The 60,948-nt window shown below is 39.2% G+C and overlaps 1 protein-coding gene across 1 annotated transcript; it reads right to left on the bottom strand.

Annotated features, from left to right (window-relative positions):
* Positions 1-9,216: 9,216 nt before the first annotated feature.
* Positions 9,217-40,955, bottom strand: LOC148036237 (E3 ubiquitin-protein ligase ATL41-like). Its single transcript, XM_087679107.1, has 3 exons — positions 40,500-40,955; positions 10,246-10,343; positions 9,217-10,146 (listed from the first exon to the last, which is right to left on the bottom strand). Exons 1-3 carry the CDS (start codon positions 40,680-40,682, stop codon positions 9,807-9,809), a joined length of 621 nt encoding a protein of 206 aa, XP_087535233.1. The 5' UTR covers positions 40,683-40,955; the 3' UTR covers positions 9,217-9,806.
* Between the last annotated feature and the right edge of the window lie 19,993 nt (positions 40,956-60,948).

The following is a 60,948-nucleotide window of genomic DNA, read 5'->3' as shown; positions in this document are numbered from 1 at the left end:
AAATCCAGGACTAGGATACGTGGTCTGATTCTGACACTGAGTCCGATTATAGCAGTTGGAAGAAGTGATCCGATTTTTGGAGTGGTCTGATTCTGGGAGTCGAATCGAAAAAGTGGTCCGATTTTTGGAGTTGGACGGTCTGACTCCAAGAATTGAGCAGTCCTATTCTGGGACTCGAACAGCCTAGTCCGATGGCGCGGACGACGGCCCACAGGTTGCGCACGATGCCTCGAGGTCAACGCCTACTCCACGGAATCGTGCAGTGCCATCCAAATAGGTGCAAAGTAATAGGGGGAACTGCTAGGCATACCTTGAAGCAACGCGGCGCTTGAATCGATCGGCACTTCAATGATCTCCCCGTAGCTCTCTCTTTCTCTCGCTCTCTCCCTGGCTCTCAAGCTCACTCTCTTCTTAGAAGGCAGAATGTCAAATGTGGTGTTTCCTAGTTCCCTGGGCCTCTTATTGCCCCATCCCAACCTGTTGTAACCTTAGAAATTAATCCCTCATACTCTTCCATCCAGAAATCTGAATCTATGCCCCTATTTCCCTGGTTCCAGCAACAGCAGAACCCTTTCTATTTTCCTTCTTTTTCCTATCCTAATCCTAACCTAATGCAACAAAAATCAAAACCAGAGATGGAGTTGGATTGTCCTACTCTAATATTTAACAACAAATCAAAATACTTACTTGCTTCCAAGGATTAAAACCTCCTAAATCTCCTAACTATCTCAAGCACCGCTTCGGGCTGCAAACCCTACTTCTATGCTCGATTTGATGCGCACGGCGCTCAAGGCTCGATTCCGTCGGTCACGACAGTAAAACCAAAATGGAGGGGAGCTATGGAGCTCTACGCCAAGACCTACAGACCGCTTATTGATCAAGCATTTCAAGCCAAGCGGCCATGGCTACCTCTCACATAGCCGACGCGCAATGCCTACCTTACGGGTGTAGTGAGCTAACCTTGATACTCGATCGAGTTCCCTCCTCTCTCTTACACTCCGATAGCTCCACGATCCTTATGGCAAGCTCAAGCCCCCTCCATCAAGCTCCATCCTCCATAGCCGCGTAAGAGAAGAGAAGAGAAGAGAAGAAAAGAAGATAAAGAGAGAAGATGGGGAGCTTCTTCTCCACGATCCCTCACTCTCACACACTCACTCCCTCACTCCCTCACTCAAGCACAAGCAAGAAGGCAAGAAACAAGAGAGGAAGAAGAAGAAGCTTTGGCCACACACAAGAATGAGCTTCTCATTCACTTTTGAACTTTATATACATGCCCTACTTTTTGGGCGATCATCCCCACTTTTTACATGGTCGGCCATTAGCCTAGGCCCTCTTTTCCTATTTCCCATCGTTCTAACTTATCCCATTCCCACTAATGCATACAATTTGCACAGGAGTGAGCCCGGCACTCTTTTTACAAGGATTCGGGAGTGCCTTCATATTTAATGGCGCACTTTTACTCTTTTCTTTTCTCGAGGCGACACTGATCTCCATTCAAATTTTCAGGGTCTGATCTCCATCCAGGGAGCCTTTTCCTTCCTTTGTCCTGTGCCTTTTTAGTTATCTCCTTCTTCCATTTTTCCCACACTTCTGCTCCATTTTTCGATCCTCTATGCTGTGGTAAACAGTAGTTTTGACATCAATATGGTGAAGAATTAATTTGAAATGAGTAACTATGGAGAGTAATACCCATAAGGAGGTTAAAGATAGTACGGGAGAGAATGTACTTCCATAATGGAGGCCTTCAATTTCTTCGAAACCATGAGCTACAATTTGAGCTTTGTACTTGTCAATGGAGCCATCTGGTTTAAGTTTTTTGCGAAGTACCCATAGCTGATTACAGATTCTCTAGGAGGAAGGGAAACCAATTTCCAAGTGTTATTGTGAAGAAGAGCTTTGCATTCATCGAACATTGCAACTTGCCATTGAGAGGCTTCAGGACTTTGGAGTGCTTGAGTGACAGAAGGGCAAGGGGTTCGGGAATAGTGATTGGAGGTGAATCTCAAGCTTGTCCCAGGGCAATGTTGGCTTGAAGATGAAAGTCATGTAAGATTTTGAAGTAAGGAGTTGATTATGACTGTACCTCTTCAGTGTCAGAGTCGGAAGTGCTAAATAGAGTAATGGGCATTGATGAAGAAGTTGGAGATGGAGGTCGTAGAGTGGTAACAATGAGAGTAGTAGGGGAAGAATTACTTGAAGTTGAAGACATTGCTGCTATGCGAGCAGACCTTCGAAGTTTGGTTCCTTCAGTGGTAGAGGATGGAGGTAATTGTTGAGAGGAGGCATGGAGAGGATCAGAATTTTCTTGATGATATTGAGCTTGTGAAAGTGAAGGAACAGGAGCTATTCCATCTATGGACAGTGATCTTGAATGCTTTGGAAAGGTGAGAGTATCGAGCTGAGTTGAAGTGTGAACATGGCGGCTATTAATGGTGGCAGGTTGTTGGCGTGGAGAATGATTAGGCAACCTGGGAGACGTCGCTGTTTGTTGCTGTGTGTCATGGATTTCAACCATGTAGACTAGATGCGTGGCGTGATTGTAGAGATTGATGGCGCCATGTGGACTGTTCTAGTCGCCTTAAATGGCGTGGTTGGCGTTGCGTGTTCAGTCGTCACTTTATCCTCATTTGGATTTTTTTTTAATGAGTTGTAATCTAAGGTATTAAGATTGGATTTTGGTAGACTTGGGGCTTGTCCATATGGATAATTTGAACCTTTCTAGATGAGATAAGGGAAATGATAATGGAGAAGAGCATGAAGAGAGAGAAATAGGAAGAGAGGATTTTGTAGAAGATATGGTGGGCCCCTTCTTGAGCCATATCTAATGTCGAAAATGTGTTATTATAGGGAATAACGGGATAAAGTGTGAGAGATTGAGGTTGTGTGGTGTTTACTGGAAAAAGATTAATTTCATGAAAGATGGCACTTTGGCCATAAATAAAAACTTTGTTGTTGGGATCATAAAATTGATAGACTTTGTGAGCATGTGGCTCACCGTATCCTATAAAAATTAATTCTATGGCTTTGGGAGAAAATTTGGATTTGTGATCTTGGTGATGAGAAAAGTAGTGCATCCAAAGGATGTGATAAGTCAAGAGGGTGACCAAACCACAATCTGTAAGGAGTGTTATTGTATAGAGAGTTTGAGTACATGTTTTGAAGATATGTTGCTGTAGTAATTGCTTCTTCCCAATATTCTTTTCCTGGACGAGCTACTAATAGCATGGCTCTTGCGGCATTGAGTAGTGTACGATTCTTGCGTTTGGCAACTCCATTTTGTTGTGGGTGATGTGGTATGGTAAGCTCATGTTGAATGCCAAAAGCCTTGCAATAATCTTCGAACTCATTCGAAGTATATTCTCCTCCATTGTCTGTACGAAGAGCTTTGAGTCGTAACTCGTGCTTATTTTTAAGTGCTTCCTTATATTCTTGGAACTTAGAGAAGACTTGTGACTTCCTCGTGAGAAAATATACAACAGTGTATCTTGAATAATCATCAATAAGCACCATAAAATATTTTGCTCCAGTGACAGATACAAGATTTATTGGACCACAAATGTCGGAGTGTACTAATTGAAGTGGTTGAGTCGTAATGGAGTAAGATTTGGGATAAGGAAGATTTATAGCTTTACTTTGACAAAATGGAAGTTGAGAGAGGGAAGGTGGAAAGCTGCGGATAAGTTTCATATGAATAAGTTGTTGGAGAACATTTTGAAAGGCATGACCAAGCCTAGAGTACCATAGGAGTGTGTCATGTGGTGTACTTATGAGTGAAGTGGAGTTAGCTAAAGCATTTGAATAATGTTGTAGAAGTGAATACCCAAGTGTATAAAGCCAACCTAGTTTGGGGCAGGTAAGTTTGAGAGAAGGTGAGAGTAGCTATAAGATGCAATGGTCTTTGTAGAAGTGAGCAGTGAGAGAGGATTGAGAAGTGAGCTCACTGATACTTAATAGATTTTTCTTGAGACTGGGAGCACAATAGACTTTATGTACCTTGATTATGTGATTGGAGGGAAGCTCCACTTGAATGGTGTTGTAGCCTTGAGCTTGTTGAATGTTGTTGTCCCCCATGCCAATACTGAGAGGAGTGGAGATCTCTTTGAAGTTGACTAACCATTTCTTATGAAAAGTCATATGATGAGTAGCTCCAAAGTCTAGAAACCATGTATATTCTTCTTTGGAGTTTGAAGAAGGTGCCCGAACACTTGAATGGTGTTGTAGCCTTGATCTTGTTGAATGTTGTTGTCCCCCATGTCAACACTGAGAGGAGTGGAGATCTCTTTGAAGTTGACTAACCATTCCTTATGAAAAGTCATATGATGAGTAGCTCCAGAGTCTAGAAACCATGTATATTCTTCTTTGGAGTTTGAAGAAGGTGCCCGAACACTTGTGGCTAGGCTGATGATAGTTTATGGTTGCTCTTCTATGTCATAATTGCCGATGCTAACAAAGTGAGCTTGACCTTTTGATTGCTGTTTACTGAATCTATTTTTTTGACGACAATTCTTTTCAATATGACCTTGTCGTTTGCAAGCATTACATATGAGATGATAATAAGGGTTTCTTATTAAGGATAGAGATTGAAAAGACTGGTAAGAGTTGGGCTTATGTTGAGGATTACCAAGAATCACTTTGAAGTTAGACCGAGAAGAAAACTTGGGCTTTTGTTGAAAGTGTTGAACTCTTTTGTGAAGATGTTTTGGGTTGTAAGTAGTTACAGCTAGAGCCTTGGATTCTTGATTTGAAGAAGTAGAAAGAGTATCTCTCATGACTTGCTCTTGCTTGATTCGATTAATCAATGGAGATTTGAGTAGTAATAAAGACTCTCCAAGATAGAGGCGAGGAAGAGAGGAAAAACATGGCTTGTAATTCTTCTGAGATGACTAAACCAGATATTATGGCTTCATCTAGCAAAGATTGCCACTGTTCTAAGAACTTAATGGTAGACTGATCTTCATGCATAGTGGCAGTAGATAGTTTTCTAAACATGGTCATTTGATAAACAATATCTATGTTCATATGTATTGTTGAAGAAATTCCAAATACCTTTTGCAATGGGTATTGTTCTTACTAGTTGTACTTGTCGATCTCCACAATGGACAAGTATTTCCATTCTCGCAACTGCATCTCTTTGCATCCAATCTTCCTTGTCTTCTCCTTGTTCAGGGTAGTCTTCCTTGCCATTGATAATATTCCATAGGTTTGCTTGAGATAGGTAAAGTTCCATCCTTAGCTTCCACACTTGATAGTTGCTTCCATTGAGTTTGTCGATCTTGATGTGTCGGTTGTAGGAGGTAGTAGCATTGACGAGCGCCATTGAAAAAATGAGTGTAAAGGAGGACTAGTGATTTGTGATTTTGAGGAGAATATGATAAGCTAGAAAGATAGGACCTAGTGCTCTGATACCATGTAGTAAAAACCAAGAACTTGTAGATAAGATAATACTGTGCACAATAAGGGAAAGAGAGAGAGACAATATAGAAATGGAGTGAACTGCAATTGAACATTTCATTGCTAGTAGTTGTATATATACATGGTACATTAAATGAGATAGGTGAGCTTCATCTCTAAATATCTAAGATATTTACAAAGTGGATATCTATGAGATCCTTTTGTCCACATATTGACTTATCTTATCTTATCCAAACTTTTATCCTTATCCACAAGTTTTTCTTTACAAGCTCCTCGCTAGTCTTTTATATCCTAGCGCTAGCCATCTAGTCACATAGATTCTTAATCCGAGTGATGAATGCTTCAACTGTCTCTCCTTCAACAAACTCCTCCGTTGCTAGTTGATTCTCCAAGTTTTGAATCCTTGTTTGGTTTCGTGTTTCATATTGACTCTTCCGTACATTCCAAACCTCTAATACTTTGGTTGTATGCTGCATCAAAGTCAAAAAACTGTCAGAACAGCTTGTAACTAAGGCATACAATGCATCTCCATTCCTTCGTTTCTAAGCTCGTAGAAGATCTGTATTCAATGGAATCATCACACTAAAATTTAATGGGTTGGGGGTAGGCTGTGATTCTGCGTCAGTCCTGAGCACAATCTCCAAAAGCTCATAAGAATCAAGGATAGTTATAATTTTGAACTTCCATAAGGTGTAGTTTGTACCATCTAACTTGCCTTCGCTAAAGGTTGGTGGGTGAATCCTTAGTGTTTGAATAGCCGATATAGTAGCACCACCTCCTACACCGCTTCTTGATGTGCCAAAACCGCTTCCGAAAGACATCATTCCTCTTTGCTATTAAAGCCTTTGTCTCTTGCACACTCTTCGATCCTTAGAGTCCCCTGGGCTCTAATACCATGTAAAAATTACACGACGCAACAAACAAAATCTAAGATAGAGATAGAGAGTACACAATAGATAATAGGAGAATAAAATAATTCTTTAGCTCCAAACAACTGATACAAAGATGGCTATATTCAACCGTATGTTTCCATTGTGAAGCTTAGATAGTGATCTAGACAAAAAGTAGGTGAAGAGCTTAAGGCTAGTTATAACAACTCTGATTGGGTGAAAGATAGATGATTGATGGCTGTGAAGGGGTTTGGCTTTTATAACCAGTGAAGGGAGTCATGATGGATGACCTTCCATATGTACCTATGTCTGTTGACCTTCCATATACACACGTGTTTGTTGACCTTCCATATGCATGTCTGTTGACATTTCATGTGCCCGTCTGTTGACCTTCTTTCATATACATGTGTCAGTTAACCTTCCATGTACCCATGTGTCTATTGACCTTTCATATGTGCATGTATCTATTGACCTTCCATGTGCACCTCCACTAGTTGGCTAGGAAATATTCCATGAAATATTTCCTTTACTGTTGGCTAGGACCCTTGATAACTTCCTTACCCCACAACTCAATGCAATATACCTCGAGTTGCTACTAACTTAACTATTCCATCTAACCCAAAGATTAGACGCACAACGGTCACATTTTTACCATCTGATCACATAGACCTCATCCGACATACAAGTCAAGACTTAACCAATATTTAAGCTTCCATATGGCTTCTCCTCACAATGGGGGCCTTACAACTTTGAGCACCATGGATCATTGGTGGCACCTTATGAAGGTTGGACATTGAGCATATCTAACATTAACAATTATCGCTTGATTAAGATAATAATTATTCCAACTAAGGAACATCTTTGAGATTCCTTAAAACAAGGGTTCTTGATAATTCTCGTCCCCCGTAAAACTCAGTGCAATGAGTTTGGAGTTGCTCCCAACTTAACTACATCATGTAGCCTGTAGGTTAGACTTGCATAGTTTACTTCTTTTATTATTTGATCACACATAGCTAATCCCTAACCTAGAAGTTTGAAACCAACCAATGCTTGGGCTCGCATATGGCTTCCCCTCATAATTAGGGTCTTATAACTTACAACACCATGGATCATTGGTGGCACCATGGATTAGGATATATCTAACATGGACGCTCTACCAAGCCTTTCATTAAGAAACTTGTTCAATAGAGAACCAACCAATACTTGGGTTCACCTATGGCTTCCCCTAATAATTAGGGTCTTACAACTTACAACACCATGGATCAAGATATATCTAACATGGACGCCTCTACCAAGCCCTTCATTGAGAAACTTGTTCGAAAGAGAACCATAAACCTTGCTAATATCTATATTGTATGCCTTGTTCTAGAGTAATTTTGGCAACCTCAATTTCACCCTCTTGTGCCTCTCCTTCACTTTTGCCAAAGACCTCCCTAAGCACTCTAGCTCCCTATATTCCTCTCCTTAGCTTGCATCAAACTTTACTACCTTGTGATTGACATTGTAATGGATGGAAAGGCTCCATTTCCCCTACCTTCTTAATCACCATCACCATCCTAAAGGAAGACCTATGGAGTACTAATTTTGTAAGTGAAATGAAGAAGCTCCCATCTGTTTCACTTGAAGATCATGTATTCAAGTTTGTAACAATTCACCCACAAGCACAAAAATTACACCACACAAGCTTGTTGACTTGTTAGAGTTCAAACGCTACTACTATTTGTTTCCTACTAGAAAAATGTCCTAAAAGGCATGACTTTGTTAAATTACAAGCTCATCGAGCAAAAGACTATAGCCAATCCGAATCAAGTGATCAAGGCTAAAAAAAGCCACAAAGGATTGATACACCTACTATCTCCACAATCAAGAGAAACGTGTGCAAAAGATATGATGAATGACATAAAAAGACAAGAATAAGTGCATATATCAATCCACTCATATCATTGCTCTAGTGCCCTATAGTAACAAAATCCTTGCATTACATCATGTAACACAAGTTAAATATAGAACACACTATAAGAACAACATATAAGCCATTCTTTATAAGGCTAAACAATCCTTGCATTATATCATGTAAAACGAGTTAAATAAGGAACACACTATAAGGACAACATATAAGCAAACAAAAAGGGACTTCTTGATAAGGTAACAATTCATTTGTGATAGTATTGTGATAGTACTGTTTCATCACTTCCTCAAATAACTAAAGACAAAAGAAAAAAGAGACCACCACCTATAGTGAAAAGCAGTCATACAGAACAATAGCATATGCAAATAAACTTTGATCCTTGCTCCCTATAATAAGCAAAAGAGGGACGTCTTGATAAGGTAGGTATTCATTTGTGATAGTAGTGCTTCATCACTTCCTCAATGAATTGAAGATGGAAAAAAAAAACACCTATGATTTAAAAAAAGCCATACAAAACAATACCGCATGCAAATGATCCTTGCTCCCTATAATAAGCACAACTATATTCCCAAAAGTAAGGCTCTGCTGTCTTTCCCAAAACAAACAAAAAAGGACTACAAAAACAGCTTTAATCAAGCATCTCATGCAAGTAATTTCTCAAATGATGATTCACCATGCTATTGTACATAGGTAAAAGCATATGCCCTAACAACCAACAGTAATAAACAACTGACTTGTGGACTTGTTTTTTTTTTTTCAAAAACTCAACTTATCCAAGATATTTATGTCATGATATTTAAATGGCCCAAAGTTGAATCCAAAGTTAACCTCATGAAACATCACTCAATGTAAAAACCATCAAACCATGTGCTCCATGCCATAAAACTATCTACGCTTTGCTTGCTTCCACTACCTGTGGAAGAGCAAATAGTTATACCATTTACTTTTCAAATTATCAAAGAATGCAACCATTATCAACCTAGCTTTCAGGATATAGACATGAATATTGTCTTGCATTTTAGAAATTCCTAGATGAACCTTACATACAAAAATAAACTTTGACCTTCCCAAACTCCCAACACTTTTCATGAGATTGACAATTCAAAAACCACTCTTCCTTGTACACATTTACATCCATCGAGATTGGCAAAGTTATATAGATCGGAGTCTGGTCCTATCTAAGATTTTCCTAAGTCTCAAAATTGGCCCACATTTAGTTCTAAAGGGCAAGTGCAATCCTTGCGTTATTGCATACTAAAACCTACTAATATACTTAGAAAACCTTTGGTTCCCAAGCTACTTGTAATTTACAGTGATTGCTGCATTGCCAGGATGTTGTATCTACTTGAGCTCTACCTCAAAGTAACTATCCCTGCCTCTCAGCAAATTCTCTTGACCTCCTCTCTTTTGTAGCCCTTAAAATTGGATGTGATTCCACCAAATGTACGTCTCAGACTATATGATCTTTGATATTCTGTACCTTCGGCAAGACCAATCGGCAACCATTCTCTGATTTCAACTAGTATATTTGCCAGTTCTTAAGATTGTTTGGTGGGCAAGATAAAGAACACCCCTCCATCTCTGGAGCATCTCTGTTATTTAAAGTCACAGGCTGGGCTGGGACACAGGATGAGAAAACTTCTCCTCTGAATGTTCGATAGGAACTGTGACCAGAATACTTTAGGGCCACTTGGCTGTTCAAACAAAGAATCAGGAAGAGCACCAGGACTAAAACGTGGTTTTGCTGAAAGATTTATAAGAGGACCTCTTGCACTTCGCCATTCAGGGACTGACTTTAAAGAGACCCGACATATGGGACAAGTTGAATGTTGTTGAAGCCAAGCATCAATACAAGTGACATGGAATGTGTGGCCGCATTTTGGTAGCACACACAATGCATCCTCCTCCTCATAGTCACCCAAACATATTGTACACCTTTCAAAAGCACAAGAACAAAGTCAAAACCTCTCCCCATACAAAGGAGCCAGTTGTGAATTGCAAGGCAAATGCTAGCAGCAAAACCAATGATCTTACAGGTTATCCTCCATACAAATGAACACCTGCTGAGTGACAGTGATAATTGGGAAAGATGCCACAATGGATGAGTCCAGCCCTTGGTCAAGAAGCTGAAGCTGCAAAAACAACAGTGTTAAGTTACTAACAGAGCTATTTCGTTTTGAGATGTATGCTGGAAGGCAGTGTTTGAGAAAAGAGAGGTTCATTTTATCTAAGTCCAGTTGAATTTTTAGTGGTAAATCATTCTCAAAATGGAAGCATGATGGTAACAGTCTAAAGTTCCTCTTTAGCAATCTAAAGCTTTAGCTGTAGTCCCAAAAAAACATGAACAAAATGTTAGTTCAACTTGATGGATGGCTTCCTCTCCAAAGCGCACTTGAGAGGGCTTCATATAAAGCTCAATGTATTTCCCAATCATGGCTCCATACTCCTAAAGACAACCTTCAAGAAAGAAGCTGGGCCAGTTAGCATTAGTACTGTGTCCTTTCCTTTGGCAGAAAAAGGTTTTGTCATACACTAGTGTTTATCTTTGGTGCTGGAGTATTATTTTGCATGGCACATTGGGCTATCTGCCCCCGTCCCCAGAGAGGACAGCATGTGTACTTGAAATATTTGAGCCACAGGAGAGTGCAGGGAAGAACGTAGGGTGGATTCGCTGTAGCCGGAGCATGTTTGAGTTCTGTTATGATTTCTAGGTTGTGCAATCAGGCGACTAGTGTAAATCTGTCTATTTGGTTGTGTTTTGCGCAAGTTCTTGGCTAACCCTTCACCCTCACTGCTATAGTTGCTTTGTTTTGCATCAGCCAGACGCTTTGCTTCGTGTTTGATTGCATGATCAGCTTTGTCACTCCAGCACAGTGCCATGACAAGTTCCATTGGTGTGCAACATTCTTTGAGCTCAAGTCCAAGTGTTCAAGCTGTTCAATCCACTCTAGTTCACCAGAACTCCTCACCATTCTATCTAGTTCTTGTCCCAAGTAAAGGATCCAATTAACATTACAAAAATTCCCAACAAAACAACATGGAACTCGTTTCTAATTTTTTCGGAAACTTGTACAAAACCTATGAAACCCATTCCATACCCTCCCATTTCAGAAACTATGAGTCATACTCTATATGCATTAAGTTTTATTATAGTGTTCTGCCATCTCGAATAGAACTCATTTCTAATATTTTAGGAAACTCATATGAAACCTATGAAACCCATTCCATACCTCCCCTTTCGGAAACCTTGGGTAACTATGTGCTATTGATTGCATTTCATTGCCCTTTGAGCCTAGTGGTGATTGGTGGCTTTAAATTATAGCGCTACACAAGTAAAAGGGACTTGATATTAGACTCATAGCCCAACCATAGAGCCAAACAAGCTTAACCTGGAGCCTGGGGGCTAGAAGTCCGCACCATCCCGGTGTATGGACAGTGTCGGACAACAAGCCAAAGAGTCCAAGAATGGTAATCACATAATGAATGTGCACAATAGTGCCTTGAGTCCTAAAAATAAAACTCAGCTGCCCTAACCCTTAAGAGCCCTTAGTGAATTCGCACTAAATCACTTCATGACCATTGCAACCACTACTACTAGTGCCCATCCAAGTGTTTAAGGATATAACACTTCCCCCCTTCTGAATAATTGCTGTCCTTAGCAATATCCTCAAGGATGGAGTGGGAAAAATGACTCCTCAATGAACGTACCAACTCCCAAGTAGCCTCCATCTCTATGTAATTTTTCCACTTGACCAAATATTCGGGATAAATGGTCTGATGGAATTGTTTAGTCCTAAGATTGACAACCAATTTGGAATTGAGTGGGATATATTGAGCAATGTCCTTGAGCTACAGGGCTTCCTCAATCAAAACGTGCCATCATGGCAATACAAGGGTCGAAGGTATGGGCCCTATATGTAGAATATGAAGAAGCAAGGGGAGGTTAAAGAGGACTCCGACATTCTACAAAGGGAGAACGAGGCTCCAAGTATTGATCTTTGCGTTGCTCTTCGCAACGGTCGGGCCTGGTGTGACTGCCTATCAAGAGAAGGGAGAAGCTCCTCTTCGGACTTGTCAAAGCATCAAATCGATAGTAGTCAATTAAAAAACTGCAAACACAATAGAAAAAATTTGTGTTTTGGTGTCAGGATGCCCAACCAGAGGGAAAATCAAGTACACTCTACCAAAGGAAGTTGTAATTGTCCTAGACACTTTGTAGAAGGCACAAACAATGCAAAAAATCTGTGTTCTTCTCACAATAGATCTGCTCCACACAACAAGTTGAGTGTGGTCTTCTCTTAATAGAACCTTTGAGTCCTCACTTTGGCGATGATACCATGTGAAAGACTGCAATAGAAGAGGAAACATGAACATAGAAAGAGAAGAGAAAAGAAAAGACTGTAATGAAAGAAGGCTATGGAACGAGAAAATAAGCATTGAACTAAATGAAAGATGAATACAAAAGAGAACTAATCAGTCTGTACATGCAACCCAAGGCATCAAATCAACCTAATGACGAGAGAAGAGTCTCTCTTTGTCAGAGTGTGTTGAAACCTACAGAGGCAATGTCATGAGGATGTGGAAATTTGTATGCTTTTCTTGGCATTGATAAAGTGTTAATCAAATGTGCAAATGTGTTGTACAAGTTAGTTATTTCACAATGACAGCCCAAGGACTCCGAGATATCATTGGGTGTCAAAGGCAAAAGTTGTAATAAGTTAAATTAGTTAGGTACTAGGTGGTGCCCAGTGACAAATTTTGGCCTATAATATTTTATTAGCCGTTAATGTCAATAATAACATCAAGGACTAGGCATTAATTAGTTAATTAATGCCAATTCAAGGGCTAATAAATGCTCAAGTTTGCTTGGATGATAAATTGGCCTAGCCAATTTAATTGATAGTTGGCATAGTTAATTTTTTGAGCAATAATGAATAATGATATGAATTTTCAGAATTTTAATTCTGGAAATTATTTTAATTGGCTGAAATTTGCCGAAAAATGCAATAAGAAGGCTGCCATTTGGCAAAACTTTCCCATGCAAATGAGGGAAAGGCTATATAAGGCTGGTGGTTCTAGCATGGTGGAAGTTGGAAGAGAAAGAGAAAGAGCTGCTGCTGCAATTTTCCGGCCATTAGAGGCTCTCAAAGAGTTTACTCCAGTTGATCAAGAGGCAATTGGTGGCAGATGACAGCCCTTGTAGGCTGCTTACAGCCAGGTGATAGTAAGTTTGGGGCCTGCAAGGGCAGGTGACTACATGTGGGGCTCTTGTTGATGGTGGGCTGCAGCAAATCAACCATTCACAGCATGGCAAGGAAAACATTAAATTTCAGCCAATTTTGGCAATGAAACTCTGAAATTTCTCTCCAAGTTCCTCTCTATCCTCTCAACGAATTCATAGCTTCCTTGAAGATATCTCAACCAAATTCAGTCCCAAGTGGATGCCATTGAAGAAATTCTGCTGTTAAACCCTAATTGACTGCCTCAATCCTTAAATCACGAAGTGTATCACGTGCTCAATAAGGAGGATGCCATGCTCCCCTTACCTCTCTACCTCTGTTGAAGTCTCAAGAATGTCCAATGGTCCTAGCGAAATGGGTGAAGCAATATCCTCCACTAAGGGTGGAGCCTCAATAGGCAGACGCTTGAAAGGCACTAGAGCAAGTGCCCAACTATCACTTGGATCTCCAAGTATGGGATGCTCAACACCCCCCTCTACAACTCAAAACTCCACGAACGCAACATCTCGACTCGTGCATAGCTCCCATGAAAGGGAATCATAATGTATCCCTAGGACTATGAGCTATAATCCACAAATACCTCTCTTTTGGAAGTGGGCTCAAACTTATCCCTCTCTTTCTTCAAAATGTCAACATAAGTATCACACCCGAACACCCTGAAATAAGACACATCCAACTTTTGACCAAAGCCAACCTCAAAAGGTGTCATATCAACAACGACCAATGTAGGAGATTGATTAAGAATGTAGACAACAGCGCCCACTGCTTCGGCCCAGAGACATTGAAGTGTCTACTAATGCTCCATCGTAGTCCACGCCATCTCAATCACGTTGCGATTTTTCTACTCCAATATGCTGTTCTCCTAAGGTGTGTTTGTGTTGGCGAACTCCTGGTGTATGCCATGATCTGCACAACATCCCTTGTTAGAGCACAAGATCTTGAGTTTCCTACTAGGCATGTTCTCCTTGAAAAACCTCCCTTGTCAAAGCGCAAAATCTTGAGTTTCCTGTTACACATGTTATCCTTGAAAATCAACTAGTCCTTAAAGTGTGAGAATGCTTCAAACTTTAGCTCCAAGAAGTACGCCCGAGTCGTCCTACTAAAATCATCAACAATTAGCATGAAGTATAAACTTCCCTTAAGGGACTCCGTCCCTATCTATCCGTGTGAGTCCGTAGAAACAAGCTTTAAGGGCTTCTTAGCCCTACACAAAGCCTTGCTGGAAATAGCATCTCTATGTTGCTCCCACAAATGCAAGACACACATGTCAAGTGGCTCACCCTAATCTCTGATAATCCAAGCACAAACTGACACTCATAGTTGAGGCGACCAAACTAAGCATGCCATAGCTCCTTCAAAGTCTATAAAGAAAGAAGCGAAGTAAAGATTAATGAAGATCTCATCGTGTAGACTCCATTCTCCTCCTAGCTTACACAAAGAACTTGTTGAGAAGCTCCATTAAGAACTCAAAAAGAGTTCTTATCAAACTCAACTATACGGCCAAAAGCACAAATCTTGCTCACTAAAAGTAAATGATACCTAAATGGGCATATAGAGAGCCGCTAATTCCCTTAAGGAACTCCGTCCCTATCTATCCGCGTGAGTCCGTAGAAACAAGCTTTAAGGGCTTCTTAGCCCTACACAAAGCCTTGCTGGGAATATCATCTCTACGTTGCTTCCACAAATGCAAGACACACATGGCAAGTGGCTCACCCTAATCTCTGATAATCCAAGCACAAACTGACACTCGTAGTTGAGGCGACCAAACTAAGCATGCAATAGCTCCTTCAGAGTCTATAAAGAAAGAAGCGAAGTAAAGATTGATGAAGATCTCATCGTGTAGACTCCATTCTCCTCCTAGCTTACACAAAGAACTTGTTGAGAAGCTCCATTAAGAACTCAAAAAGAGTCCTTATCAAACTCAACTATACGGCCAAAAGCACAAATCTTGCTCACTAAAAGTAAATGATACCTATGGGCACATAGAGAGCCGCTAATGTGTGGGCACCACCTTGTCCATCCAAAATCAACAAGATATCCCCTTTGCCTTTGATCGGGATTGAAGAGTTACATCAAACACATACAGGAAAAACCATCTAAAGGAGTCATGTGGAGGGAAGCACCACTATCCACAATCCACTCAAAACAAACTGGGGGCCGACATCGCACCATTAGTGAGATCGACAGGGGCACCACTATCCACAATCCACTCACCACAGACTGGGGGCCGAAATCACTCCATCAGTGATCGACAGGGGCACCACTATCCACAATCCACTCACGAGATTGAGGGCCAACATCACTCCATCAGTGGTTGTCAGAGGAGCATCCTCAATCACCTCCAAATGGAGGAAGGCAGCCGATGAAGAAGTAACCACCACTCCCAAGTCCTTTATAGCCTTCTCCTTTTGGCGTCCTTGTCGTTTTGGGAGAATCTTTCTTCCAATGACTTGTCCTGCCACAAATGTAGCAAGTAGACTCCTTGACTTTATCTTGCTTGGTCTTCTTGTCCTCCTCCTTCTTGTTATTTTTATTCCCTTTTTATTGGAAAGACCGACTTGTCAACACCTCCAACTTAGAAGCGTTGTGATCTTTGAGCTATTCCTCTTGGTCCAAGACCATCAAAACCAACACCTCCCACTTAAGGATTCTATCCACCCTAAAGCAATCAAGATGGAATAAAATACACTAAATTGAGGGGGTAACTGCAAAAGAAGAGTTATCGACATATCCTCCGAGGTAATCACCTTCCCTGTGTTCTAGACTTGCATTTGCAATGGCCAAAGCTTATTGACATGCTCCCCCATAGAAGAAGACTCATTGGGACTCAAAGTCCACATCTGAACCTCCTAAGACACCCACTTCATAACGATGGCCTGATTGTACATTTGATTCAACTCTAGCCATATATTCCATGCCATGGTCAAGTGTTTGATGTAAGCAATAACAATTGGAATGCAAAGAGAAAGAGAAAACAACGGATGCTGACATTTAGTTTATCCCAATCTGCCTATATCTTGAGCAACCCAACTTTATGATTTGTAGAAATCTTGGGAGGTATCACAAGCTGTAAGATGGTCTATAGCCTCAATCACGAGCTTTGCCAAATCATAGGACTCCAGGATGGCAAGCATCATTACCTACCACATGCCATAATTCTTTCCATCAAGCTTCTAATCTAAGACACCCACTTCATAACGATCATACAATTGTATGTTTGATCCAACTCTATCTGCAAGAGAGAAAGAGAAAACAATGGATGCGGACATTCAATTTATCCCAATGTGTATGTACCTTGAGCAACTCATCTTTATGATAATAGGAAAGCTTGGAGGTATCACACACTATAGGACGGCAGTCTATAGCCTCGATCATGAGCTCCGCCAAATCATAGGACTCCACAATGGCAAGCACCACTACCCGCCAGATGCAGTAATTCTCCTCATTGAGCTTCAAAGCCAAAGGACGAGTCAATAACACAAGGACCTTACAATCCATAATAACCTGAAACTCCACATCAATCTCAAAAGACATGTCTCCTAAATAACCTGCATAAAAACTAGGGCAGCCCTCTCTGACTCTGCATAAAGGGCATGCTAGGGCTTCTTCCTCTACTCGTCCCAAGTGGTTTGAAAATCTGCTCCAAAAGACTAAAAACGAAGCCTTTTCTCCTTCACGAACAACAATAACCTGCAAAAAACAACTTCGCTCCTTTCCCGTGCTTCACCTATTCATCTCAGCCTCCAAGTGCTGAAAACACAAACTTTTTTTGGGCTGAAATCTATTGTTTAGGTCTGCCCATGATTGATCAGCTCTTCAATGTTGCTCTAATACCATGTCAAAGTGTAGTGAACGCAAAAGCGTATGGACAAGACTAAAAGACTAAATACGAGAGAAAAGGGGGAGAGAAAAGAGACAATAGAACGCAGAAAGTTGTAGTAAATGAATGCTGAAATGAATAAGGCAAATGTACAAACAGGCTGTCAAAGTATCTCCTCGAGCCAATCTCTCTCTCTACCTAAAACAAACAAGTGGCTAATGACCAGGGCAGGCCACTCAATAAATAGACCAATAAAATATGAAAAAACTGATTATGTCAGCCAGTAAAAAACTGGCCAACTGCAGCAAAAATGACTTTGCTGAATAAAATAATCAATAATGGTGCACAGAAAAAATCAGACTGCCATGTGGCATCCTACATGGCTTGTTTGGCCTACCCTACTGCCCAAGAACTGCAAAGAACTGTCCAACCTAATAAATAGGAAATGCATAACTATTCCCAAGAATGCTAACTGTACAACAGTAACCTGAGAATGCTTGTCCAAGTGATGAATAAATCTCTAACACAATTAATCCACATGCAAGGTCAACTTGGAAGTGCCAATTGAATCCTTTTTGGGCAGCAAGGCATGCATGCTAATGTGGATCACTCGGGATACTTTGGTGGTGGTTCAGTTTTCCAAGCAATGGTTGATAGAGCAAGTGAAGCCTCTCCATGTTCAAGGAAAATCAAGATGCTATGATTGCTTAAGCAATGTACGCTTTTTGGTAGCAATGTATGCTTTTTGGTAGCAATGTGAAAGTACCAAGAATCTATGTGATCCAAAGAGATAAGGACCTAAAACCTAATGTAGGTTTCAAGGCAAGTGCTTCTTGGTGAAGTTTCAATATTGTTTCACCTAAGCAAGGATGCAAATGGATGGAGTGTGACCTTGCAGATCATCCTCAATATTGCACTTTATCTTTATGTGTTTTAGTTAAGAACCAATTTTGAATTGGGCTCTTTCAGGTTCAGCACAACATAGAAGGTCTAGAGATTACATGATGCTCAAGGGGGAGGTTGCATCTCCACTTCCCTAGTGATGGACGGCTCAATTATGCAATGGATCTTGGATGCACTTGATTTGCATCCAAGGTAATGTATGCAAACAATATTTTCACCATTGGGATCACTATTCAAGGTACTAGTTAATATAAGTTAGCATGCAAATATGTATGGTTTGCACCTAGGCTTTGAAATTGTACATTTGCAAGATTGTTGACATGTATGGAATACATGCAATGTACATTTGGTTGTGATATACATTTGCAAGGCATGTATGGGATACGTGGACATCATGCAATGTACATTTGCAAGCGATGCAAGAGGAGTACAATTGCATAAGTTACATTGGGTTTGTAGCTAATGTATGTTATACATGAGTATCATGTGATACATCATTACGATAAGGCACTAGTTGTGCTTAGTTTATGGATTACAATGCCTTGGAGGTCAAAACAGTGTTGGGTTTTGGCACATAAATGCACCCCTTATGGTCTTGACAATAGTTATGATTCATGTGTGTGAATCATAATTAGTGACTAGAATTTCCCATATGCAAAGGCCATGAGCATGGTTAAGAAATAGGTGCATATATTGTTTAGCTATGATGCTAGCAAGTATTCCATTAGTGGCAATATATGCTTTTGACAAATTGTAGAAGGATTTCAAAGGAAGGGGAAAAAGGGGGGAGAGAGGGGGGAAGGGGGGGATATCATGAGGATGTGAAATTTTTTATACTTTGGCATTTGATTAAGTGTTAATCAAATGTGCAAATATGAGGTACACAACTAATGTGTAAGTTAGTTATTTCACAATGATAGACCAAGAAGCTCAAGATGTTAGTGGAGGTGTCAAAGACAAAAGTTGTAATAAATTATATAAGTCACATACTAAGTAATACCCAATGACAAATTTTGGTCTAGAATATTTTATTAGCCATTAATGTCAATGGTGACATTAGGAACTAGGCAATAATTAGTTAATGAATGTCAATTCAAGGGCTAATAAATACTCAAGTTTGCTTAGATGACAAATTAGCCTAGCTAATGTAATTGATGGTCGGTATAGTTGATTTGTTGAGCAATAATTGATAATTAATTCAAAATTTGAAATTTTAATTCTGAAAATTACTTTAATTAGCTGAAATTTGCTGAAAATGCAACTAGAAGGCTGCCACTTGGCAAAACCTTTCCATGAAAGTGAGGAAAAGGCTTTATAAGGCTGATGGAGCCTCATTCCAACATTGTGGAGGTTGGGAGAGGAAAAGAAAGAGCTACTACTGCAATTTCCCAACCGAAGTTGGCTCGTGCACCATTATCAAAGAAAATCAATGCATGTTGATCCCTAATTTTTTCCCCATGCTTTGCACAACTCAGTAGCATCATCATTGGGCTGATCATTAACAACATCAGGCACCAATTCCACTAATGTTTTGGGCTTCTTTCCTTTAGAATCTCCCTAATTTTCTAATTTTTCAACTTGTTGCCTATTGGGACAATCCCTTGCAATGTGAACCCCTCCTGTTCACAAATAAAACATTTATTTGCAGCCATCAATTCCCTACATTGTGCCACTGTTTCTGAGCCCTTTCTTTGCTGTTTTGGCCAGTTTTCAGGCTGTTTTTCAAATTTGCCCCTTTCTCAACTTTAACAACTTTTTATTCAGCTTCTTCCCACTCTCTAGGAAGCCCGAATCATTCCCACACAACAAAGTGTTGACTGTAGCAACAGTCTCTATGAGTTGAGACATACTAGACACGGTCGATTTAATGCAAAAATCCATGATTCCATGATTCCTTTGGGCAGCCCACAAACATATTTTCCCACTTGCTCATAAAGGGGTATGGGGCGATAAGAAGTAATAGGCAGCAATGCATCCCAAAACTTCTTATTATATTGCTCCAAATTCTCACATTCCTTAGCATCTAACTTATTCCAAGTTGTCATAATATCCACCTCAAAGGTACTTGTCAACCAATTAAATGCAAACATTTGCTTGAATTGTAACCACGTTGACGGTACTCTATCTTACATCAAAAGAGTGGACCACCACTATAATGCATTCCCTTTCAAGAAAGTGGTTGCCTTTCAAATCTTCGAGGACTCCATGAAGTACCCCCCTGAATAGGCTACATCAAACTGCTAAATGAAAGTCAAAGCTTTCAACCTATCTTGTAAACCATTGAAGGGCTCAAATTTCATTGTTTTTCCACCCTCATCATAGTCTTTTGCTGCCCCTTTGGGTGATAAGTTGTCATACATTAACTACTGCAAAAAGAGTGTGTTTGCTGAATTTACATCAAAACCAACGCCAAACAGAGCATCTGCATGAGCAACATTCATTCCTTGAGCTCCATAAGCATTTAGGGGTGCAAATGCAGTACCAAACATGCTACTTTGTGCCCCAAGCATCAAGCCAATGCTGCCATACATATGGTTGTGCATATTTCCAACCACACCCAAATACATTGGGTCTTCCACACCATGCATTGGTTGCTGCATACCATAGGGATTTGTGCCATGCATTCTCTATGCGGTCCTTGTCTAACCATAGCATGAAAAATCGTGCTTCCACCAAAATATCACGGCTACCCCATCATAGCATGCATACCCGGCTGTCCAAAATCCATTGGATTGGCACTTCTGTGATGGCCTTGCATTTGCATTCCGTGCCCCGTAGGTAGCACCTGTTTTATTCATTGGCATCTTTAGGAGCTTCAAACAAAGGGTTTGGCATTATCTTCAGTACATCTTGCTGTTGCGAAGATGTAAAAGATTTCTTCTTCTTAACTTTGTTGTCCTTTTTTGGAGCATTCAAAAATCGGATAAATTGGGGATCATTTGCCTATTCAGCAAAGAGATTTGATGTTGTCCTCATCCGATTCTTAAACTAGTCATCGAATTCCTCTTCACTTTGCTGATCATCAACCTTCTTATGCCCTGAAGGCCGTTAAAGGCCATGCATCTTGCCCAACAATAACATTTTCAGCTTGCTATCCATGGTCTAAGCCTTGTCCAAGGTCAAGCATTGCATTTCCTTCATTCCCATGTGAATGTTCATACTAAGAGGCATCATCACTGCTCGAGTCCATCTCACTGTATAAAAACATATTGCAGTAATTTCTCAACTAAAAGTAAAAATCAACACTAGCACAAAGTTTTGGCTTGCAATCAAGTGCCTTGGGCCTACCAAATCAAGGGATTGAGTGGTAATCCCGGCGATGGAACCATAAAACCAATCTTCCTTCCATGGATGCGTGGTAATTCCCTAATTACAACTTAGTTACATTAATAACATTTATTACAAAACTGAGAAATACAAATTAACTTACAATCTTGGACAATGGACACCCTGTTGGCCCCAAAATTGGCACCCCTTTCGGTATTTATTTAACTTAATTACAGAAGAAGTTGATGTACAATGGGATTCTCCCAATCCCCTTTGGTATTCCAGCTCCTCTTACTATCCAAAATGACCAGCAAGTCTTCAATCTGATTTGCCCCTTAATTCAGGCAGTCAATTGGCCTTCATCCGCTTTGATGGAGATGAAAAATGCCCCAAATTCATTGATTTGTTAGTCTCTCCACTTGAATTTGACTAAAAATAGCTTCAACCCTATTAAATCCAAGTCTTGGAGCTTCCAGTTTTTGGCATGCTTCTCGAGGCTACTACTAAACCCTAATTTCTACTTGCAGATTAGGATTTACAACAAAGAAATCTGAAATTTCTCAGTCTCTTGTGATCTCAATACTATAATATTCAAAGCAAGGCTATAGAAAGACTGGAAGATGAGAGAGAATTCTGAGGAGAGAAAATTCAGACTTTCTTCGTAAAGAACTGAAGAAAATTTGTCATTTATTCCTATTGCTCTATCTCAATAGCTTATAGATGCAAAGAACCGAAGAAAATCAATCATTTACTGCTATTGATTGGTCTTCTCTTACCTCTACCTGCCTCCGAAGGTTCTTCAATGGCTGCAAATCAGACCAGCAACATCTCCTCCCTCTCTCTTGCAAGTTGAATACACTAAAATGCCTCTCTCTAACCTCTAAAGACGTTTTTCAGTCTTGCATGGGCATTTTTAACAAGTGGTAGTCTTCCCAAATGGTTTTTTCAGCATTATCCATACTTAAATATTAATTTTCAGTCTTTAAATATTAAAAATTAATCTAATAATTATTTCGACACCCTGAAAAATAGTATGACTAGCCAATAATTTATTTGGCTAGGCAACTTCCATTTCCAAGTGTCTCTACACCATCTTTGACCATCAAATTGACATTAGGTACCATTAAACACCACTTCTCTAGTGTCACCAACTAACACTTATAGCCAAATGAATGACCTAGGCCAACTAACATAAGATACCACCAAGTACTTGAGTAGCATAACTTATAGCAACTTTTATCTTTGACATCCCACGATTTCTTGGAGTCCCGGACTCATAAACGTACTCTAATCCAAGTTACACCTCACATATGCAACATTTACTTAACCATGTGATTAAAAATTAATCCACATGTTAAGTGAGGTTTCAAAAATACATGTCCTCATGACATGTTCTATTCTAGATACCGCATATCAATTTTCCAGAGAAAAAAGCTTTTAAACCTACTCTAAAAATTTCTCAAATGATTAAGAATCTGAGATAGCTGTTGAAGACAAAATTGTTCCTTGCGAAATTCTGAATCCTTTGACATAAACAGAATTTCCATTAGGGTAACTTCCACAAATAGTGGTCCCCCTAAATTTTAGGAGTAGCCAAATTTAGTTTCTAGAGAGCTTAATTGTATAGGTTCATTGGTGCCTCATTTGTTTCTTTTATCATGAGCATCTAGTTTCGCTTTTTGAAACCACTCATTGTCTAGGCTTCTAGTCAATGTGACGAAAGTAAAATAGTCAATTTAACTGCTCGGCTAAACTTTAAATTTTTCTTAGATATTTTGTCAATGACGACTCAAGTACAATTATAGGGAGTTTTGGCCATTGGCCACCCTTGAATTTAAAAAATGAGCATTTAACCATATTTTGGAATACTCAAATAATACAAACAGCCTTTCAAGTTATATAAGCATCGAATGACTTGAATCGTTGAGCCAACACATCTCAATAATAGTTTAGAAAGTTGATTACATTCCTCCCTGTTGAAATCCACCTTGTCCTAAGTCATCACTTGAAGTACTTCTAGTCCCACATCTTTTTCATAAGTTGTAAGTATTCCTAGATAGTTTTAAAATACTCATTTGACATTCATTAAGAATCCAAACGGATATAATTTTTAAATTTCAAAAGAAACTTTTTGAAAATGTTATTTTTTCATTTCTTGATAATATAAAAAATTGTTTGCTCTAATTGAAGTCTCTCTTTTTGTTTATCTTTTAAAATACTCATTTGGCATTCATTAAGAATCTAAATGGGAGTAATTTTTAAATTCCAAAAGAAACTTTTTGAAAATGTTATTTTCTCATTTCTTAATCATATAAAAAACTATTTGCTCTAATTGAAGTATGTCTTCTTGTTCATCTACTTCAGCTCGATTCTCTATAGGTTCAAAACCAAGTGCCTTTGATTTTTATCTAATGTTTTCTTTTGTTTTCTTGAGATCTTTGGACAGCTTGTTTGACTAGAGCAAAAGTTGTATCCATGTCACACACAAACTCATCGACATGCAGTATCTAATTTATCTAATCCTTTGTTTTGGAAATAGGTAGTAAGAGTTGTTTTCCATATATGATCTCAAAGGTTACTTTACTAGTAGAAGTATGAACTGTGTTGTTATAGGCATATCCTACCAAAGGCAAGTACTTTTCTCATTATTCGTTGACTTCATTGCAATAACACTTTTAGCATATATGATATTGTGACATTGGCTATCTCACTTTGACTATTTGTTTGAGGATGCTAAGAAGAAAAAAAAGCAAGTTTTCTTTGAGAAACTCGGTCTTATTAGACCCTTCTCCAAGAGCTCATTCACATGTTAGAATTTATCAATTCTAGATAGTGTCCCATGTAATTCATATGGTGTGGACACTTTAGTGTGTGCGCGTACCTAATGTCTTCACATTTAAATGAGTGGCACTAGGAACTAGAATTAGTTAGCTTAAATCTAGTCAAATATTGGAGTACTGGTAAGATCAAAATTCTTGACCTAACTTAGATTGTACATTCACTCTATCTTTTCAATTCAGCAAGTATACTCTACTCTCTTGCTTTAGCTCACTCACTATCACTATCTTGATTCTCTCCTCCATATTTGACTCTAATTTCTCACAATTGGTATCAAAGCAACCCCCGCACGGGCTCCAAACAACCATTGTTGTCGATGCCGCTCCGACCAAGGTCTTGCCACCATTAGCATTTGCTCATACCATCAACCTGTCTACGCCAACCTATGGCTGCCACCATCAGCTCTCCACTTGCGCCACATGCCGCCATCGCTCCTATAAGCGTCGCCTGCTATCTAGCCACTACCCACGCCCTCCAGTTCCTTATGAAGCTGACACTGCCCCCATCACATGACTCCTAGAGCGGACATTTTTATTTCCCAACCCCCTACAACCAAGAGTGTCTGCATAGGAAATAACTCCTCGGTCACAATTCAGGCCCAAGGTCGCATCAGTTTTTCCACCGACCTACGTCCAAATCTCAGTTCATTATATGATGTCTATTATGTCCCCTAGCTTGGGGTAAACTTCTTGTCCATTCAACAACTTTGCCAGTTGGAGCGAGCAATTTTCTTCACAGTGACCACAATCGAGGTAATAGACTCTCAGAATGGTTTAGTGATTGCTTGTGGCAAAGGCACAACATACTAGCCTTTACCACATGACCTACTTTCTTACCGAGCCGACAACTGATGATTCGGAGTTCCATCACTTCCAGGATTTAGCCACTATATGGGAGCCCACAAACTCTAAGAATTTTTTGCATTTTCACTTAGAAAATCTTGGCTACAACACTCTTTAAGAGTTATCACGTCAGGGGATGATTAAGGGCCTTCCACGCCTAAAACTATCTCGAGAGGCCTATAAAGCATGTCAACCAGGTAAGCAACATTGTATACCCTTTCCTCAACAGTCTATCAAATGAGCTGCAAAACCTCTAAGGCTCATTCATGTTGATCTTTGTGGTCCTACATTCACTGCCGCCTTATATGGCGCATAATACTTTTTTTTTATAGTAGATAATTTCTCTATATAAATCTGGGTATACTTCCTCAAGCACAAGTCCAATGCCTTTACTTATTTTAGCACTTGGGTACTACTAGTCCATAACCAGATTGGTCATCATGTGGATACTATAAGGAGTGATTCTGGTGGCGAGTCTACCTCCCACAAGTTTTTTAAGTTTATACACGAGCAAGGCATTGTATGTTAGCTCACCTCTACCAATCCTCACGCACAGAAAAGAGTCATAGAGCGTAGGGATCAGATTGTCCTAAACATGGCACGCTCTATGTTGTTCACATCAGAGCTCCCTAAACACCTTTGGATCAAGGTTGTTTACACTTTAGTGTATATCCTCGATCAATGCCCAACTGCAATGGTCCCTAAAAAGACTCTGTATGGGCATTCTTTGGCTCTTGGCTTGTTATATCTCACTTGAGAATTTTCAATAGTCATGCTTATACACACACTCTTAATGAGAAGATAGGAAAGCTCACCTCTCAAGTTAATCTCTTGATTTTAGTGTACTAATTATTTGATCCCACTGTCCATCTGCACAAGGATACCTCAAGTTAGCCTTCTAATGCTCATACCTATCATTCTGTTGTAAGGAAATTACTTTGGTTAATTCATACTAGGCCAGATCTTGCATTCTCAGTTAGCTTGCTTAGTTAATATTTTAATGCACCTAAAATGTCTCATTGGGTTGCTTAGTTAAGACATTTAAGGTGTACCTATAACTTTAGACTAACTTATGAACATAGTTTATGCTTGCAAGGGTACACTGATTCTAACTAGGCAGGAGATCCTAACACCCGACATTCTCATGAAGGCTACCTCTTCACCTTGGATACAACGCCCATCCCTTGGGCTAGCCGTAAGCAGGAGAGATGGTAGCAACCTCCACGGCTGTGGAAAAGTATTGGGCTCTCTTCGATGACACTATAGAGGCCTTCTATTTGAGGAACTTACTAGCTATGCTTCCGTTCCTTTGCAAGTTGCCTAGGCTATTGCGACAACTAGAGTGTCATTGCCCTTCCAAAAAATCCTATCATTTCCCCTCAAACACGGCACGTGTCAATTCACTACCATTTCACGAGAGAGCAAGTTGAGCTAGGCCCCATTCGCCTAGAGTTTGTGCCATCAAGCGACAATTTTGTAAATAATTGATCAAGGCGGTCAATCAACCAGTTATTCAGTATCTTCTACCACGGATCGGCTTCGGTACACCCTTCTCTACTTCTTCAGATTGAGAAGGAGAGGGTGCTTCCCTCTTACTTCTCCTTTCACTTTTAAGAGGGAATAGTTTTCTTCTCTTGATAGTGACAGTGATGATGCTTATAGTTTTTCACTTTCAGATATTTATTTATTATGTATTATATATTATGGACATTTGTAACTTCATTCACTCTGTCATCAGGATGACATAATTGTAAAAGGATGCTTGGATAAGTGAACAATTCCCTTGCAAGAGCACCATCCAAGTGGCATCATTGCATCGCATTCTACATGAGCATGAATATTTGCATCCTCATTTGCATTATCCCATGCATTGGCATTTTGTTCATGTAAACATGTATATATGCACATTTATCCCTTTTCGATCACCTCTGGAGTGGTCGACTCTAGATCCACCATAATCGTGGCATTGCACCTGGCAGTCTCCAAAGGCACTCTTTCCCTATGCTTGCATGCTAGCTTTGCTTGTCTTGCTTGCTTTCTCGTTTTGCCTCTCTCTCCACATATTCTCCATATGATTGGCACACACACACACACACACACACACACACACACTTACATATCCCTAGACACTTATCGTAGTAGCATGTAAAATTATTTTGCTTATTTTGAAGGTCATGGGGCTATCCATCCTTATTTTCCAATACTTCGGGACACAATGACTCAATAGGATGAAAAGTGATTTGAAACCATCACTTAATGCTAAATCTTTTGAACAAATCACACCAAAATCTCTCCACCAAAAAAAATCCAAAAGTCAATTGCTAATTCCATCCGCCTTTGCAGGACTGGATAGGCCCCTGGGCAATCAATGCGCAACCTTAGTCCAATACCTTGGCCTCTCTAGGGGGATCACTTGGGATCCCTTGGTAAGATAATCATCGTCTCTGTAATCTTGGTAGATCTCTAGGCAGCCAACGTGCATCCTTTTCCCGATGCCCTGCCTACTTTGGGATGAGACACCTTGGGGGTAAAAGTATATATATTAAGGGCTTATTTCTTATGCCTTTGTTTTAGACCTAAGAGGGGATGTTCAACTAAAAATGCATTACCTAACTTAAACAATCCCAAAACATTCTTAATTAATGAAGAAAACCTCTTATTTTAAAAAGAAACCATTCCTAAAGAGTTAACTGTATCCCACATGTAAAACCTTAATTTGGGTGCCCCTAACTTTCTATAAATATGTATGCAACCCACCACTCTCCTTCAATCTCATTTTAGCAGGTTTCAAGAGCCATGACTATGCTGTCCACACCCCGTTCGCAGAGGACATCACAGTCAGTCAAAGCTTCCACCTTTACCTGCTACCATCTGGTGCCTTATTCCAATCTTCTTCATATGTTTGCTGCTGTCGCCAAGTCCCAAGAGTTGTTGCCTACAGTTATGTACCGTCACTATTAGCAGGTAGTTGTCACCAAGATCTTCTATCTCTTCTAAATGCTGCGTTTGCAGTTTCTAGCTACCAACCTCTGTCTACTCATTTACACCTAATAGAAGTCACCCAATTTTTCTCTCTCCTCAAGTACCTGCATTTCCAGTCTTTCTTTCTCCTATACTGCCATCTACATCAAATCCAGCCTTGCCACCCCGACATTCTCTCACCTCTGTCTTCTGCATTTGCACTAACAATTATCGCCCAAGTTTTTCTCTCCTCAAGTTATAAGGGCTTCGACTTTCTTCCTATCACCCCTCTCTAAAGCTAGGCCTTCGACTTTCTTTCTATCACCCCTCTCTAAAGCTATAAGGGCTTCACTAGAACCACTGGACTATGATAGAAGCCTCTCCTACAAACGTAAAGACGTCTCATGCTCAAGCAACATTAAGGACATCTGTACAAAACTGACATGTGTCGATGACGTCTAAAGATGAGCCTTTGGAAGGGCAAACTGCATGCGTTTAAGCTGGTCATATACTTATGTGAGACTAATAAGAAAGACTGAATAGTATCCTTAGGCTTGAACTTCATCTATTGGAGCTGTCCATAAAAAATGATAGCATGCCTAGGCAAAGGAGCCTCATACAACATCTAAAGCTGCACTCATTGCGGGAGAAGTCTTGCAAACGATGACTGTTGAAAGAACTTTGGAAATGCAACAAAGGATAAAATATGCAAGGGCATCATCAATATTTCATGTGAGCATAACTTCTTCGTAGTTGTCCTCATCAAAATCAGCCAGAAAAGGAGTAGGACATGCAGGACGCTCACAAGCTCCAAACACAACCTACCATAACCGCTTTTGCACAAACCAGACTTTCATACAGTACTCCATGTGAGATAATCAAGGTCTGGAACTTCCACAAGTGTCAACTCAACCGGTGAATCTAGTGGTGAAGTAATCTCCTCCTCCACCAAGGATGGAGCCTCAGGAGGCATTGGCTCAAGTGCCCAACTGTCACCTAGATCTCCAAGTACAAGATGGTCCATACCCCTTTCGGCAATTAGAAACTCCACGAACCGAATATCTCAACTTGTGTATAACTCCCGTGAAACAAGATCATAACACCTATATTCCTGAGACTACAAGCTATAATCTGCCAATACCTCTCTCTTGGAAGCCAATCAAACTTATCCCTCTGTTTCTTCAGGATGTGAAGATACACATCACACCCAAACACCCCCAAGATACGAGATATCCAGTTTTTGTCCAAACTACACCTCAAAAGACAATATACCAAACACTGTTGATGTAGGGGATAAATTAAGAATGTGGTCAATGGTGGCCGCTACTTCAACCCATTGACACTCAGATGTCTGCCAATACTCCATTATAGTCCACTCCATCTCGATCACACTCTAATTTTTCCACTCCAATATACCATTCTCCTGAGATGTATTCATGTTGGCAAACTCCTAGTGAATACCATAATCTACACAAAACCTGGCTAGCTCATTGGAGACAAACTCCACTTCTTTGTCGAAACGCACGGACTTGAGTTTCCTACCGCACCCGTTCTCCTCAAAGATCAACCAATTTAAAGTGTGAGAATGCTTCAAACTTTAGCTCCAAGAAATACGCCCAAGTCATCTTGCTAAATCATCAACAATTAGCACAAAGAAGAGAAGTAAAGATTGATAAAGACTGCATCTTGCAAGCTCCATTCTCCTCATGACTTGCATAGAGAACTTGTCAAGAAACTCCATCAAGAACTTGGAAAGAGTCCTTATCAAACTCAACCATGAGACCGAGAGCACAAATCTTGCTCATTGAAAGATAAAGATATCCCAAACCCAACACATAGAGAACTATTGATGTGTGAGTACCACCTTGCCCATCTAGAATAACTGCATATCACCTTTTCCTTTGATAGGGACCAAAGGGCTATCATTGAAAGAAGATGATATCCCAAATCCGCGACATCGAGAACTACTAATGTATGAGTACCACCTTTCCTGTCTAGAATCAATTGCATATCACCTTTGCCTTTGATAGGAACTGAAGAGCTGTCACCTATAAGAATTTACCCATGCATCTGACGCATATGAGCAACAATACCATTTGAAAGAGTCATGTGGCAAGAAGCACCACTATCCACAATCCACTCACAAGACTGGGGGCCAACATATACATTACTTAGGGTCTTCATAGTTTCCTCCTTCTTAGTGTCCTTCTTGTCCTTGTTAGGGCAATCCTTCCAACAATCTATGTTGCCATAAGTGTGACAAGTAGACTCCTTGGCTTTATCTTGCTAGTCTTCTCATCCTTGTTCTTGTTATTGTTCTTTCCCTTCTATTGGAAGGACTCTCATGTCAATCCCTCTACCTTGGGAGCATTCTCAACTTTGAATTGTTCCTCCTAATCCAAGACAACTGAAGCCAACTCCTCCCATTTAAGGGTACCTATCCACCTTGAACCAATCAAGGCATAATAAAACGCGCTAAATCAGGGTGGTAATTATGAGAGAAGAGTATGGCCATATCCTTGGAGATAATCACCTTCCCTATGTTTTGGACCTGCATCTATAATTAACGAAGCTTATTAACATACTCTAGCATGGAAGCGGACTTGGACAAGTTCAATATCTATATATGTACCTCTAAGGACACCCATTTCATCACAACCATCCAATTGTATAACTAGTCTAATTCCAACCATATCTCCTGAGCAACAATCAAATGCTTAATGTGAGCTATCACGGCCAAAGTACAAGACAGAAATAGGAAGGAGCGACTACGGTCATTCAATTTATCCCAATGTGCCTATACCTTCACCTACTTAGCTTTCTCATCAACAAAAAGCTTGGAGACATCACAAGCTGTAAAATGATCTATAACCTCGATTACAAGTTCCACCAAATCATAGGACTCTAAGACGGCAAGTATCATTACCCAATAGATATGGTAATTCTTCCCATCGAGCTTCTGATAAAAAAGAAAGAGTCGGAAACAAGAGGACCTTACAATCCATAAAAGCCTGAACCTCCACATCAAATTTGGAAGACATTGTCACCTAAATAACCTGCACAAAAACAAGGGCAACTCCCTCTAACTCCAAAAATGTAGCCTGCTAGGGCTTTTCCTGCTTATTCCAAACCTATGTTAACCGCCAGAGGCAATGAAACTCAAAATTTGCACCACCAAGCTGAAAATGCAACCTTTTCTCCTTCACGAACAGCAAAAACCTGCAAAAAACAACTTCGCTCCTTTCATGTGCTTCACCTCTTTGCCTCAACCTTATGTCAATGCGCAGCCCTCTTGCTCACCTTAGAATGCTAAAAACACAAACTTTTGTCGTGCTGAAATATCCCTTTCAAATCTTCTCACAATCAATTGTTGAGAAACCCTTCACCTGCAGTTTGTGTTTTTGTGTTTCTGCGTTTTGCGTTTAGGGTTTGCAGCCCCACAAAGGGGCGCCATCCTAGACTAACCGTGCCTATTTATATTATAGGCCACTCTCTCATTCATTCCTCACGACTAATTCATTCAATCCGTCACCTCTCCTCTCCAACCTCTCCACTCCCTCACACCTCTTTAGGAGGACATTGCGGTTCGTGGTTCGTGGCTGTCTTCATCATCTTCCTCGTGCTACGGCACCCTTGTTCCCTTGTATCACATTCACTCCATGATTCAAGTCTTCATCATTCCATTCATTAGATTTTCTTCTCTCTTCTCTTCTCTTCTCCATGTTTGCCGAGTTCACTCCGTGTTCCTCCCCGCCAACCCTACTGTCTCCCTGGTATGTCATCTTTTGACATCAATCAGCCCTTCAATGCTACTCTAATACCATGTCAGAGTGGAATGAATGTGGAAGTGTGTGACAGGGCTAAAAGAAAACAAATGCAGAGAGAAGAGAGAGAGAAAAAAGAGAATAGTGCAGAACCTGCAATGAAATAGTGCTGAAATGAAGAAGGCAGATATGTATATGGGCTATCAAATGTATCTCTGCGAGACAATCTCATTAGCATCTGAAAAACACCAACCTATAAATAGGCAAGAAATAACCAACAAAATAACCACGTTGGCCAGTAGGGTTTGCGGGGAGAAACACGGAGTGAACTCGCCAAACATGGAGAAGATAAGAAACTCTGATGAATGGAATGATGAAGTTCAGAATCATGGAGTGAATGTGATATAAGGGAACAAGGGTGCCGTAGCACAAGGAAGATGATCAAGACAACCACGAACCACGAACCACAATGTCCTCCTGAAGGGGTGTGAGGTAAGGGAGAGGCTAGAAAGAAGGTGACAGACTGAATGAATCAACCGTAAGAAATGAATGAGAGTGGCCTATAAATAGACATAGCCAGTCTAGGATAGCGCCCCTTTTTGGGGCCGCAAACCCTAAACGCAAAACGCAAAAACGCAAAAAATGCAAACTACGGGTGAAGGGTGAAGGGTTTCTCAACAATACCGAGGCTGAAAAGTCAAACTATGTAAAGGTGCAAACCTACAAATTGCAAGTGGTTGAAATGCAAGTAATCAGTAGTCCTTGGATAAGGAACAACCATTTGGAATGGTCATACACCTCACTAATACCTTGCTACCTAGCCTCCTCTCCAAAGCATCTTTTGCATTTACTACAGTGCAAGCCCGATCTATATCAGCTTCACCTTCTACAACTGTCGCCCAAACTCCTGCTGTCACAAGACTGTGACAACTATTACCTTTTTGCTGATTTCTTTATTACTACTTTATTTGGTTTTTCTTTTTGGAAGGATCCCTCTTGAAATCTAAATGTCTGAGTTGCATGGCCAGTATGTGAAATGGACAAGAATGTCTAGTGAGTTAAGACTAGACAGTTAAAATCTAGTACAAGTCTGGAAGAGACTGATGGCAATGTAGATTGACAAGTCTGGAAGAGACTTGTGAAAGTGTATATGGACAAGTGTGTTGAAGAACTAGTCTGGAAGAGACTAGTTCAAAGTAAAGATGGTCAAATCTTCAAGAGATTAGTCCATGTGGGGTCATCAGTGGAAATTCACTTTCAGTTGAGCTACATTACAAATTTAGATGTAGCCATAGTCTGCAAAGATGGTCAGAAGACTAGTGGGGATGCAATGGAAGCAACTCCTAAAATTTAGGGAGTTACTATTTTTGGACCTCAGAATCTGTTCGCGTCATTATCTTCGTATTTGTACGAGGATTAATCGTCTGGTCTGTGCCAAGATCAAATTTTGAACCGAGGATGGAGAATTTTAAACCGGAAGGTTAGAACGGGAAATATCTTACAGTGCTGCCATTTGGCACAAATTGGTGCACTTACCTCTTTAAAAAGGGCTGGCGTGCAGTTTTTGGGCTAGAGGGGCTCATTTGTGAAGGAGAGGATGGACAGTTGCTGATGGAGAGCTCTTGAGAGCTGGTCTACCTTGTCTATGATGCACAGAGGGTGGAGCTTGCTCCCTACTTTCTCTTTCTCTCTCCCTGACAGTATGGTTATGCTTCAGAATCAAGGGCTTTCTTCTGATTCATGTACAGTTGTGTGGGAATATGCTGTTTTTGCATGAGGCAAGAGCCTCCTTTCTTCAAGAATAGGAGCAGTTGTTTGCAGTTCCCAAGCAGGGACAGGTGAGGGTGGTAACCTCACCAAGCAAGTGTCTGAAACAGCACTAAATCAGTACAGATTTTGGACTGTTCTGAGGGTAATTCAGAGCCCAATTGATGTCAGAATCAAGGGGCACTTGGCACAGATGTTGGATGACAGTACAGGGAATAATCTGAGCTGAAAACAGGTTTCAGCACAGGTCTGAACCAGTAATTACAGCAGACTGAAATGGTCAATTCTGCACTCCAACCAGAAGTTTCAGACTTGGGCAGAGTTTCCCCTCCTGGTCAGCTTGTTTTGGGTCAGTAATTGTACTGTTATGCTGCCAAATTTCACCCAGAATAGGTGAAAGACAGCCCATTGTACTTTTTCTCTTTTTAAAAAAAATAAAGAAATACCGCAAGGGGCGCCTGACTTAGGGGCCAACAGGGTGTCTATGTCACAACAGGGGCATTCTAGCTTCCTGTTTTTCTTCTTGATTCTGTGTCTTTAAGTTCAGGTAAAGTGGGCGACTATGAATTGGGTGAAAGCATTTATATATTTTGGTTGTACACTACCGCTCTTCGCAGTGAACAGGTCGGTTACACCTACTTCTGCTAGTAATCAGCTAACTTCATTCTCAAGTGATTAGTTTGCTGCCTTTACCAACTCCAACCCCAAAGATTGCCATGTTTTGGTTTCCAATGATCAGCTAACTTCATCCTCAAGTGATTACTTTGCTGCCTTTACCAACTCCAACCCCAAAGACTGCTATGTTTTGGTTTCCAACCTACCGCCCTTCTGCTTTTATGGTACATAAGTGTGCTCAATATCATCTTAACAAAGCTCAACGGCAAAAATGAGCAACGCTTTTTGCATCCACTATAGATTCCCATTGTAAATGGACTAGACATTCAATTAACTTTCTAGTAAGATTACCAATAACTACTAGGGGCCATGATAAATTATGTATATCATAGACCACTTAACTAAAATGGTAAAATTCATAACCACCATGGCCACAATAGAAAGCTATGAATTGGCTCATCTTGTTATGGATCGTATGTATAAGTCATACAGCTTACCTAGGGACATTTTCAATTATCATGAAATGAAGTCCATTTGTAACTTTTGGCAAACAGTGTGTCAACACCCCCTCTAGGGCAGTTTGTGCAGCACCTAGAAAGTTCTAACCAAGCTCTCTAGAGTGGTTTGTGGCAACAACATAGGGAAGTTTGGACGACTGAGAAGGGCAGCTAACGGTCCTTTTTGTTGGGTGGTTAAGTCAGCCTATGTGGCTGCCTTGTGGGTGGTGTATTCCATCCCTTGAAGGTGGTTGAGTTGGGCTCTTTTAGGGGGGACTATCCCAGCTCTTAGGACATCCAATTCAGGCAGCTACTGGGTAGTGCATGGCAGCCCTTAAGGTGGTCAATTCGGGTTGTACTTTGGTGGCCAAGCCTACAGCAAGATTGGAGAACTATTAGTGCTCCCTTTGGATCCATCCTACATACATGACATGACACAAGCCATATGAGCATAGATAACAAAATATAAGGATTGACATCCAACTCATCTCCCAACTATAGAACTAATTATCAGCTCTACCCTCACTTAGGAGCATACAACTATACTTGCCTAACTTTTCAACCTCAAGAACTAGCATCCCATACCACCGGTCCACACCATGCTTGGGTGTATGTGCACGAGCTGTCATAAGTGGATGCAATGATGGAAGCATGGAAAACTGCTATAATAAACGTTGAACACAAGAGACAAAGGAAAGAGAAAAAGAAACACTGCACAAGGAACTTAGAAGCAAAGAGATACTCAAGAAATGGAATCCATATACCAAGATATGAGACAGTACAAAACCAATGTGAGTCACCAGCTGTGAAGACGCTAGCACCTACTCCTCTCCCTCCACCAAAGCCAGTCAAGTGATGAATGATCAATGAATGTGGAGGAAAAGCTTGAATAAATAGGCAAAAATAATGGCATAAATCATGTCAAGTCGACCAGCATTTGATGCTGGTCGGCCCACAAATAAATGCTAAAATGACCATCATAAAATGCCAAGAAAAATGCCTAAATAATCAAGATAATATCTTGGTGCCCTAGCTCATTGAATCACATGCACAAACTCAGCCATGAACTAACATATCTGCTAACACGAGCTGCCAAGGGCCTAGTCGAGTGTACCAATCACAACAACATAATCTCCATTGTTTGATTCATGTATTCTCTATCCATTCCTCTCTAAATGATCCGAAGTCCAATCACAATTGTGGTTGGATCAAAACAACTCTCATGGGCTGAACTGGAAATTGCAATGCCCTCAAGGCCGAGCTATACTACTTCTCTTTTTGAGCCTATTTACCATAGACATTAGCTTTCTAACATTACCTCCCAACTAGGCCAATTCCACCACCCTGTTGAGGGTTGGATCGCTAAAGATAAATTCAAATTGAGCCATTCTTCTCTACTCCAACTTCCAAATCCTGCCACCACAAACCAACAAATATACTCTAGCATTGTCTTCCTACCTCAAACCTATGGTTAGGAATCCAAGAACCATGTGACTCCTGCCAACATCAACTTCTACACACAAGAAACCAAGCAAAAGAAAAGAAAACAAGAAAAATGAAAACTTACCCAGGCTTCTCACCACTAGCTTGCATGTGCTCCCCATCACCACTTCTACTAGCAGCGTCCCATAGCACCATATTCAAGAGTGGATTTAGCCTGTTAGATTGAACCATTACAGTCCCATGAGCTCTGGTGTGTTTTGGCATATTGTCACACCCTATGTAAAGAGAGTAGAAAGTTCCTTGCACAACAATGTAGTGGTCTTCTAGGGTGCATCCTACACACACGGCATAAGATCACAAGCTATATAAGCACAAATAGAGCCCTTGATGAGCTCTCCCCAAGTAGCTGCATTGGCCTAGCTTTCAATGTCAAATACATCCCATGGCAATGGCCCATATCCCAATTTGGTATGTAGGTAAGAATTGAGAAGAGTCTATACTTCCAAATGTGGTGATTTGGCCAAGATACACGAACAGCTAAGTCCCCGAATTCTCGCCCTTGATGTTTTTGTGATTCAGCCAAGATACACAAAAACTTGTTCCGTGGAGTACAATGTGCCATTAGTCAACTTTGCACATCCTCATACCAATTACAAATAGAGATTGATCACTATGAACCAAATCCCCTCACCTCAAAGAACTGAATTTGTTAGCTTTGCCATCTTGAGTTAGGAGAAACACTACATATACAAGCACCTAGTGTACCATGAGATCAAAGTCCGCTTCCATTGCCCATTCTAAAAGGGATTTAGACCACTATCTAGAATGATGGACTTCCCAATAGCACTGTCTTAGACTATTTCTCTTGGATCTAGGCAATATAGATAGTACCTCCTACAATTACAAGGGCAGCACCTTGAGGAATTCATGGCAGCATTGACTTTTTCAAAGCTGCAACTCAATCTGACGCTTCAAAGTACACTCTAGATTGACTTAGGGTTCCACCACAAGAAGTCAACTTAGACAAAGCCATTGAGAGTCATAAAGTGCACTAAGAGTTATAGAGTGCATAGCCCACAACCTGCTAGTCCATGTCCCTACTTGAGACACCACCGAAGAATACAGCCAATCGCAACACATCATCAGGTAGCCAAACCTTGACGCTTCAACTTATCCATATTGGATAGACCGATGAGAGATATTATAGGATGACATAATCCTCCTTTCTTTCCCCACAACATGTCATTTCAATTCTGCATTGTATTAGATCCTCAATTATTTATTGTTCCCTAGCTAGATGTTTTCTCTCGTATTATGGTTTCTTTATTCTACTTGGGAAACATGAGAGTTCCCTCAATTTCAAACATACCTACTTTTATCTCATAGGCCAATCAAGCCCTTTGTAGACATTAATAAAACTTTGTATATAGGTTACAAGATACAACAACCCAACTTCCATTATCATAAGACTCGAATCAATAGCAAAGACATGACATGATAAACACATTCCACAAGGAGGGATGCCACTAAACACGTTCCACAAGGAGGGATGCCACCTGGTATCTACAAAATCAAATAAGTAGATTATTAGTTAGAACTAAGTAATCCCACTCAAGTTGCAAGCGTCTATAGCAGTATCCAATTGCTATCCTTGTCACCTACATGAAACAAGTTTACATTCTTCATGTCCATGTAGCTAGACAAGGGTGTTACTCCAAAACTCAAACAAGCGTGTAACTCCAAAACTCCAAGATATGCCAAAAAGCAACAATATTCAGCAACTAAGGAGTAGGACTTAAGAGCAATAAAGTTGTGTACTAGCTCATAGCCAAATGGTAGCCAATGGGCTTACCAATTAGAAACATGCATATATAAGCCATTAGCTATGGGTGGAATGGAACTAGATAAAGTTCAAATTCCTTATTTCATAGAGAGAAAGAGAACATTGGATTCAATTCCATAGGTATCTTTGAGAACGAAAATAAAATAAAAAGGCCATCAATTACAAGTATGTAACCTTAAGAAGGGTGCAATCAAACATTGGTTACACCAAACAAGTACTAAGACTTGGCAGACCTATACTATGCATGGTTTAAAAGAGAGGTAAAGATTTGGGGGAAGATTAAATATTTACTAATTCAAACTTCAAAGTATCCTTAAACTAAACTATTTAGGGGTAGAGTAAAAAAGCTTTTAGCTAAAAAAACATAGAACTAAATTGAGTAAAGTACCATGAAGGATTATTAAATTAAAATTTAGATACTTTTTTTAAATAAACAAACATAACAACATTGCATAATATTAAAAATCCAATAATTAAAAAGCTCCTTCATAATTTCTTGCCAACCAATTGGGCATCACATATATAAGCACTATAACTTTATCAAAACCATAACGAACAACTATATGCAAGTGTGTTGCATAGATTAATAACAAGCAAGGGGGGAATTTAAAATTAACTCTTAAACCATTATGGTACCATAGTAGTAAGCTATCATGCAATAATTAAATTACTATTAAAATTTAGGAAATTAAAAAATAACTCATCATAATGATCAATAATAATTATAAACTTAACCATTATTGGGTTAGGAAATATGACTTGAGATTAGGCCAAATTTTTTTGACCGTCATTGCCCAAAGGAGAATTTTAAATGGTTATTCTTAGGGGAAAGGGAAAATTTGCAGCATTATTGCATCACTACATTATGCTAAAACCAAAAATTTTGATTACAATAAAGAGGAACTTATTTCTTGCTAACTGATTGGGTGTCATATATAATCACCACAACTATAAAAACCATAATGAACAACTATATGCAAGTGTGTTGCGTAGACTAATAACAAGCAAAGGGGGAATCTAAATTAACTCTTAAATAATTATGATATCATGGTAGTAAGCTATCATGTAATAATGAAATTAATGTTAAAAATTAAAAAATTAGAAAATAGCTCATCATAATGAACGATAATAATTATTAACTTAACCATTACTAGGCTAGGAAATATGACCTGAGATTAGGCCAAATTTTTTCACAATTATTGGCCAAGGAGAATTTTAAATGGTTATCCTTAGGGGGAAGGGAAAATTTGAAGCATTATTGCATCACTACATTATGCTAAAACCAAAAATTTTGCTTACACTAAAAAATAATTTATTTCTTGCCAACTGATTGGGCATCATATATAAACACCACAATTTTATCAAAACTATAATGAACAACTATATGCAAGTGTGTTGCATAGATTAATAACAAGCAAGGGGGGAATTTAAAATTAACTCTTAAACCATTATGGCATTATAGTAGTAAGCTATCATGCAATAATAAAATTACTGTTAAATTTTTAAAAATTAAATTCCCACACAAACAGAAAACTATTATAAGGGACAGAATTTATGTAAAATACTTTAGAATTTTAACTCGTCATAATGAGCGATATTAATTATGAACTTCACCATTACTGGGCTAGGAAACATGGTCTGAGATTAGGCCAATTTTTTCCACCATCATTGACCAAAGAATAATTTTAAATGGTTATTCTCAGACGGAAAGGAAAATTTGCAGCATTATTGCATAACTGCATTATGCTAAAACCAGAAATTTAGACTACGCTGAAAAGGAGCTTATTTCATGTTTAGCACATAAGAATCAAAAGTGAACAAATAGTTGCAGGGAATGCCAACATGGGTGAAAATTACAGGCTAGGTGAAATGGCCTGCGGTTTGGTCCTTCTTCAACCATCATAGACAAGAAGTATTTCAAACTGATTAAAAAAAGGAATATACCCAACATTGGTAACTGCAAACTACATAAGAAGCGAAAAATCATGGGAATGTGCACCATAATGTAACTGTGAATTTGAATACAAAAGGAAAACCAATAGGACAATGAAATACCTATTGTCGATAAACAATAGATGCAAAAAAAAACAGTAAATTACGTTATGATTCCACAAAGATAAGGGCATATCATCGTTAAACAACACGATGTGTCAAGATGGAAAAATCCTGTCATAATGCTAAACAGCCATACCTAAATGAGTAATGTGATAAACCTATATATGGCCTGGTGTGTGTGTGTGTGTGTGTGTGTGTGTGTGTGTGTGTGTGTGTGTGTGTGTGTGTGTGTGTGTGTGTCCATCCTTATTAAGCTGATGCTACCCGAGAGCTCACCACCACTAGAAGTAACTCAAGAAACATTGGGAAAACACAGGCATCACGCAACCATCAGCACCACCAAGTGAAGCAAATCATGTTACTCGCAGGCGCGCATATACACCCTTGCACGCGCGCGCACACAAATCTAGAAATGATAAAGAATGGTACTCACGAAAGTGCTGCGGTGAGGTGCCACCAGGACGGTTCCAAGAGGGAAGCGCATGGCGAGAAGACGGGAGAAGATGATCAAGTAGACTCCGATGACCATGTACGTCAGGCCGAGCAACGTGAGCACCGTCTTCCCGGACACTCCGTCGATGATCATGAGGAAGCCTCTTCCATCGCCGTCGGCCATCTAAGGAAGTCGAGTATTGGCACAGCGCATGTGCAGAGCGCAAGGAGGATGATGACAACGACGGAGCGGGGAATGGGAATCGGAATGCCCGCAATAGCATGTGATGTATAATGATGGTAAGGGTGCTCTGAGAGAGCTGGTGGGCTGCTAGCTTTTCAATACGTTAGGTTACGTTACGCTACCATCCTTAGGAGGACATGGGCTGATATCCTTAGGACATGGGATGCTAGCTTTTCAATACGTTTGGTAACGTTAGGCACATGGGCTAATATCCGGCAAGGTCCGGCAGTCCTCTGCCTAACAGAGGCAATCTGATTTGCAAGCACATTAGTTACCTCAATTGTGCTAGAGCGAGATTGGGGCACATGAGCAATAGATTTTCGATAGGTAAGAAATCAAGCAAAAAGATGATGTGGCAGGAGATTAATGGTTGTTGAAGCTTGCCTGTCGGCTGCTTGACTAAATGCATCAACATGTTCCATCAAGTGCTATTTGACAACTCAGATATGCTTCCATTTTCAAATGTGTAGGGGCATCCCTTCCACATCAGCTCTGCAAGGAGATGGAAAGCTACAGAACCTTGCTCTTGTGCTTAGGGTGAGAGAATAAGATGCGCGACCTTTTCGATTACCATCTATCAAATTAAACCTGAATTTTGATTAACCTTTTTGGCTCGTCGACCTTTATAAGGTGACATGTATACTTCTAAGAATATAAATATGTGAATAGTGATCCAATTATTTGATGGGTTTCAAAACCCCGACCACTAATAGTAGGAATACTTTTTTCCATAATGTGTGGTATTTTGTTACTTAAAAGGGTAATAGATTACAACATCCCTTGGATGTGATGAGGCACTATGTCATGCTACTTAGCTACCTATGGAAAAGCTTATACAACTAGTGCTTAAAAATGCATACTCTTTTGATCCAACAAAAAAAACCAAAACAAAACATAAATAAAAATCTAAAGGATAAGCATGAGTTAGGGACCATTGCTTGGTTGTTTTATGAGGGTGTAGAGGGTTAGCAATTAAACCATAGGAGTCCTATTTGGTCATGTGGTATTAGCTTACCTTGTATGGGTCATTGATATGCATTGTCCTTATTAATGATACTAGCTTAGACACCATATTTCTAGGAGAAAAGTAGTGTGGTACTATTTTATTACCTAGAGAGATTATTGTTGCTTAGTAGCTCTCTAGAATGCTTTCTATTTAGTATGCTCTATGCATTGGATGAAGCTATGGCATGCCCATTAAGTGTGAAAGTGAGTGAGGGAAAATGCTAGAGTGCACAAATTTTAAAATAACCCAATATTCATCTTATTTGATTTTTTAGTCCCATAGTATTAGACCGACTATACATTTTTCAACATCTACTAGGATTCTTTGTGCTATTTTGTAGATATTGCAATTGTGCTGGCAATGATGCTCATGTGCATGTGCAATATCAAACAATTAGTAGAACTATGTGTTTTCTTTGTAGTTATTTTGTTTTTTTTCAAGTTTTTTTAAGTTTTCTTTTTTGTTAAAATAAAAGCCAAAAAATGAGTAAAACTAAGCCTAAATCAACTAAAACCTCTATCTTCTCTAACTCTAACCAATCCACCTAATCCTTAAGGAAAAAAGAGGTCTCATTAAATAGCTCAAATATACTCAAACCTATCTCATCATCAATATTCTCAATAGCCTAGAAGCTAGATTCCCCAAAAAGCTCTAATAGTTTGAGCTCCTCTAGTTCCTAAAAATATCATAATTGTTATTGCTCTAGGAACTAGTTGCATCATAATATTCACTATACAATCATGTGCATTACTAGAGATTTCCATCATATCATGGGCTACAACCTCCTCATCAAAAAATGGCATGGGTGCTACTTGTAGATAACCTAACATATGACTCTCAATTGCATCCATGTACTCGCGAATGTAATCCTGGTATGACATGGTACTAGTACCATATTGTCAAAAAAAAGTCATGCATTGCCAACACAATATTTATGCACGCATACACAACTACTATTGGCAAGGCCTATAACTAAACTATGGATGAAACTACAAACAAAAAATAATCATAAATGACTAACCATAAGACACCTCACCCATCAATACATAAAGAAATTGTGGAATACTAGACTCTTGGAATTTTGTGGTATCCACATGATCATGAGCTAGAAGACATGGCTATGAAGAAGGGTATTGTAGAGGTGCTCATGATTGTGTGTGCAAAGAGAAAAGAGAGAAAGACACAAAGTAGAAACATATTCATGTTCATATATCCAAAAGAGATATAGAGAGAATATGTTTATACTATGGGATAGAGCCTCTTTTATAAGGTTAGGCAAGTGGCTTGCTTACATCATTAGTGTTAGGGTCCAACTACTTTTCTCAAAAGGGTTTAGATGCATCTCCCCTTTTTTCCCACCAACTAAAGAGGATCACATGAGGCTATTAGAAAGGCCTATTTCCAACACCCTCCGATGCTCAAATAACAAGCAAGAGATGGATAAAATGGGATGATTGGATAATTGGATAAATGAGGGCTAGGCATTCTGACGAGGTGGCCTCGTTCCTCTAGCCCCTCATAGCCACTTCCAACCACTCCTTTGCTTCCTTTCCATTTGATCCAGCAAGGATGGTGAGGATGGTTTAGATACATGGTACCCTCGCCATTCTTCTTTTTGGAAAAAACAAAAACAAAGAAAAAAAAAGGATATATCGGTCATGAGAGAAAAGGACTTCGGTTCCTATTATGCTAACCTATTCTTGGAGAAAATGCGGAAACACCCTCGAGAGTAGGAAAAAAGAAAATAAAAATTAAAAAAAACAAAAATTGTTATGGGAGAAAATGAAGAAATTCCGTGCTATAATACACCTTATTCCAAGAAAAGGTGGCACATACCCTTGGGTGGGAAGCTAGCTATAGAAAAGATGGTAACACCTCGCAATCTAGGATAATTGAATCATTTGTCAATCTTCTAGGAGTCAGTTCTTAAGCCACCTCCCTTGGTGCGCTGAATCCTGCAACTCCATCAGTGCTTCTAACTCTTACAACAGACGACAATTTCCAATCTGCAATCCATGTACTAAACTTGTTGGCTACCCCCCTAAGTACACCTCTTTACTAACCAATCCAAGTTGACATCATCAACTAGACGAAGCTGATCTTCATCAACAAACCTTGAGTGAAGTGAGCTTTCATCCTAACTGGATCGGGATGTGAGTATGGGAGTATGGATGCCCTCTATATTTATCAACACAATGTGAGATAGAGGGTGGGGTGAGTGACCAGTCCTTGCCCTTTGAATTCAACTGAGAGGTGAGATATGTGAATGGAGTGTTACATGCACAGGTTGGATCTCTCAATGCACAGAGTATAATTTGTTCCTATGCACAACACTATTAGACTCTCTAGCCTTCCTTCTCACACCATATGATAGCACAGGGCAGGATGCACTGTTGCACCATCAATTGCCCACAAGGCATACAACTTTTGCACAAGGTCCAGTGAGGATTACATCAATGGAGTGTAAAGAACCAGTTACCCTCCTGTATCTATCAATAAAGCATGAGATACGGGGGAGCCAAGTGTGATTGATTTTCCTTCATCAATCACAACTGAGAGGTGAGGATTGAAAGACGTTACGACAATTAGAGTCAGGTACATTCTTATTTCCCTATGCACACACAGAATGGGCCTTCACCATCATCACTACACACATCATTCTATTTGGCACGCTGCACGATAAAGCTCCATGGCCTTAAGGCCTTTTTGTACTTATGCCAAATGGATTGGGACGCACTGATGCACCATCAATTGTGCACATTGGCATACGTCCTCTGAACCATCCCAATTATTGGTTTCTAAATCGAGTGTGAAATATGGGTTTCAATCATTCTCCTCGAGTGACGTGAGCCATGGGCAAGTGACTAATCTATCATTCCAATATGAGTGACAGTCAAGATTGAGTGTTGTATTCCTCGCCATCGATGGCTTACCAAAATTTCATCAATAATGCTACCTACATGGGTGTTGTGGCATGGTCCCTACCCCATCATGGACCGATGTGATGTGGCGAGCCATGGTACCTCATGTCGAATGACTACGATCCTTCACGTGTCAACGATGGTTCACCTCGACCATCTGCAAATCGCGCCAAGTTTTTCTAACCTTACCATTTTTTTGTTTACAAGAGTCAGTCATGTTTTACTTATGGGGACATACATGCATGCGTGGTGGTCAAGTGTTAGGCCCATGTTGATTAGTCAACCCGATCTATTAAGGTTTTAAATGTGGGGACACGTCTCTGTGCATCCATTTTGCATACCCCCATGGAAACATTCCTATTTGTGGATTCAAGCATACTACATCCTAATTTTCCCTTGATGGGGTCCCTTCCCCACCCACTCGTCTTATTTTCACCCTGTCCCTGGGGTTGTTCCTTGTCTGTTTGTCTTCATCCTTCGTTTTGCCATTTCTTCATGAGAACACATTCTACGTTCATCAAAATTCAAATCTAATTCTATAGCCTTGTTTGTCCCTTTGAATTGGCCACTTTTTTCCTTTTTATAGCCCTCTGTTTTGAGCCATAGTTCACGAGTTATTAACTTTTAAAGAATTTTTTACAAATTTGATGTGTTTCTATGCAAACGTGCATTTTTTACTTCAAAACAACAATTTGATGTGATCGCCCCAACCTGCATCTTTCCTTTTACATTTTTCCTTTTTATTGCTTGTCATTCCAATGCACGATTTGTTCGTTGTTAATTTTTTCGTGTTTGTGGGTATTCTCGTATGTGTTTTTGGATCTTTTTCCATGTGAACTTGCCCTATTCACATCAAAATTCTATTCTAATTAGATATCATTGTCTGGTCTACTTCCTTACTTAATCTTTATTTTTTCTCCATCATGTTCCAACCCACCAATTTTATGTTATTAACATTTTTGTATATTTTTTATCCATTTTTACTATTTTTTCTATGTGAACATGCAGTTCTTCCATCGAAATCGCATTCTAATTTGATAGTCCTATCGACCCCCATCCCTCAGATATTTTCTCTTTTCATTTCCTCGTATTCCAACTTACGGATTGTTGGAAATTAATTTTTGTTCAATTTTTCAAGACTATTTTTCTTAGTTTTTTCCATATGAATGGGTCTTATTATTGCTGAAACTGCATTCTGACATACTAAACCTGTCCATCTCTTCATTATGGCTGATTTTTCTTCTTTTTGCAATTCGTTTGGACTGACGAATTTTGCACAATTAATTTTCGTGTGGTTTTCATGGTTGTTTTTTTTTTTTGCATGAACCCCCTTTCTATTGCTGAATGCATCTGACGCGTTAACCATGCCCTTTCCCTCCTTGCCTTGCCCAATTTTGTTTTTAACAATATATTTATTTGATGCTCAAATCTCTCTGAATTAAATTTTCTAGTTAAATTTGCATTTGTGTCCCCCATGTGTCGCATAAACAGCCAATTTTCGCTTTGACACACGTGTCTGCCTTGCGCAATGTTGCATTCATACATTTAGATTTTCTGTTGCATCCAATCATTCCCATTAGCGCAAATTTTTTTACCCCTTGCATGCATTCGTGCGCGGACGTAGGGGGAATCCTCATTTTAAAAAGAAAAGAAAAGAAAAGAAAAACACAAAATAACAAATTTAAATTTTTATTAAAAACAAAAATTAAAAAATAAAACTCCCTTCCCTCCCAACCATCCTGACCTCTCTCTCTCTCTCTCTCTCTCTCTCTCTCTCTCTCTCTCTCCCCTTTGCGTTCACCCTCCTCTCTCCTTCGTCTCCTCATGGCCTCCTTCGATCCAATTCCACCCTATCCATCCTCGACACCTACTTCCAGGCCCCATCGTCGACCGCTCATTCTCTCCTCCTTCCTCCCCTTCCCCTTTCCCCCCACCCCCCCCCCCCCCCTTCCCCCACCCAAGGCACGCCATCTCCGCCTCCCCCCATCAACGAGTGCCCACTGTCACCTCCTTGTGACTCCCTCCTCCTCCCCCCATCAACGAGTGCCCACTGTCACCTCCTTGTGACTCCCTCCTCCTCCTCCACATGCCACATCCGCCTCCATGTGACTCCCTCCTCCTCCTCCACATGCCATGACCAGCTCCATGGTGCCTCCCCCCTCAAAAACAAACACCCCCCCCCCCCCCCCCCCCCCCCCCCCCCCCCCCCCCGGCGCCCTCCCACATGCCTACCCACCCACCTCCCCGATGTGCATGCACCCACCCCCCAAAAAGACCCCCTAAGGTAATCCCCCCCACCCAATTTTTAATTTAATTTTTTTAAAAAACCCACAAATACACACACACACAAAAACACAAAAAGCCAATAAATAATAACAACATACCACATACAAAAAAAAGAGCAAAAGAAAACCATTTTCAAAAGAAAAAAATTCACCTTACCCCTCCATTTTTTAACCCTTCCTCCCGTCTACTTTCCCTCTTCTGTGCATGACCCCCTTTTTCACCATCTCGTTTGCGTTGCCTCCACAAGGTCGTGTTTGCATGCGGGGTTTTGGTCCTTGTACGCGCGTTCATGCTAGCAGTCATTCACGCGCAAGGATGCACGTGCGGTTTTCTCCACACGGTAGAGAGCTTGCAGTTGTTCACTCGCAGCTAAATGTAATCCGTGACTGGGTACCACATTTATGGCATATTTTTTTTAATTTCAAAAAACCACAAAAACATTAAAAAATATCCCAAAACCATTACAAATCTAAATAAAATGAAATAAATTTCAAAAAATAACAAAAATAATCTAAAAATTTTCTATTAATTAAATATTACCAATTAAAAAAAATTAGTATAATTATTAAAAATTTCAATAAAATCATTAAAAATTAAAAATTTACCAAAATTCCCAAAAAAATATTTCATAATTATAGATCATTGAAATGAGTTGAAATTTTCAATACTGATTGAAAAATATTTACTTAAAAAGAAATTAAGTTCTAAACTAAAATTCTTCTTTTCAAATTTCGTAAAATAATCTAAAAAATTTATTGAAAATGCCAAAAAATAATGTGGGTCCCCTTATTTAACTCTTAGCCCACATTTTGCTAGATAAAGTGAATAGAAAAATAATAAAAATCAAATAGAACCATGTCGAACCAACATTAATTTTTTTTAAAAAATACAAACCTGTAAGTGAATGAATGAAAAAATATATATATAATACTTTAAAATAAAAAACCCAAATATATTAAAAATTCTAAACATGGTGTTTTGGTTTTTTTTTTTAATGATATCCATTTTTCAGCTTATTGTATTTATTGTGATTGCGATTTTCCCATCATACTAGTTGTTGATTGCACATTCAGAATTCATTTACATATACATCCTTCTCCAGGTACCTTGCTCCTCTCTTTCTTTTCATTTTTGCACCAAACATCACATTTAAAAAAAAAAACTAGTTGATCACATTTTCCACACATATTCGTGTTAAACACACATTTTAATTAATTAAAAAGAACCAATCATTCACGTAGCATGCACTTTGTGTACTAAATACACATTCTTAATTTATAATAAACTAAATCCACTGTCATAAGTACACGCACTTTAAAAAAAAGTACCACACACACACACACACACACACACACACACACACACACACACACACACACACACACACACACACACACACACACACACATATATATATATATATTTAAGAACTTGCATTTAGAGACCCTGAGTCATGACGTAATCTGGGGACGTTAGTAAGCACCATAAAACTTAATAAGTTTTAATGGATAAAATAAAGTGTTATTTTTTATTAAGATTTATCACTTAATAAAAAAATTCCCTTATTAATTAATTTGTAAAATGAACATTCAATTAAATTTCCCTTTCTCCTCACATTGTACATTCCCATTTTCAATGAAGTGTTACGTAGGGAGGGTGATGTGGTGATAGTCAGTTGAAGTCCCTATTGATCATCTTAATTAGTTAAGGTTTGGCCAATAGTTGATTTTGGTTTTGGTTTGGTTTAGTTCAGTAATTTTGTTTGTCATTTGATTGGAGTTGGGGATATGGTGTGTATTCTTTTTCTTTTTTGCTTGGTACGGGGATATTGTGTGCTTATTTGTATGCATAGCATGAAGCTTTCGGTCGCATAAGTGGAGAGGTGATGCTAAATTTTTTTTAGGATGTGGATTGCTTGGTGTGGTCAGTCTGTCGATCAAGTCCGTGCGAGTTTTTGTAATCGATATCTTATCTACTATTATTTTGGCTATTTTGCAGGCATTCTTTGTGATTGTCTATGTGTGGGTGTGGTGTGTGTTGTAAACCATCTGAATGGCACGTCGTACTCCTCCCTCAATCTAGTATGTTCCTTTGGTGTTTCATGATTACTCATTACTGCTGAATTTGAACCTTATTATTAAGACGGGGTTATCCAAATTTGTGACACTTTCATTGCCACTTATCCCAGAGGATTGTGATGTATGTGATCAGTTTTTAGCCTCTTACAATAAGAGGTATGGGTGGTCCTGTTCAGGGTAAAGTTATCCACATGACACCTAAGAGTCTAGGCAAAGTCTGTCCTTACCATATCGTGGGAAACCTTTTCCTACTGCTCGTCAATTGTTCTCTAATGAGGATATTCAAAAGTTGTTACAGAAGCAGGCCTAGGATATCTTGGATACTAAGCGGGTCATCACTACTTTAGGCATTTGTGTGTTCATGGTCTCCAATCTTGTTTGGAAGCAATTGTGCAAGTTTCTTCAGGACAGTTGCCAAAACTCCTTCTAACTACCTTTTGAAGGAGTTATTCACAACTTCCTGCATGGTGCTGAAAGGAATTACCATTGATTGGAGTTCATATCTCTTGGGACCAGGATGGATCAACATTTTATTAGAGCCACAAGGGTTAATGTGACGAATGACACATTTGGTTCTTACCTTCCTGTTTTCTTGGCGTATGCTACCCTCGTAAAGGAAGTTTCTACATTATAGTTGATCCTCCAGATGTTCCTTCCCTCCTACTGAAGATAATGATGTTATCATTGAGGATGTTGATCCCCTCCCTCCTGTGGTCATTCAAAGAAAGTGACTTAAGCGAGTGGTTGAATCTGTAACAATTCCCACTCCTCCTGTTTCAATTCATGTTCAATCTAATAGTCAATTATTTGCTTTCCTCCACCAAATCTTTTCAAAGCACATAGAGATGGTACTCTGAAAATTTCCATTCCCTCTATGCAATGCATGGTGATAGGAGACACAATTCTTTTTTTGTGTAAAGAAATCTAGAGCTCTATTGAATTCTCAGTTTACTGCCTGTATCCAACAACTTTATTCTTCTTGTTATGAAGAGGTTCAACAGTCCAAGGAGGAGTTGAATCAAGCGAATAATTAGCCAGCCTCTGCTCAAGAAAAAAATTTCTAACCTTTATATACAAATGGAGCAGTAGACTAAGGTCATTGAAGCCCAAAAACATGAGATTTCTAATTTGCAAAAGGAGAGAGAGAGAGAGGTTGTTGAGGGAGGCTCAAGAACTAAAAGCTTTGATAGCTACCCAAACAGAAGAGCTCCAATCAATTAATACTATCCTAGAACAGAGCAATACTCAGATTCAACAGCTCAAGGAACAGTTGGCTCAGTCCTATTCTACTTCACAAAGTCCTTGTGTACAGCCAATCCCTTCCTTATCTCCCGTGGATTTAGCAGTCCTTCAAAGGAATGCCACATTACGCCCTTTTTGCTCTAAGCCAAGGTAGAAAGGCTTCAGTCCACGAATGGATTTGTTGTGGTCTTCATTTGAGCAGTTTTAGGAGTTTGCTCCTCCAGATCACTCCTTCTTTGTTCATTATCAACAACAGGAGTTGGCCTTTTATATTAAGCTTTCAACGGTGGATTTGTCTCTTCTCTAGAGGATGGTTGGAGTGGAGCTTGGTCCTCTAATTTGTTAACCAAAGTCAATGGTTTTTGAGGATTCTACGACTATAGATACCATGCTTATGTCTTATATATACTTGCGAGGTGATTTGTTGATCCTAGATTATGAAGACTTGGCTTGGTATGAGGGGAATGTGGTATTACAAGCTATTTTGTATATCAGACATTTGGAGTTGTAGATAGATCAAATGTTCCAGACATACTAAGCCTTCAACTTATTTGATGCGAATCGATGCAGAGGTAATTGCAAAAGTTGTAATGCAAGACTTATGTTTTTTGAGCAAAGGGGGGGACGATTAATAAAATAAAGCGGGGTAAGTTTTAAAATAAATAAGAAGAGAAAAAAAACATGAGGATGAGAGAGAGAGAGAGAGAGAGAGAGAGAGAGAGAGAGAGAGAGAGAGAGAGAGAGAGAGAGAGAGAGAGAGAGAGAGAGAGAGAGAGAGAGATCATCACCAACAAATCTAATCATCACATGTATTCTCATTCTCATTACATCTTCATCTAGTGACTATTCTTCTTCTCCACCATTCGTGTATCCTACATCATTATCATCATTGCAATAATTAAGAGCATGCTCTTGATCTCTTTGAGATAGCTAATTCATCCTCATGCATAATGATGACCATTTTAGCATCATTCCATTCATGATGATTCATTCTCAAATAGAAAAGATCCAAAGCTTTTATTTACAACTTCCAAAGGTTAAAGCAAAAGCTTGTAATTAATCTCTATTGCCTATTCACGAGTGGGAAAGTACGAAATACCTTAGTGGACTTTAGGCTTAAGTTTGGAGAAAAAGTTGAAGGGGATTATTAAGTAAAAGGGTTGATTAATCAAGTTTTTCACTACTAGTTTATTAGTTTTAGTTTTAATTTTTAAAAAAGAAAAATGATAAAAAGTACTTTTAAAATGTATAAAAATATGATTAAAAATTTTATAAAAATAACAAAGCAAATATATATCAAATTTGATACTTTTTTAAATTCTTTTTATGATGTTGAAAATTAATATATTTTTTGGAGATTTTTAAGAATGGATATACTATATTAAAAATCACAAATTACTTATTTTTATTTAAAATTACAAATTTAAGTTCATGAAATATTCATGGAAATGCTTATGATATTATGTTTAATAATTATTATTCTTTTAGAAAATTTTAAGTGATAAAGAATTTAATCAAATTTAAATGATTATATTGGTCTAAAAAATTTTGTATTCTAAAACGGAAATATGCTTACTCTTTTGATTTGTGTTTAACATGGTACTAAGGAAGAAAATTAAATCTAAAATTATATGACATTGTTTTTTTTAGCAAAAGATGCTAATGCTAATAAATAATTTCCACATTTTAATGAATGGCTCAATAGCATGAGGTAAGCCTCAGTGTTGAGATAGAATTAAAGAGGCGACTTGATTTGCCAAAGTTGGATTTTGCATGTGTGAGAAATGAGTGAAGGGCCTATAGTCGAATATATAATTTAGGGGGTATGTAATTTTTAAGTGATTTCTATTGTCTCCACATAAGAGATTGTGCTTTTTTAAATTGATTTAACATTTTTCCATTTATTTAATTGAAAGGAGTGGTAAGGTCAAATCTCTTCGCTACTAAATTATATTAATTTGTAAATCACTAATGAGAAACTATGTAAACACAATATGATATTTAAATATAAAGGGGTCATGAAAATTAAAGGGGTGAACTTGTGGGATTTTTATTAGATGTTAATTACGATTTATTCAAATGCTTTCTATCCTAATGCTCTAAAACAAACCTAAGTTATTTAATGGTGGATTTAAAAAAAATTGAATTCAAGTGATGGTTACATTTAGATATGTTGATTTGACTTCTTTTGAAAGCTCTCAAAAGCTAAACATTGAAATCTTGGATGAATTGTCTTTAAGTGATAAGAGAATTTTTATGAGGAGCAGTCCTTGAGAGATGGAGAGAATCCATAGTTAGTGTAGGACACTTCTCCTAGTTCTTATTTGAGACCTAGTTGTGTACATCTGTCAAGAGTATTTAGTGATTGTGAACTTGTTGAACCCTAGGAGTTTGACTAATTAGGTTGATAAAAGTTTAAGCATTAGTCCTCATTGGACTATATAAGTGGCTTCTAGGTCATGCATAGAAAGTGAGCAAAGAATGTACTTACTAACACAATTTCACCTAATCTAGTGCAATATCCCTTAATGGTTGGCTTGCTACTTGAACAAAAGTGACTTATCCTTGGGTTGGTCAACTAACACCAACTATTTCCTGAAATCTTGTGTATATGGCCTTCCATTGGCCTATGCTTGTAGACGATCTATCATTTGTCTTTTTTGCAAGTCTTTTTTGGCCTTCTTTTGGGGCAACTAGAGGGAGGCCTTTGCCAATCTCAAGTAGTTGTTTGCACAACTTGTCCACCTTCTCCTCCTTAACCTTAAGTGTTGTATCTCTTTCTCAAAGCTCAAAGGCTTTTCCTAAATCTTAGAGCCCTTCTCCTTGAGTTGAATTTGGAGTTCATGCACCTAGCGTTTGGAATCCACTATGCTTCTTGGTCTCATCCAATTTTTCCTAAAATTTTTGTCTAGTTGCTATTACCTTAGCTTTCTCCCTCTTAAGTTCTTCACGCAGCCACTCTAGAGTTCCTACTCTACTTGTTGTGCTTTGCCCTCCTATAGGAGATTCATGTACACTCTTGGATGATCCTGAGGCCATGAATTGTTTTCCTAGTTCACTATCATGGTCTATTTTATCAATATGAGTTCACTAATTTGTGACTTCATGCTTCTTAGCTGTATCATTGTCTCATGAAGGGTTGTTTAGTGAGAGGATTGTGATTTCTCTCTTGATTTTTCCTTCCCTTTAGAGGATTCCCTTTTTTTGGCTAGGATTTGGGTCATTTGTTGTGAGATGGTTGATTCTTTTTATGTAGTACCTCTACCATGGAGGCCCTAATTGCTTGTTTTTCTGCTAGAATCTAGGTCACTTATTGTGAGATGGATTGATTCTTCTTGCACAATACTTCTTCCATAGAGGCCCTAATTGCTTGTTCGTGCTCCTCATAACTTTGCTTCATCCGAGCTTCCACTTTCTTCCATTCCTTCTTTGATCTCTTTTTAGTAGCTTTGGTACTCATGCAATGTTCTTGTCTCTCTCCCTCATTAGATTCCCTTGATGATGAACTCATTTTAATTTCTTCCCTTGAAGATGAGGTCAACTTCTTCTTCCCCTTATCTGGCTCATTAGTGAGATTGGGATTTTGAGCTTATTCTATTTGCCTCCTCTGTGTGTGTGTGTGTGTGTGTGTGTGTGTGGATGGGACATGTCCATGGATGGCATAATTTCTTGTAGAGGGATTCCCACATTGATAGCACTACCATATTTGATGGCATTTCTTTATACCTTAATACGAGTCCTTCAACATAACTTTATGTGACTTTGCCAAAGATTTAGTCATGCATTCCAAGTAGAGGGCATTCAATCATGATTACCTATGTTTCCTATGGTAATATCCTCTAATAGCCATTTTGAGACTCTACCTAGGACACGGGATTGTTGTTGTTGTGTTTCCTAGTTTTTAGCATTTATGCGGGTTCTTGTAGGACAAATGTATTTATAGATTAAGGAGATATGATTGTACAGGTGTTGGTTTTCTTAGGGAGATGGAGGTACTTATAGCCTTAATAGTCCCTAGCTTGGGTATGTAGGAGAGCCTTGGGCACCCATCAAGCTGTCGTACGTTGTCATGAGAATTTAAATGCATGGTATGAAAGTAGAAGGAAAGTTGTATCTTGATGAGTTGTAACATTTATTCTAGGGTCATCTCCTAGGTACATATCACTCCCTATCATTGGGGAATGCTTTATCCTTGTTTGAGATCAAGTCTTAAGAGGATTTGGAGCAACATATGAGTCATTAGTTAGTGCTGTAATAAATAGTAAACTCAAAACTGAAGTGGTATTTTGGTGTCCTTAAATGTATGATCCTGCAATCCCTAAGGATGCTGTTTCATTTTTTCTCCAAGATTCCGCCCTTGCACTAGTAACAGGGGCCTCGAGAATCCATCTCGAGTCACATAGGCCATTTGACTAGGACCCGGAGGCTGGGGATTTATAGCCAAAGCCCCCCTTGGCACCCAAACATCCTCTTATGATCAAACTAATCCACAGAGAGACCTCTCATGGCGGGTTCGGTCCACATTCCCATCACGGTTATTTAGAACCCCTTGGATAGGGTTAGCGACTAACTAGGGTTGGCTTGGCACATCCCTCCTGGAATTTAACATGATTCATTATACAAGATTCTTATGAGAGCTTTCAAAGCTGGGGTTCATGGTCCTCTCCTTGTTTTGAGTAGACTAGGGTATCGTCAAAAAAGACGAGTACGAAGTCATCAAGATAGGGCCTAAAGATATCCTGCATTAACCTCTTGAAGGTAGCAGGAGCATTCGTTAGCCCGAATGACATCACTAGGAATTCGAAGCATCCATACCTTGTAGTGAATGCAGTGGGTTCAATGCTTCTTATTGCTTGGTATAGTGGCCGGATGGTATGAGCTATCTCATGCCCCTCATAGATACATGAATAAAACATGAATTTTTATGTGAATGCTTAGAGCTTATGTACACTTCTATCCTAGGCCCTATGGTTAGGCCTTCAACCCTACACGCTCCAATGACTTTGCCTCTACGATGATTAAGGCAACATCTATGGTGTGTCCATTGAGAATGGGTAATGAGCTAAGTAGATTTGAAGAATGTTTGAGATTGGGACTTGGGCCTCCAGTGGAATTAAGGTAGTGGGGTATTGATGCTTATAGGTTATTGATTCTAAGCTTGAGTGGTTAAAAGCTGTAAGACAAGATCTATGTTAATCGTGGGAATGGTTTGCTAGGATGATGGGGTAGGAATAATGCTAGGTATGGACTATAGGGTTAGATCCCTAGGGTTGAATGCCAAGATAACCCTTGCACAACAAATTTTGTTGGCAAGATAGTTGACATTGCAGGATTTTGGTTCCAACCCTTCTCTTGATAGAATGCAGAAGAAGGTTGGAGTGGTTTTAATCTCCATTGTCAAGTTTACTTGCATTTTTTAAACAATGAATATGATTGGCCTCTGTAGGGATGCAATTTGGCATCAGTAGGATGCAATAATGATTGAGTCAATTCTCTCCATAGTAGTAAGAAAGAGTATTGAGGTCAAAACCTTCATCAATGAGTGCATCAATGGCGATATTTATAGTTGCAATCAATTGGATCCATAGGTAAGCTAGTGGGATTATGAGGTCATCCTTTGATATTGGGTAACTAGCAGTCATTGTCCTAATGTTAAAGTTTCTAGGAAGAAGGATAATTGAAGGTTGATCATTCTTCAATCCTAGGCTAAGCAATAATTGCCATAACATTAAAGTTTCTAGGAAGAAGGATGGTTGAATGTTGATTATCACATTGAGTGCATTGCTCCATTTGTTTGTACCAAGTTTGTTCAGTCACATCATGATGGATTAGAAGGGAATATCAAGGTCCTTCATGGGGAGAATTGTGTAAGTAGTGCCCTAGAGGGTAGTGGTTTTTGATACAATTTCCATTAAATTGACCAATACTTTTCTTGTTAATGATCTCTAACTCTATATTGCCTATCCTCTTGATGACATGTGTTGGGGGTAAAAGCATTTGTGTCTATGCCACACATGTATTCACTGCACTAATAGTATCCGCACACTTGTATACTCTAGTTGATAAGGCACCCATCATTGTCACTTCATTCTTTATTAGTGACATTTGAATAAGGGAAGCTTGATCACACATTGTGACTATTGGAGTTCCCACATCTCTCTTGCTCTCTTGCTCTCTTGCTCTCTTGCTCCATCTATCATAACTCAATCCTCCATTGCTTCCACTTGCTCGTGCTCTCACTTAGGCTTCTCCCTTCAATTGGTATCCAAGCATTGGTTTGAGAAGCTTCTCTTTAGTTTACTTTAGTCTAGATTTGCAAAGCTTTAGCTCTTCATTCATGGCAACCATGGGTTCAGCTTTTCCAAGGTAACTATTGATGCTCCTCTTCTTCTTGGCCTTCTTGCACTTGTGTGTCAGGTATTTCTTAGGCTTGCTTGAGGCTCCATAGTGGCCATTTTTTTTAGCAAGGATAGTAGCAGGTATAGTATTAGTAGTGTGATTTGTGCTTATTGATGCTGCCCCATTCTTGGTCACTATGTCTCCTCCCGGAGCTCCTAGACAATATTGGCAACTTTGGCAATCATTGTGGCCTCTCCCTTGGCATTGGTATTTTGGCTTGAGCATCATTTGAGCTCCCTACTCTTTACTATTTGCTATGTACAGTAGTACACCTACTATCATACAAGTCTAAGAAGGTTTACTTTAGTGCTTAGAGCTCATATATTTTCCTATTGATGCATGTATGCATATGTATTGATACTGGGATGTTTGGTAAATGTATTAAGGTGCTCATGGATTGGATTTGAGGTTGCATTGGCTTAGTTCTAGGAGAGATTTCATATTGTAATACAGTGGGCAGCAAGCACTTATTTGGAAAGTTTTATGCATGTTGCTCTTAGATATCATTTAGGTGCTTCATTCAGTCTATTGATGTATGCCATTGATGCTATGCACCCAGATATGCTTATGGAATGTCTTGAGCTTCGCATTTGAGTTTAGTTAAATGCATTGGAGCTTTGGCTAGTTGTTACAATGATAATTGACCTTACAAGATTGAAGATTTTATTAGGTTTTACACTCTTACCTCTATGCTTGATGTATTGGAGACTTTGGATGGCCATGTACTTGATGTTCTGAGCTAGCATTACTCATTTGACATTTAGTTTTGTTCCAATCAAAGTCACTTGAGCTACTTGGATATTTTTCATTTGAGCAGAGCTTTGGATATATGCAGTTGAGCTTATTTCAGTGAGACTAAGGGACTCGATTGAGTTATGTCTACACTCTCTGGATGCTACTTCGATGCAGTTGTTGCCTAGTGGGTTGATTTGATTCATGCTTTTAGATGGTACCTACCTTTGCCAGGTTATTGTTAGTAATATATTTATTTTTCTTGGGTATGTATTGAGCCTCTTTACACTTACTCAGTTAGTTGTGTATCTGGTAGTTCTCTTTACACTTACTCAGTCAGTTGTGTATATAGTAGTTCTCTTTTGTTATCTTTGAGACTTACTATATACATGATAGTTATGCCTATTGGATGTAATCCCACTCTAACACATTGCATTTGATAGTTCTCAATATCGGTTGCATGCTCATTGTGATTGCCAGTGGTTTGTACATATCCCATTTCTTGCATGATATACTTGGTAGTTGTAGATTGGATTCTATCATTTGATTGCTCACACTTGGTTTTGGATTTACTGTTGTCATTATTTTCAGCTTACTGTAATTGCAAGTTTATGCATCATTGATGAGGGAAAATTCTTTAATTTGATCGTCATTCATTGCTAGCTATTGAATAGCCCTACTCTTTGGCTGATTTCATCTTTTTAGCTACTGTCTTAGTCTTGATTTTTTGGCCTATTTTGCTATCATTTACTATAGCCTATTTGTCTTTGATTATGCTTTCATTCATTGCATTATGATTGCTGGGTCGAATGTCATTGCTATCTTCAACATTGATAAGTTGCATGGCATAAATTATAGCTATTAGAGGACACAAATTTGGCAGGTTCTAATGCAAAAACTGTAGATTAAGCCATTGAGACATGAGGGTGTAAAGCTTGAATACTTTGATATAGAGGATTGGGATGAAATGGATGAGTTATGTAACGATATGATCATTTTATCACTCTCTAAGTAGGTTTTCTACAATGTTGTCTCTAAAGGGAAGACTGCTTGGCAATTATGGGAGAAGATTTGTGATATCTATGACAATAAAAGTTTTGTTTCATAAATGAATTGACTGAAGCAACTCATGGACCTTTGTATAAATGAAGGGACTTCCATGTCCACGCACTTTAATGAATTTCATTCTATTTTCAGCCACTTGTCTTCATAGGGAATTGACTTTAAGGAGAATCTTTCTCTTTTGTTCTTATTGGTTACATTGCCTAAGTCATGGGATGCATTCCATACTATTATGTGTACAAATATACTTGCTAATGGGCTGAAATTACAGGATATAGGGGGTATACTCTTGAATGAAGAGGTTAACAAAAAGAATGTTGATGTTTCCCATACTTCTTATACTTTGACAATGTCAGAAACAATAATGGTAAGAGCGGTAATGATTGCCGTGGACGAGGTGCTCAACACTCTTGTTCTCATTCATGTGGATAGTCTTGCAGTATGTCATGTGGATGTAAGTCCACATTGACTTATCATCATTGTGGGAAGCAAGATCATATTCAACTTGCATGATGCCAAGTGCAAGGAAAAGGGAAATGGCAAAGTGTAAGAAAAGAATAATGATCATAGCATTGTCCCTAGCAAGTCCATCATCAAGACTGAAGAGATTAATGTCATATAGACTCATTCTGATAATGATTATATACTTGTAGCTTGCTCAAGACATTTTCCCACAAGATTTCCCTTGAGAAGAAGTTGTAGATGCTTAGTCTCGATAATGTCATATAGACTCATTCTGATAATGATTATATACTTGTAGCTTGCTCAAGACATTTTTCCACAAGATTTCCCTTGAGAAGAAGTTGTAGATGCTTAGTCTCGATAATTTCTCCTCTATGAAGGAGCACATCACAAAGATGGAGGACATGAGAGGTGAGCTTGCCTCTCTTGGTCGAATCATATCCTTTAAAGACATGGCTATGATTCTTCTAATATAGCTACAATCTCCTCAGTTTGATGTCTTCTACACTATACCCCTAAAAATGCATCTTTGGGGTTTCTTTAGGTATTCTGTTAGGCCACATTGTCTCTACACAAGGGATAGCAATATATATTGCTAGAATTGAAAAGATTGTAGTTCTAATTGCACCAACCAAGTAGTTAAGAGTTTTTATTGGCCATGTGGGCTACTACTAGAAGTTGATCACATATTTTGCAACAAAGGCCATCCCCCTTTCACAAGCTCTTATGGAAATATGTGGAGTTTGTTTAGACACATGATTGTGAAAAAGCTCTCAACACTCTAAAGCAGTGCTTAATCAAAGTGCCCTTCATTTAGCCTCCCAATTGGACAAAGGAATTTCATGTGTATATTGATGCCTCAATCAAAGGGTTAGGCATAGTCCTTTGTCAAAAAGGTTTCTTGAAACTTGATCAACCTATTTAGTTCTATGCAAGCCCCAAAGTTACTGATAGGGAAAGTAACTATACATTGACCAAATTGGAGTGCTTGGTAATGGTGTTTGCCTTAGAGAAGATTTGGCACTGTGTTCTATCAACTCATTTTAAGGTTTATGTGGACCATGAGGTTTTGTCATTCCTAATGAATAAGGCTAATGTGAAAGGATGAATGATGAGATGATTACTCGTCTTCTAGGAGTTTGATTTTTTTGTGCAAGATGATCCAGACCTTCTTGATGCTTCCCTGCTTCTAGTAGATACTATAACCCAGTGATGTGCATAATTCTTTCTTAAACATTTTGAATAGAAGGCTCTAGGAATGGTGGGTCTTTTGGTACATTTAGTGACTAAAGGTTCCACTTGGTGACATTTTTTGCACCAAGTATTTGACCTTATGGCATCTCAAGCTACTCACATGGGATTAAAGACGCTAGTAATATTCACTTTTAGAGTTTGCAACTGTTGTGTTATCACATCCAATAATTCCTTCTTGATATTTGCCTCTGAATTGGATAGGTAGTCCTTCAAACTTTCTCCCCCAAATACATTTACAATGGGATTATGGGATGTCTTTGTAATCAACAATAGCTAGATTGATGCATAAGGGATTTTGTTTTGATTGTGATTCAATACTCCTATTTGGATGATTAGTTGTTGATTCCAGTAGGTAGGGTTCCACTATTGTTGTTGATTTTCCATCGAGGAAACTATCTAAGGTCATTGCTATTGTAGTTGAGTTATCATGGGAGGCACCGCCTTTGGCCATTGTTGCATTGGAGCACCATGTTGGGGCACTATAGGCACCTAGGGATAAGGATAGAGTATAGTCCCTATCTGGGATTAAATTAGGTTGTTAGGTTGCTCCTAGCATTGAGAGAGGTGGGATCCCTCGTCTTTGATTCATGGCCATCTTGCCTCTATAGTCTAGCACCTTCCATTATGGTCCATAGATTTGATGGCCTTCTCAGTTATGCAAACTTTCATATAGACTCCATTCGTGAGACACAAGTTTTGACTCATTCTCTAAGGAATTGATTAGGTTTATGAATTCTTCTTGCATCCTCTCTTCAAATCCTTCA

The sequence above is a fragment of the Lygodium microphyllum genome, chromosome 5 (assembly GCF_053477565.2).
Source record: "Lygodium microphyllum isolate KBCC chromosome 5, Lygodium_microphyllum_v1.1.10, whole genome shotgun sequence".
Lineage (NCBI taxonomy): Eukaryota > Viridiplantae > Streptophyta > Polypodiopsida > Schizaeales > Lygodiaceae > Lygodium > Lygodium microphyllum.
This window is presented reverse-complemented; position numbering and strand designations above follow the sequence as displayed.

What these genes read in the sequence shown, in the direction of transcription:
- LOC148036237 (XM_087679107.1), bottom strand. Translation starts at nt 40,682, where the DNA reads ATGGCCGACGGCGATGGAAGAGGCTTCCTCATGATCATCGACGGAGTG. An exon ending in CACCTCACCGCAGCACTTTC is followed by an intron (nt 10,344 to 40,499) that starts GTGAGTACCATT and finishes TTGTTTTTGCAG; the next exon opens with CTTCAGCTTCTTGACCAAGG. An exon ending in ATTTGTATGGAGGATAACCT is followed by an intron (nt 10,147 to 10,245) that starts GTAAGATCATTG and finishes TGCTTTTGAAAG; the next exon opens with GTGTACAATATGTTTGGGTG.